The sequence below is a fragment of the Haemorhous mexicanus genome, chromosome 11, assembly GCF_027477595.1.
Source record: "Haemorhous mexicanus isolate bHaeMex1 chromosome 11, bHaeMex1.pri, whole genome shotgun sequence".
In the NCBI taxonomy this organism is placed as follows: domain Eukaryota; kingdom Metazoa; phylum Chordata; class Aves; order Passeriformes; family Fringillidae; genus Haemorhous; species Haemorhous mexicanus.
The window spans coordinates 1,550,364-1,621,577 of NC_082351.1; the positions used below are offsets into that span (position 1 = coordinate 1,550,364).

At 48.0% G+C, this 71,214-nt stretch overlaps 1 protein-coding gene across 1 annotated transcript; it reads left to right on the forward strand.

Moving 5' to 3' along the window:
• Window positions 1-11,478: 11,478 nt before the first annotated feature.
• WNT7A (Wnt family member 7A) lies at window positions 11,479-46,457 on the forward strand. The gene is made up of 4 exons (XM_059856049.1): window positions 11,479-11,670; window positions 12,554-12,780; window positions 23,724-23,995; window positions 43,439-46,457. Exons 1-4 carry the CDS (start codon window positions 11,600-11,602, stop codon window positions 43,916-43,918), a joined length of 1,050 nt encoding a protein of 349 aa, XP_059712032.1. The 5' UTR covers window positions 11,479-11,599; the 3' UTR covers window positions 43,919-46,457.
• Window positions 46,458-71,214: the final 24,757 nt, after the last annotated feature.

Below are 71,214 nucleotides of genomic sequence, written 5' to 3' on the forward strand. Positions count from 1 at the left end.
ACGGGCACTTCCCAGGGGGAGAGCCGAGGGAAAAAACCCTCCTGGGGCCACTCAGGCTGTGCCCTGCACCCGGGCAGGAAAGTTCTGTGCAGCGACAGCACCTGGGGCGAGCAGGGCAGAAGCTGGCACAGGAAAGGGCAGAGGCAAAGGCTGCAGCCCTGCAGCAGCGGGCACCGCCTGCCCCGCACCTCCTCACCTCGGGCACAGCTCCACCTCGCTCGCAGCTGGGCAGGGATGTGCTGCCAGCCCCCTTCCAAAGAAAGGCTCCTCCTGCTCCTCTCCCCGAGGCTGAACCCCTGCCAGCAGCCAGGAAAGTGAAACCACAGCACGGCATGGAGGAGCTGGAGAAGGCGCTTCCCAGGTGCTTCTCCTTCCCAGGTGCTCACAGTGACCACAGCGTCCTTGTGCCCTTTGTGACCTGTGCAGGAACTTTAATAACAACAAGAAAATGGATAAAATAATTTCCCTGCTCCTTCCTTTCCATCTCGCAGCTCCTGAGTTATCAGAAGGAGTAAGTAGATGGTTTCAGTTCACCATTACTGAGCCTGTTAACAACAGCTTTATGTGCCTCTGCCAGTTCCACTTCATCCTGAGCTGCGCTGCTAATGTCTCTCCCCTTGGATTTCTGCTGGCTGGAGTCGGGTCCCTCAGCCCTTGAAGGGTGGCCTGGGGGCAGGATGAGGTCAAACCACTTAAACATCCTCCTACTGCTTTATTTGCTTGCTTAGCTGTACACGGAGTTCCCGTCTGATTGCAGCAACATCCCTCCCTTCTGTTTTTAATTTAAGGTTTAACAAAATTATTTTCATTTTTTTATGCCCCCAAAACATAAAAAACCCCACCTTCAGCCACAGCCCTTCGGCTTGGACTCAGTCATGCCTCCCTCAGTGACAGAACGGGAATAAAACACCTTATCAATTTGGACAGATCAGTTTCCTTTATGGTGGAGTTGTTTTCAGCCTGCTCTGATGTGCATTACAAAAGGCAAAGATATAAATGATCAACTGGAAGCTTGAATTAATTTTTCCTTGTGTCTAAATTAGGAGAGTGAGTAATTGCAGCAGCAATCGCAGGCAGAGCCTGTTTATCAATGCCAGTGAATAATTGGCTATCAAACAATAGTGCACTTTGCCTTTGAAAATTCACAGCCCTCCAGCAGGAAGCACACGGCCGGTTCCGCGCTTGCCTGCTGATTGATGAGAGAAGTGGCAGCATTACAAACGCGCTTTGGGGAAAAGCTTTCTGACGTGTCTCCCCCAAAGCATCCCTCTGCCTCAAGAGTTATCCTTGCTGCAAGGTTAAGCTCACGGCAGCCTCAGATTACAGCATCTGAACTCACAGAGCCAAAATAGCAGCAGCCTAATTCCGTAATCGATCAGTGCTGCTCACGGGCAGGCCAGAGCTGGACCTGGAAGCCCAGGCAGGAGCTGCTCCTGTTTTGCGGTTTGGTACCCGCGGCTCTGACCTCACCTCTGTCCCTCCAGCTCGGGCACTCCTATCTTCCTTGGCCCTCCCATTTTCCATGCCAAGCCCATCCTCTCCCCACCGTGCTCCTCATCCCTTCCTCTGCCGGCTCTGGGTCGTGTCCCTGTCCTGCTGTCCCACCCCTCTGCCAGCCCTTCAGTGCCACCCCCCCCTCCTGTTCTCTCTCCTCCCGCCGTTCGTGGGCTCGCCCAGGCTCCCGCAGCTCCTCCGGCTCTCGGGACCTCACCTGTGCTCTCCTCCTCTTCCAGCATCTTCCTTTCTCTGAGCTGGCTGGGCCAGGAGCAGACATGGGCCAAATGGCTGGGGACTCCTCCTGTTCCTGCTGATTCTGAGCCCCTGCTCTTGCCCAGCCTCTCCCCAAACCCCTCCACGCCTGATCCAAGGCTCTTCCTTCTCCTCCCAGATTCACACACATGCTCTTGATGCTCTCAGGTCCTGGAGTGACAGCCCAACCAGTTCCTCACACTGGCATTTCCTTGTTCCTTCAGCTGAGCTCAGCTCCTGTTTGACTCTCTCAGGCACCCTGAAATAGTTAATCTGCAATATTCTGCTCTTAGCACTGCTCTTCCTCACCTCTGCTCTGCAAATTGTGATGTGCAGTGTATTCTGCTCACTGCTCATCCAGATAATTCAATTAGTTTTCCTCTCCTCTGTTTGCAGACCTCTCCTCCCTGTCCTTTTCTCAATTTGAAAATTGCTCATTTGCTTTCAAGCTTCATTTCAGTCCAGTCTACCCTATTCTCTCAGACTTTGGCCTACTGACTGAACTTCACTGCTTTTTATCCCCCTGGAGCTTTTAACACAGCAGAAAATTCATTCTCTCTACCTCTGTACCATTACCTTTCCATCTATGCAGCTGTAACATCCAGCTGAGTCTGAAGAAATGCATCTGCAACTCCATCTGATGCAATTTCTCACTTGTGGCTCTCTCCTGGCTCCCCTGTTCTCCCAGGAAATATGAGCTGACTGGTTTTCTTCATGTCTCCAGGAAGACACAGCTCTGTTCTCCCTTCCAACAGCATCTCCCTGACATCTCACTGGCTTTCATCCTTCTTTCATCCCTTTTAATTCTAATTATGTTTAGCTGTTCTCATTTAACCTTGAATTCTGCAGTTTCCCCTTCACTAACATACTTTAGCATCTCCTTTCTTTAATATGAATCAAATGTATTGAAAGGCCCTTGATTTCCCTCTTGTCCTACCACACCCTGCTCCATCCCAGAGCCCAGTGCTGCTCCAAACCTCTGAGGTGTTCACCCCACAGCCACTGTTTGGGAATGTGTGACTGCATGGATGAACACACCAGGCCTGTGGCACCAGACATGTGGAAGTGTGGGGGTCCCAGCTGTGGGTTTCTCTGGGTCTGCATTGAAAGCACTCCAGACAGCAGTTCATGTTCAGACTCAGGTGTTTATTATTTCTTAGCAGTAAAACATCTCACTGCTGTGAGTTCAGCAGCTTTTCATTAGAAGGCACAGAATGCCCAATAATATCTTGTTACAAGGTCTCCTAAGACTAAACTGTCCAATTAAGAACTGACACCTGGATTATTTCCCCTTTTAACCCAATAACTGATCCCAAAGAGCTGCAATGGGGACTTTTCTGCCCTATTACAAAATGCCACCCAAACCCATGGAGAAGGAGGAAGAAGAAGCATGAAGAAGCCCAGGATGACACCCTGTGCCCTCCATCTTGCTTCCATCCACAACACACTAAAAATCCCAAACCCTCAATTTCTCACCCAGTGACACACTTACACTGCTCTCTATAATCTATTTCACACTTTTGTGGATTCCAGTCTGGCTTGAAGTCTAGGAAACTTTCTCCATGAATGAGGGTCAGAGTCAGTGTTCCCCTGGAGGTCAGGACACCCCAGAGCAGACAGAGAACAGAGAAATATTCCCGGTGCTCTGGGTTTCCACGTGGAAGTGTCTGCACAGGCAACCTCTCCAAAACCAGGAACCAGCCCAGTCAAGTGCTTCCCATGAAGGCATTTTTAACAAATTGGTTCAGGCTGTTTACATCCTTTAAAACTAAATGTTGAATGCAAGACTGTTTTGCCCTTCATCTCGACATAAATTTTATCTCTGCACAGGTAGATAGGGAAATGTTCCCAGCTTTGCAAGGAGATAGGAGATTATTGATAAGAGCCCTGATATCTGCAATACAAACCACTTTTGTAGGGTTCACAGAATTGCCCCAAAGCTCTCCTATTAGCAAACTGTTTGGACAAACTTGGCTGGAAAACAAAATCCACTTCAGTACTTTTCCCTTTTTTTTTTTTTTTTTTAACCAGCAGTGCTATTTTAAGATGAATTTTATGGTTCCAGTTTAGGCAATGGCCAAAACGGAAGGGAAAAAAATGACAATATTTCATACAGTTTACCTGCTTTGCTCGTGACTCTCTCACACCATGATATCACCATGGCCTCGTGCATTTCTATTGACATTTGACATCAGCCTTGTAAAAGTGCATCCCAAATCTTTGAATAGATGTAAAAGGGAAGTTTTGTTTTGGAAAAAGAGTTTGAGTTCTGTCATTTTAATTATAGTTATATAGAGATATTAATCTAGTCACAGTCTCAAAATGTCTTCTTCTGATTGTCAGATTGGTAAATATGCTTTAGCCCAAGGTCAGACTTTGTCACCACACAAAGTGGACCCATGTCTTTCTGTGCCCTCCTCCCCATCATTCCACTTTCTCCACCCTTTCTCTCCTTCCTGCCATGAACATGAGTTTGCTTCCCCTCCTCTCCACATGATTTCCTCATGCTATTTGTTACCCCTTCACACAGGGCTGTGGGACTCCTCCCTGCCATGGCCAGGGAATGGACACCACCCTTGTTGTCCAGGCTGGTCCCCACCCAGTCACACGTGCTGGGCACATCACCCGGCCAGCCTGGGCAGCCAGGAGCAGCTCAGGGTGCTGCAGTGCCAGTGTCCCTGCAGTGCCCAGTGTCCCTGCAGTGCCCAGTGTCCCTGCAGTGGCAGTGCCCAGTGTCCCTGCAGTGCCCAGTGCCAGTGTCCCTGCAGTGCCCAGTGCTCCTGCAGTGCCCAGTGTCCCTGCAGTGGCAGTGCCCAGTGTACCTGCAGTGCCCAGTGCTCAGCTCTGCAGTGCCCAGTGTCCCTGCAGTGCCCAGTGTCCAGCTCTGCAGTGCCAGTGTCCCTGGAATGCCAGCGCTCCTGCAGTGCCCAGTTCCCAGCTCTGCAGTGCCCAGTGCTCCTGCAGTGCCCAGTGCCCAGCACAGCTCTGCCTCCTCCTCCTCCTGCCCCCCTCCCCCTGCCCCCCTGCCGGAGCAGCTGCCAGGGCTCAGCTTTTCCCGTGGCCAGTCCCTGGTTCCCAGCAGGTTTTGTCACCGAAAGGCTCCTGCAGGAGCTCAGGGCCGAGCCCAGCTGGCACAGGCAGCAAGGATGCCCATCCACACCCAGTTCTTCAGCCCAGCTCCCTTCCCTCCACTCGTGCTCTTGCTGCTCCACCTCCCTGTAGCCTTGGGAAGACCCTGATGGCTTTGGAACCTTCTTTTAATGGCATCCACAGCTCTCTGGTTTTTACACTGCCTGCAAGACTGTGTCATGTTTTCTGGATCACATCCACGGTGTTTAAGACCTTTCTTTGGCAATGAATAGTCTGCTTTGACAGTTCACCTTTTCACTCTTGTGTCCGTTAATAAACATGGAAAGGAAATGTCATGTCTCAAAAAAAAAAAAAAAAAAAAGCAAAAATAGTGTTTGTCTAAGTGCATGTTGTGATAATGAAGGAATATTATTTTTTTGCAAATACCAGATATTCCACAGTGTGTTTGCAACAAGTAACACATTATGGGGGGGGTAGAATCAGGAAAGTCTCCCAAAGCAGCTGTGCAGGAAATGAATAATTTTAAAAAGTCTGGATGAGCATCATCCCTGTGAACAAATAGCTGTGTTTCTGCCTGTCAGGGAATAAAGGGTAAACAAAAAGAAAGAAATCAGCCCCTGTAGATCTAGCAGCCACTGAGTGATGTGCAGTGGCTACCCAGTGACACACGGTGCTTGAGGGAGCAGACAGTGCAGACCAAATGACTGGCAAAAAGAAGTTTATTTCTCCAGTTCTGCTACTGATGTTGAGCATTCCTGTTGAAGAGAGAATGTTCTTCATGTGTATTAATGATTAGCTCCTTCCCCGGTGTGTGCAGCAAGGCAGGGTCCAAACTCCAGGCACTCCAGGTGGTACCAGGGGAGGGGGACACAGCCTGAAGGGCAGCAGGGCTGATCCCAATCCCAATCCCAATCCCAGTTTGGGATCCAGCCCCAGCACCAGCCCAGGGTGAGCCTGGATGTGCCAGAGGAGCCAGGGAAACCACGGGGTGCAGCCACAGCTGCTCCAGAGGCAGCACAGGGACAGACAGAGGGATTGGCAGAACAGCACAGGAACAACCTCCAGGTTCTCCAGAGGGTTTTGCCACTGGTTTTTAGAGTTGATGGTCATGGCTTCATACAGACATCCTCAGCTCTCAGACAGAACCATATGATCCTTTCTGAGAAACCAGGCTGGATGGAGCTCAGCAGCTCAGCTTGGAGCAGTTTCACAAGCCATTACTTTGGTTTGGATGTAAAGTATTCCTTTACTGGTACTTGGATTAAAAAGTCTGAGCAAACTCAAACCCAGGGAAAGCCTGGACTCACAGACCAGGTTTTCAGGAGCTTCTGAGGCCATGTCCAGCTCCAAGAGCCAAAAGATGTGTTGGAGGTTGTGGCAGAGGAGAGCCTGCCTGCTGCTGGACAGCCCTACACCACAAACCAGCTGCATCTTCCACACCACTGAAGAGCCAGTAAAACCCTAAATGCTCCAATCAGGGCACCTCTTTCCTCATCCCAAATCTTCTACTGGCTTCTGATCATCCATCCCCCTCCCCATCCTGCCCCCACAGCCCTCTGAGCCCATCAGTTGCTAATTAGACAAAGCTGCAAGTAATCAGGTGCCAGGCACTTGTGCTTGCCCGAACTCCTCCTGCTCCCTGGGTGCAACTGTGGGATGTCCCTGTGCCTGCCTCGGGGGGCTCCCCTGGCTGGGATGGGGGCAGAGCTGCCTTCCCAGGGGGTGCCACCCTGTCCCGGGCTCTCTAAGTGCTGTCCTGAGCTCAGCAGCGTTTGTGCCACCAGAGCAGGCGGTGGGAGGTGACGGATCACGGCGGGCACCAGGCACTGGGTACTGCCACAGGGCTGCCCTGGGCCAGGGCAGGAGCTGGGCTCATCCTGCCAGGCATGGAGGCAGCTCTCAGCCTGCCTGGCTCTGCCCCTCATGGGCTTCACTAGGGAGCAGCTTTGCAGCCTTGGGTGCTTCTCCTGCAGCCCCATGGCAGCTGAGCAATCACCTGGCTGCTGATGGCAGCATGTACCAGGAGTGGGCCAAGGAGAGCCCAGGAAACTACCTGGCTTTGTGAATGCTATTTATTTATTTATTGTATCTTTTTTTCCCACTTTTGCACTTTTAGAAAGCAGGAGATTCTTAATACAGGGAGAGTTGGTACATTAACCTCGCATTTTTGCTACTAAAAGGACTCTCTGGTCTGACTCCTACAGGAGATGTTTTGACAACAAAACAGTGCAGTTATGATTAGCCTGATAAAAGGGAGCCAGAGTTGGAGTATTGATGGTATGTGCATCTAGGATCTAGTTACAAAATGGGCTTTTAACCACATTTTCCCTTGTGAATTCCTGTTATCAGAAGCCATCTTAAAAGAAAAAAAAAAGAGAAAAAGAAAAAAAAAGACAGGCAACCTTTCTTTTTCATTTTAGATGGGGATGTTTCTTGTATTTCTTTATGCTTATGAAAAATGAGCCATTAATAACCCTGCCCAGAAGCACACACAGAGCAGTGTGTGCTGTGCAGATCTCCTCACCCAGCTCCATGGGAGCAGAGCAGCCCCGAGCCTCTGCAGCTCCTGCACCCAGCTGTGGCTTCATAAGGGAGCTCAGCAGTCCCAAAGGATTATATCCAGACCAATAGACTTTCCAAGCTTTTTTTTTTTAATTGGATCTAATTTATTTTGAGAATACATTTTCAGAGCTGATTAGCTGCCGTACTAAATCACTGCACTGTCTAACCCCAAAAAGCTGCCCTGACAAACAATTAACAATAGAAACACCATTGTGGCAACAAGTGATGGATGGCTCCAGGGTGCAGCTTGGGCCCAGGCTTTGTTCAGAAGAACGTTGCTGCTGCTAAATAAAGACATGGGTAGTAAAAGGTGAGAGCAGAGAGATTGTATCTGGAAAAAACTATTTGCCCTGCTTGGGGTGTGTTTCTCATAGCACTGACCATCTCAGGAGAGGCAGGAGAGCCCCATGGCTCTGGGCATGATCAGAAACTGCAAGGCAGCAGGGAATCATGGAATGCTTTGGGTGGGAAGGGACCTTTATGATCATCTTCCAGCCCTGGCCATGGAAGGGACACCTCCCACTGTCCCAGGCTGCTCCCAGCCCCAGTGTCCAACCAGCCTTGGGCACTGCCAGGGATCCAGGGGCAGCCACAGCTGCTCTGGGCACCGTGTGCCAGGGCCTGTCCACCCTCACAGGGAAGAATTTCCTCTCAAAATCCCATCTAAAGCTGGCCTTCTTCAGCTTCAGGCCATTCTCTCCTGGCCTGTCACCCCTAACCGTTGTCAAAGGCCCCCTCCAGCCTCCCCTTCGGGCACTGGGAGGAGCAGCAGAGCCAAACCTCCTCCTGCCACCAGCTCTGGGATTTCTCTTAAATCCTTTTAAGAGCATGGTTTTGAGTTATTTTCTCTTGCCACAGCCAGTTTCCTGATTCCTACTGTTCTGTCATTAATCTCTAATTGTTATTCTAAATTTTGTGTTAATTTACCAACTTGCCTGTAACTTATTACTCTAAAGAGAAGTAGAATCAATTATCACAATGCCTCATATTGATTTTATTATGCAGATATTAGAATATATTTATTAGAAGTAATAGATATGAAGACACAGTGTTAAAAAGGAAGGTGGATATGCAGATCCTGTAATGGTAGGTAAGGATTACTGTTACTACAGACCACTCGAAAGACATTGTGGTTGAAAGGATTATTCAAGATCTACAGCATTTTAAAAATTATTAAAAAGCCTGAGAAACTTTGCCAAACAAGCCAAACTACCTCCTGTAATCTGCATAGGAATGTTATTTTATGTATGCTTCAAATGCATCTAGGTCACAACTTTTTTAGGAATGAACAGAGTAAAAGAAAGTCATTGATTAGTCCAGTAAGTTATTTTTTCAGGAAAGTTTGCCATTCTCCACTTTTCCTGAACCCCAAGAAAGCAGTTTGCTCATCCTTGACCTGTCCCAAACCAGTGTGCTGTGTTAAACAGCTGACGTTGAATGATACTGATCATCACCAGCTTCCACATCAGATATAAAGGAAAAAAATAATCAGAAGAATGAACCATAAAAGCTGCGGATGTGTTTGCTGTAGGAGCCTGTGGGGTCTGGGCAGGGCAGCTCTCCCAGGTTCCCAAAGCTCTGGCTGTTGCTCACCTGTCCCTGTCTCCCCCTGCTCGTGGCACTGGAGCGAGCACAGCTCTGTCAGCACCCACAGCGTGTTCCCTGGTGCTGACGGAGGGGAGTGGAGCACGGCCTTTCTGCTGCCTCCTAATGGCACTTTAGTCTGCTGGGGGGTTTCCCCACCCAAAGAGGACCTGCTTCAAGCCTTGAATTTGTTCTCATCAATACCTGCTGCCTTCTACTCACCCCTATGGGCTCTGGTCCATCCTCTTGTCCCTGGTGCTGGGTGTGCTCCAGGGCTGGGAGTCTTTATTACACCGCTCCAAATGCCCTGGAGGTGCTGAGGGCTGCCCGCTGCTGCCCGCTTTTCCCTCTCCCCCTTTTCCCTCTCCCCGCTCCCCCTTTCCCCTCTCCCCTTTTTCCCTCTCCCCCTTTTCCCTCTCCCCGCTCCCCCTTTCCCCTCTCCCCTTTTTCCCTCTCCCCCTTTTCCCTCTCCCCGCTCCCCCTTTCCCCTCTCCCCTTTTCCCTCTCCCCGCTCCCCCTTTCCCCTCTCCCCTTTTCCCTCTCCCCCTTCCCCCCTTTCCCCTCTCCCCCTTTTCCCTTTCCCCTCTCCCCCTTTCCCCTTTTCTCTCTCCCCCTTTTCCCTTTCCCCTCTCCCCTTTTCCCTCTCCCCTCTCCCCTTTCTCCTCTCCCCTTTTCCCTCTCCCCTCTCCCCTTTCTCCTCTCCCCTTTTCCCTCTCCCCTCTCCCCTTTCTCCTCTCCCCTTTCCCCTCTCCCCGCTGCGCTCTCCGCGCCTGCAGTTCCGGCCGTGCTCGCCAGGTGCCGCTCTGACTAAGAGGTTGCGACGGGCGCTGCCCGCGGGGCTCGCGGCTCCTCCGCACCCGAACCGAACCCCGAATAGAGCCCCCGAAATCCTGCGCTCCACACCCTGCACCCTCCGAACCCTGTACTCCCCGAACCCTGCACTCCGCACCCCGTAGTCCTGCACTCCCACCCCCCGCACCCCCGCATTTCGCTCCGTGCTCCGTCCCGGGTCGAGGCCGGGCCGCCCGCTGGCTCCGGGCGCAGTGGGAAGGAAGCACGGCCCGGCTGCACGGAGAGGCTGCGGGGCGCCAAGGTGATGGGAATCATCCGCCGCACCGGGCAACGCGGAGCGATGGAGAGCTGGACTGGGACACCCCTTCCCTGCCCCGGGAAGTCGGCAGGGACGGACCTGGCCCAACCCCCAGGACCGGCTGCGCCCCGCTCGGACCCCCCTGCGGTGGTTCGAGCAGGGGGTCCGTGCGGCCGCTGCCCCGCGAGAGGGGCTCCAGCCCGGCTCCTCGAGGGGCTCTGCCCCGGCTCCTCCGAGGGACGCTGAGGAATCCTGTCATCGTGTTTCTGTCATCATAAAAACATTATCAGCAGAACAATTCCCGCACCACACCCCTGTTATCATTTAGGTAACCTCCCTGTTTGAAATATTTTAAGTGGATAATAAAATAGTCACCATATCCGTGTAAATTCCCGCAACGAGGAGCCGGGATCCTCTTCCCGGCCGAGCCGGCGTCCCCGCCCGAGGCAGGCGGGCGGCTCCGCGGAGCTCCCGGGCGGCCGCAGCCCCCGGGCCGCCCCCAGCGTGGGCTCGGACCGCGGACACGGACGTGCGCCCACCGCCACGGGGACCGAGCCCTGCCCTGTCACTGAAGGATCGGCCACAGAACCGGCGGGGAGGTCACTGCGGGCACACGGGGCTCCCTCTCGACCCCCTCCCGCACCTGCCAGTGCCGCCTCGCCCCCCGGTGCGGGCGGGGCGCCGCTCCGGGGTTGCTGCCGCCGCCCGGGGCTCACCTCGGCGCGGGGACCGGGAGGCTGCGGGACAGCCCGCGACACGCGGGAGGCAGACCGGGAGGAGGAGCGTCGGGACAAACGCATAAAACCGGCCCCAGGTGCTCGGCGGCCCCGGCGAGCGGGCGGCGAGCGCGCAGTCAAAGCTGCGGCCCCGCTGCCGACGCGGAGCAGCGCGGGGTGCGGGCCCCCAATGCCGCCCGGCGGGCCGGGGCCAGCCCCGGGGGCGTCCCCCGGTGACACCCCCCGGAGCCCCCGCCGCGTTCCCCCGGGCCGTGCCCGCAGGAGGAGGATCGCGCTGAGCCTGCCCGCAGGCAGGTGATCCGTCTGCCGCTCCTGTTCCCCTCCTGCTCACCTCCCCGCCTTGCTGTCCCCCCCCCCCCCCCCCCCCGCCCCGGCTGGACAACTCCCTCCTTTAGAGAACACGCCCAAGTAGCTGAAAAAGAGAGAAAGAGAGGAAAAAAAAAAAAAAAAGGGGGGGGGGGGTGTTGTGTGAAGAAGAGAGAGAGCCAATTCACACCGAAGGTGGGGACGCGGCTGGCGCTTGCAGGACCCCGCAGCCCGTCCAGCCCCGCGCTCTCGGACAGCGCCCGCGGCCGCAGCGGGGCCGGCAGCACGGGCGGAGCGCAGCCCCGGCGGGGCCATGCTCAGAGGCGGCGGGGGCTCGGCGCGGAGCCGCGGGCGCTGCGGGGCACGGCGGGGGCTGCTCCGCTCGGCCGGGCGGCCGTGACCGCCAGGGACGGAGCGGCCCCGGCTCCAGCGCACCGGGCATCGTTTCGCGTGTTGGTCTGAGCCACGGCAAGCAAGGAATATGAACAGGAAAACAAGGCGCTGGATCTTCCACATCTTCCTGAGCCTGGGGATTGTGTATATCAAGATTGGGTAAGTAACTTTTCTTTTTCTTTCCTTTATAACAATCGCGCTCTCTTTCGCGCTCAGCACAACCTGCCCAGACCTGTTACTATTTAACTCGAGAAGTCTCAAAAAAAAAAAAAAAAAAAAGAGTGATGATGGTGGAGATCACGATTATTTCTCAAAAGAGAGGTAAAGCGCACCTCGGAGCGACCCTTTAGCGGGGTGAGGCGGCGGCCCCGGCGATGTGCGGGGCTGCGAGGGGCCGGGCGGCGGTCCCTGCCGGGAAGGGACACCGGGGAGATGCCCGGGCAGCCGGCCCTTCCCCAGCCCGGCCGGCGGCGAGGTGCGGGGTGTCCCGTGCCCCGGCCGCTGCCTAGCCGCTACCTGCCCGCGCCTCCCGCAGGGACATCCCTCGGCCGCTGCCGCCCGGGGGTACAATGCCGCCCGCCCCGGGAGGGGCGCAGGGAGGGCGGCGGCGCTCCGGACCCGCAGCATCCCCGGCCAGGTGCGCTGGGTGCGGGAGGAGGCGGCGCGGCCCCGGGGCAGGGAGCGTGGGTTGTCCCCCTCCCTTGCTTCCCTCCCTCCCTCTCTCCTTCTCTCCCTCTCTCCTCCAACTGCTCGGCAGGTTTGGGAAAGCCCTCCCAGCCCTCTGCCAGTGCGCGGCCCGGGCAGACAACGCGCTTTAATTCTGGAAGGAGGAAGTTCGGTCCTGTTTTGGCAGGAGCCCGCGCGCTGCCGATCTCTGCCTCGGCTTGGAGAGAGGGACGGGGAGAGGGCAGCTCCAGGGAAAAGGCGGGCGCTCTCCGGGGCACCTGCCAGCGCCGGAGCCGCAGCACGGGAAGGCAGCGGGGGCTGCTCTGCCTCCGGGACCAGCCTGCCCTCAGCCACCGCCGGTGTCTTGTCGTTGCAGGGGGTTCTCCTCTGTGGTGGCCCTGGGAGCCAGCATCATCTGTAACAAGATCCCGGGGCTCGCCCCCCGGCAGCGGGCGATCTGCCAGAGCAGGCCCGACGCGATCATTGTCATCGGGGAAGGGTCCCAGATGGGCATCAACGAGTGCCAGTTCCAGTTCCGCAACGGGCGCTGGAACTGCTCGGCCCTGGGCGAGCGGACGGTCTTCGGCAAGGAGCTCAAAGTGGGTACGTGCTCTCGGCTCTGCTGCCGCCCGCCCGAGGGCACGGCGGGCACCGGGGGTGGCACGGGCACGGCTGCCGGGCTTGGCGACGGGCAGGACGGGCACTGCGAGTGTGGGCATCTGGGCGCTGTGCTGTCACTGCCGACCTGCTCCCTCCCGGCAGGGCACCTGCCTCCACTCCCATGTGTGCCAGCTCCCACCGCGCTATTTCACAGCCCTGCTCTCTGAAATCCTCTCCAAAAAGCTTCCCGTTTGTGTGCACGGGACCTGATTCATGTTCCTAGGGACGGGGAAAAGGGGGCTGGCTCTTGCTGAAGGCAGCAGCGAGAGCCAGAACGCTGAGCAGAGCGGGAACTGCACTTGTGGGGCGCAGACACCCCCAGGGATACTGGCCTGATGTTTGTGCCTGGTGGGACCCAGGCACAGCCATCAGTCTTGCTGTGAGAAATTCCCAGCACACAAAATCCTTCCACAGCAGCTGTGCCTCTGTGCCACGAGGAAGAGTGGGTGTGTTCTGCTTTGGGATGTCAGGGCATTCACAAACGCTGAACCAATCAACTGACAGAAGATCCCACTTCCATTTTCCATGTTTTCAGTTATTGCAGCAGTACAAAATATATGCAAATTCTGAACTAAAGCGGTATTAATAATAACTAATATAAATACCCGAAGAAATGGGGCTGATTAAAACTCTCATGACCCCATTCTGCTGTAGTGAAATTTACCCAACGTTTCTTTGATTCCACTTAAAATGCAAAGACCAAGGAATGTGTTTTCCAAATACAGGCTAGTCTTTTTTAGAGCCACTACTGAAAGCTCACAGCACTGCATTCCACGTCCAGAAGGATCTGTGGTTTGCAGTCTCTTCCCCATGTAAAATGAAGTTGCAAAAACCCAGAAACTCCATCAAGCAATGCTTAGCATGGTAGAAAACGTGGATGTTTCATGAGGAGAGCAGCTAGCACAGAGAACAGGGGCCAGGGGAGTCCTGAGCAGCTGTGAGGGAGCCCTGGATGGGCTGGCCCCAGGCACTGCTCAGTCCCATGGCAGGATCTGTCCCAGGCCCTCATTCCTGGCACTGCCATGAAACACAGAGGTGCAGCCTTGCCACTGTGCTCTGGAGCCCCTGGGAACACTGAGTGTGTGTTTTACCACAGCAGTGCACACTGGTAGGTGTTCTCCAGAACTTAGGTAAGGGAAGAGCAGGAAGAGAAGAACTCTGCTCGGTTTGGAAACCCTGCCTTTCAAAACCTTTGATAATCAGAGTGGCTTAAGCAGACAAGGTAAAAAACTCTCTGCACAACACTGGGAAACATCTGAAAATGGACCATTTATTCAAGTTAGCTTATTGTTCCTGTTCCTTGAGCTGAGCCCTTCCTGTCAGCGATGCAGGCAAGTGTTTGCCAGTTCTGTCAGTGAAGAGTCCATTTGGATGGCTGGCAGGTTTGGGCTCTTTTAGTTCAAGAGTAACATTTCCTTAAACAGAAAATGTGAGAAGGAGTTTTCTTCTCCCAGAAATTAGAAAATTGCAGAGTTGTTGTGGTCTGTTGTGTAAACATGCTTTCAGTTCCTTCTCTCCCTCCGAAAATTGAATTATTTAGCTAGCAGGTTATATTTAGGTCCTTTTAAAGAAAGTCAATATCAAAGGAAGTAGACTTTGATCTGTCTTTGAGGTGATAACTCTTAATATGTTCTATCTATCCATTATGAGGCTAAGATGGATAGGGCGAATTCTTCCTTGGTTTCAGAACACAGTCAGGAGTTGAATGGCATCCAAATTACAAAACTCCATAAAAATCATTTAAAGAATAACAAACCCCTCAAATTTAAACAGGTCATACATGTTATTTTTAAAGTAAACTTTGGTAAAAATCACAGAGGGTTGAAATCCAATGGTGAATTCTTCTTTTGCACAGACATTCCTGTGGTCTCAAGGATAAAACTACTCAGGCTCTCAAACACCACAAAATATTTTAGTGAAACTGTTCCTGTTCAGGTGGTCTCCTTGGTCCTCTGCTTCTTGCCCATCAGCAGGTATAGAAACTCTGAACATCTGACACAGCTCATCTTTCTATGGCTGTGGAGAAAAGGCATCTCTTGCTCTTTCCCAAGGAACTCTGCCAGGATGTGTTCCAGGTTACCATCCAGAGAAACAATATTCTCCTTGGTTAAAAAGGGTGCAACCTATGTCCATAAATCCATAAGTCAAATTTGGTGCCCAAAAACAGGAGAACAGGCCAGAGGGCCCTACTCTGAAAAGGAAAGAGAGATGTGGGACATGAAGGACTATGAAGCCCTATAGGAAGTGTTTCAAGGTGACAGAGCACCAGAACAGCCCAGGTTACCATTTGGTGAGGATAATGTACCCTCGATGCTTTTTTAATTAGCCCTTGACAAGGTGTGTTCCAAAATACTGTTCCAACAGCCCTGAGCACACCAGTCCCTTCCCTGGCATTTAAGAACTGACTGTGCCTTTCAGGCAATGGCACCCAGAAGTTATTGCCTGGAGAGTGCAGGGCATCTTTGTCCTGCCATTCACAATAAAGTCAGCCACAGGTGAGCTCATCCCTCTGTCTCTTCGAGCCTTCCTCTGCCTCTGGAGTGGCCCTGCTGGGCTGCTCTGCGACGAGGAGGTGACTCCAGGGTGACAGTGGTGTGGCTATCCTGACCATGACCCTGAGGGGTGGGTGCAGCCAGCAGGGGCTCACAGCAGCCTGGGAGGATGTGCCCGAGTAACGCCTGTTGGAAATGGGGTTTGTGCTGTCAGTCCTTACAAACAAGATCCCTTAGGTACCAGAGCATCGTGTGATCTATTTCCCAGCCCACAGCTTTGATGGCACACCAAGTCACATCTTCAGTTCCAGCTTTCTTTACTTTTGCCCTTGCTGGGTAATCTATTCTATGAATGTTATGCAAATGTACTGCAATTATTTAAATTCTCTTATTGCCCTTCAGGGCGAGTCCCCTCCTGGCCCTGCTGTTGTGTAGCTAAGAGTCACATACAATTAATCATCCAGAGAAGTGATAGTTTATTTGTGCAGTTTATTTGTAGAGTTTATTTGTAGAGGTGCAGTGAGAAACTCTTTGAATTCATCTTAGAGCATTTTTGTGCTCACGGGCTTGAGTTTCCCGCTGGTGACAGCGAGCTCCCAATCAGTGCCCAGCACTCACTCTCCATTTCCTGGGTCATTTTAACTGCTTTGCCCTTCCAAAGAGAGATTGTCCCCTCCCGACACCCTGTGGATGTAACCCCGCTCCAGCTGGTGACAGCAGTGCCAGGAGCACAAAGAGAAGTCACCAAATGCCATCAGATTGCTCTGCTCCAGTCCCAGAGGGAGTGATGGAGTCCAGATCGACACAGGGACAATTTTTCTAGACCATTCCACAGACACTTTATTAATAATGTAGAGTGGCAGAGAGAATTTCTAAAATAACCGTGGAGATGACGCAACGCTGCAATTATGGACACACTTGAAACCAAATATATTTGCCATGGTGGTCAGCAGTTCTGTTCCTGAGGACGGCCACAATCAAAACCAACGTTTTTAATGCAGATAGGCCAAAACCCTCCTGCCTGTCTGTCTTCAGGTGAAATGTGCCTCAAGCCTAAGGATCTGAACAGCCAGAGATGCCTTTGATAGAGTCTGAAAATCAGATTTGAGCTCTGCTGGATCACAGGAAGAGTGAGAGCTGTGGCAAAGGCTTTCCATCAGGTGCCTCATGGGCCAGTTTTGCAGGATGCAACCTTGTGAGCAGGTGGCCAGCAGTGACTCTGCTGGTGTCTCAAAGGACTGCCTTGGGACACAACTACATTTAATGGGATCTGGAGGACACCACCACATTGGCATCATAGGGTGGAAAAACCCATCTCCTTTTGCCACAAGTGAGCAGCACAGGCACTGTTAAACAAGAAAGTGAAGTGGTACAAACTGTTTGACTGCACTTCCACAGAGGGACATGGCCAAGTGGAGACTCCTCAGGACAGACCTGAGAGAAGAGAGGCACAAGAGCCCTGCAGAGGCTGCAAGGACCCAGCAGGGGGGAGGATGGAGGGAGTCCTGAGATGTGAGTGGTGGTCGGCAAGGAGCATTTCAGCAAAACCGTTCAGCCATGACTTCATCCTGGCCTTACTAAAATGCATCAATTCTTTGCTCTCTTCTACCCTGTAAAATGCTTCAGTACAATCAGATTGATGCTTCACCCACCTGACATTAATCTTGGGAATAAGGAAAGCTGAAATCAGAAGAAGAATCCCCATAGACAGGCTGGTCCCAAAGCTGATGAACACAGCAGGGCAGCCCAGCAGCTCTGCACGCTGTGCCCGATGCCTTTGGCTCCGGGATCATCCTGGGCTGCCCTGAGGCACACACTAAACCAGGAGAGTCTGCTGGCTTTCCTCTATCCACTGCACTCTTGGCTCTGCACTTGACTGAATTAGCAGTGATTCATTTGCCAGGTACTAAAATCAACATTTCTTCTATGGCTTCAACCAATGTAAAGGAAGAGGGACACTCCCACTCCTGCCTATTGAAACAAATGGCAACAGTTCTACAAGGCAAAGCCTTCACTAACCTGTTCTGAGCTGTCAGCTCTCCTGCTGGTATGGAAAAGAGAAGAAGATCTAGGACATTTTCCTCTCTAGCTGGGTAGGTTTAACACAAAAATTAACAGGAAAGTTATGAGTAAATCTTTATATTGTCACTATGTTATAGACAAACACTTGTGAAAACATCCCAGTACAGGTGTGCTAAAGAACAGATGTAATCTTCAATCATTTCAGGGAGCATTTTGATTTTAAACACTGCTGTAGTCTCTCGTGCCAGGTTTTAAGGTCTGATAGTTTGAATTCCAGAATAACAGACCAAGTGAACAAGCACTGGTGGAATCCCAGAATTTCCTGAGCTGGAAGGCACCCGGAGGGGTCACAGAGTCCAGCCCTGTCCCTGCACAGACACCCCAACAATCCCACCCTGTTCATCCCTGAGAGCCATGTCCAAACACTCCTGGAACTCTGGCAGGAAAACCCTCCTTGTTTTTGTATTGCATGGAAGATTACCTGCCCAGCTCTGTGGGAAACAAAGTTCTGAGTGCTGCTGCACTATGTGGTTTGGTCAATATTTAGAAGAAAGTTTGAGAAGTACTCTGTTTTCTCAACCACTGCTGTTAGGAGGCCCCCAAGATGCACAGAAAAAATATGTAATTAACGGGAGTCTTGCTATCTAGTCAGGTGAAGTCAGAGTCTGAATTTCTGTGCTAGGTTTCCAGCCCCTACCACCAGTTTTTACTGTCAGTGTCTTTCAAGAGAACAATAATTTGCAGGCAAAACAGAGGCCAGGCTGAAATATGGCCTGATCATCCAAAGCTGCTTTATGCCAAAAAGTCAATCTTTCTCAGCAGGGACTGTCACTACAAGATAAAACATTGCCCCAAGGTCACTGCAGTTGGAATTCCCATCACAAGGTTTTCATACCTGCCTTCAGATGTGTCTTGTGAGTACTTGTTCCAGAGGAACAGAGAGATTGCATCTGATTGGGAAGGTGGGAGATCTCCTGTGGAAAGGGCAGGGTTTCCCAGGAGGGCTGAGTCAGGGGGATCAGAGACCCCTGAAAAAGGGAGACTTATTGAACTCCAAAATAATGGCCCTGATTTTTGCAGTGCACATGTCTTGAGTAGTAACTTTTTAAATTTAAAGAGGGTATTTTCAGAAATAATCACTTTAACTGGAGTGTTTCCTCTGCAAGAGTTTCATGTGTCAATGAAAGGAACTTCAGCTCATGAAAGTGGGCAGGGCCTAAACCCCCAGAGTACTTCTTGAATACGTCTTAAAGCCCCTCTGTATTTTATTTATTTGTACTAATCTTTGTAAAGCCACAGTGCTGTTTTATAGGTAACCATCCTTTTAATTCCAACTGAATACAATATTTTAGGACATGAACCCCCCCAAACTTTGTACAGAGGGGGAGGAAAAAATTAGGAAGAGAATACTTCAATGATTTTTTTTTAAGCAACCATTCTTATTAATCATTCGTGCTAGAGTAAAGAAAAATGAAAATAAAATATCCTGGCAGACCATTTGTAGTCTACCAAAGAAGGAGGAGGCAAAGCCCAAAGCAGGCAGGGGATGGGTTCTGCTCTGTGTTTTTCCAGGCTGTGAGTTATGGCCTCTATAGAGAGATGAGGAGTAATGTTTGCTGTGGCACATAATTGGCAAGGTATGCTGTGTTTTCCATCTTTATATTTTCCCAATCATATTTCAGCTCATGTCACTGCAGATAACTCCCTCTCTGACCCTTTGGCTTTAAATTGCAGAAAATACAACCCATGTTTTCAGTGAGATAAACAGAAATTTGTCTCTCTTTTATTTCACAGCTTAGTCAATTTATGAGGTGGACTGATAGGGCAGGACAGGCTTTTTAGAAGCACCCTTAGATCCCAAACTGCTGAGCACCTACTGACTTCCTGCAAGTAAATCCACTCTGCATTTTGCAGTCTCAAGCTTTGTTTCCCAAACAACATCAAGGTATTGCACTTCTTTTAAAGAATAAGTTCACATTTCTAATCTGTGTGAATCAAGTTTTTACAAAGTTTTACAATTTAAAGATTAAACTTAAACCCAAATGAAGTTAGCTAAATTAAAAGCCGAATGCAGACCAGTCTGTGCAGCTGGTAGACAGGCTGATCAGCCCAAACCCAGTCTGGCAAACATTCATATCCAAACTCAGAGGCATGCAGTGAGTGTTTGCAGAATTAAGGCTCTGAGGTGTGCACGGGGTGTGTATAACTGTGCTCAGTGTTAGGAGAGAAGCTGCCCTGCTAATACCTGTGTCTGTACCCACCTGGGACCCTCTCAGTGCTTCCCCTTGAGACAGCTGGCACCCCAGGGTGGTGCCTGACTGTGCAGAGCTCAGACACAGGTACAGAGAGCCTGGGAAGGTGCCCTGCCCAGTGCAGGGTCTGCAGACAGGACTCCAGTGCTTTGGGAGAGGATCTGCATCAGCAGATGGAGCTGCAGAAATTTTGGGAGCCATCAGTGCCAAGCTCTCTGCCATCAGAGCAAATGGAGCTGCAGTGTGCTGCACACCTCGCTGCAGTCCAGAAAAACACAGGAAAAGCAGGAGAATATTCTGTCCAACACCTGGAGAGAAGCCCCGGTGGTCCCACAGCACTGAGGCACTGGCTGGGGCTGGGGAGAGCTCTGGGTGAGGGTGAGGGAGCAGAGCCATGGCTGGAACCTATCAGGTCATCGGCCCTGTGAATGGCCAGAGCAAGCTCTGACTGCTGCCAGATCCTTCTCTAGAGGTTCCAGTGCTTGGAGTTGAGCTCTGGAGTGTTTACCATGGTTTGTCTGAGATAAGGAGAAGAATGTGTGATTTGGGAGCTGAAAGGAGGGCTTGTAATTCTTGTACACGTCCAGGGCAGGTTGGACGGGGCTTGGAGCACCCTGGAGTGGTGGAAATGCCCTGCCCATGGCAGAGGTGGAATGAGAGGAGCTTTAAGGTCTCTTCCAACCCAAACCATTTGGGATTCCATGATTCTGTGACAGGTGACTCTCCACCTTTGCCTAACCTGTAGGAGCAGCTGCCTGGCCATACCTTGGTGAAGCCATGTTTCCCCCTCAGATCCTCCAGGAATTTCAACTCTGCTGAAATCCAAAGAAGGGGAGTAGAATTTCTGCTCAAAAGTGGCAGGAGCACCCCCATGCTCAGCTTCCCCTCTTTGGGCACAAACCCCTGGGATCTCAAGCACTGTCACAGAAGACACTCAGGCTGGTCTGAGCTTCCCTCCCATGCTGGCATTTCTGTGAGCCAGGCCAGGGTAATGAGACTTAAAAAGTCAATCATTTATGAAAAAATAGGAACAGTTGGATGCAGACGTGACAAACCTACATCACTTTATCACCACTGCACAAGTGCCAAGGCACTTCCTACTTGGGTCAATCCTTCTAGGCACTTGCTTTGTTTACCTTGTAATCTCCAAAACTTGAGTTTTTAAAAGCTGCTAAGATTTTCTCCCAAATAAGACAAACTTAAATGCATTGTAATTTATGATCAAGCTTGACGATGGCTTCTGACTCTGCTTGTAAAATTTTGTTTTTTCTACATTGTATTTTTCTCCCTTCTAAAAAGCAAAAGAGGTGCTCAGCTTCTACAATGCTGAGTATGTCAGATTCAAGTGATCTCCCAGTGGTTTTTGTTCTAGATCTTGAAAATAACTTGTGCTGAACAAAAGTAATCTGATCAAAATCAAAGGGGAAAAAGAACCACATGTAAATTCAACTCAGAAATATTTCTTTGACAATGTCCCATTTGCTGCTTTGTGGAGCAGAAACCTGGTGTGATGCAGTGCTGCTCTCTGAGAGATAAAGTGGGACTTTTATTGTACACTGTTTACCAGTGCCTTTTTCATAGTGTTGTGCTTAAAATAGTGAGGGTGTTGATGAGTGTAAAATGGAGGAGGAGCTCAACTCCAAATACACCTAAAGCCTGGCATTTCTCTTCCACATTCAGATTTTTATAAAAAGCCAAGAGTTTTAGAAAGCTTCATCTGCAATTTCCATGGTCAAAACAAATAATTTTATGATTTTTTTTTTTTTGTTTAAGTAAGGAGAAACAAGGAATCCTTTGAGAAAGTCGGATAATTGACTGTTCCTTAATATTTCTTAAGTTCCTTAATAAATGCAGCACATTACAGCATTAGGGAATACTGCCTTTGCTAATAGAGGGCACAAAGTTGACTATTAAAAGATTGTGATTATGTCATCTTGTTTTCCTTTTTACTTCGATATAAGGAAGTGAACATTTATCATCAAAAGAGACAAGCAGAGAAATCCAGATCATATTACATGAAAGGGATGCAGCCAAGGCTGAAGTGTTGTAAGGTTTCTTTCCCAAATTATGATTTTTTTTTTTTTTGGTGAAATGCAATGAGCAGCAGAAGTGGGCTTGTTTCATGGGTAACAGACCCTTGCCAGCAGCTGAGGTCTGCCAGGACTCAGCTGAGGAGCACTTGGAGAAGTGAAGCAGATCTTCCCTAATTAAGAGCCTGATTCTGATCCTACTGAACAAGGGTGCGTTTTGTCATTGGATAAATAAGAGTAGGACAGGTTCTCAGTTTGGGAGATTCAAAATTTTTTAAGGGCTGTTTGACATACATGGGCAACCTCTGCAAACCTCCTCAGGCTGTGAAGGGCCCTCTCTCAGCTGAACTGGCCCCCAAAGCCTCACAGATCCTGCAGGGTCCACGTGTGGGAAATACACACACCAGGATGCAACAAAACTTCAAAAAAGAGAAATTAAAGCTTAGATTTAAAGCAAACCCCCCCCCCCCCCCCCCCCCCCCAGGAAACAGAAGCCTGTCATTATGACCTTGTTGCACAATGTAATATTGGCCCAACCTCTGTCTCACAGTCCTCTGGTGAGGCTCTTACTTCACCTTGCTCTGGTCACGGTGCCTACAACAGGTCAGGCTTTTTTCTTCATTTTATGAGAAATTTTTAAATTAAACCAAGACTTATTTCATTGAGTCAGCATAGACATCAATGTTGAAAAAAGTTTTTGACACCAGCAGTGTGAAAAAATCGTCCCAGCTGAGTTACAATGTTTTCAGAATACAAGTCAAACAGAAGTGGTTGTCCTGTAAAAATACAATTTAGTGTAGAATTAAATTTTTAAATAAAATCCTATTTCTGAGCTGAATTTTTAAAAGGTTGAATATGGGTGCTTTAACAATTTAACCCCCAAGCCCACCTATTTTGTTTTGTTTTCTTTCTTTATTTTTGACCTCCAACATTTTCCACCCCATCCTTTTGTTTTGAGTTTAGTTTGCTACTTCTAATAGCATCTGGAAATATAGAGATGAAGCTGCCTTGATGCCTTGGAGTAGCCCCCTAGAACAGAGGCTAGGCAAGGTAAAGGGAATACAGTGGGTATTTATTGAAGGCCTTTAACAGTGACACCTTGGGCAGCCAGAAGCCTCCCAGAGGCTGCACCCAGGATGGACGGTGGTCACGAGTTTTTTAGACAATTATAAGTTTGGCCCATTTATATATCAGGTGCTAATTCTTCAATTACATCTGCAGATATTGAAGGATTTTACCCCCAGTTTCCTCCTCCCCATTCATTTTTGTTTATACTTTTCAGGGCCCGAAGCTGTAGGGTGTCCTTGAGTTTCAGGCCTAGAGGGATTTTGTGTCTGATCAAAACGTGGAGACAGTAACTAACACTCTGTATGGAGTTTAGAGTTGTGGATTGATCAGCACAGGATTTGAAACATATAAAAGCTAAACTCCAAAGGCATCAGCCTGAACTACACTTGATCTCCCCATGCCCCGTGGAGAGCCGCTGCTTTAGGGATGAGCATGCAGCAGGTCAGTCCCATGGAGCAGGGCCCCGTGCGTGGAGCAGGCAGAGCTGTGTGCCCACAGGCACTGCCCATCATGGAGCAGGCAGAGCTGTGTGCCCACAGGCACTGCCCATCATGGAGCAGGTTTACAGTGCTGTGTGCCCACAGGCACTGCCCTTCATGGAGCAGGCAGAGCTGTGTGCCCACAGGCACTGCCCTTCATGGAGCAGGTTTACAGTGCTGTGTGCCCACAGGCACTGCCCTTCATGGAGCAGGTTTACAGTGCTGTGTGCCCACAGGCACTGCCCTTCATGGAGCAGGTTTACAGTGCTGTGTGCCCACAGGCATTGCCCTTCATGGAGCAGGTTTACAGTGCTGTGTGCCCACAGGCACTGCCCTTCATGGAGCAGGTTTACAGTGCTGTGTGCCCACAGGCACTGCCCTTCATGGAGCAGGTTTACAGTGCTGTGTGCCCACAGACACTGCCCTTCATGGAGCAGGTTTCCATCACTTCCAGGCGGTGCTGTGCATCCACAGGCCCTGCCGTTCCCCTGCCATTCCCCCGCCGTGCCCCTGCTCGCTGCTCACGGCCGTTCTGCCTTGCAGGGAGCAGGGAGGCCGCCTTCACCTACGCCATCATCGCGGCCGGCGTGGCGCACGCCATCACGGCAGCCTGCACACAGGGCAACCTCAGCGACTGCGGCTGCGACAAGGAGAAGCAGGGCCAGTACCACAAGGAGGAGGGCTGGAAATGGGGCGGCTGCTCCGCCGACATCCGCTACGGCATCGGCTTCGCCAAGGTCTTCGTGGACGCCCGGGAGATCAAGCAGAACGCCAGGACGCTCATGAACCTGCACAACAACGAGGCCGGGCGCAAGGTGAGTGGCCCCACTGTCCCCATGTCCACCCCGGGGCTGGGCTGGGCTTTGGTGCCCTGCGTGGCGGGACCGCGGAGCTGCCGCGCTGCCGTCGCTCGCAGTATACAAGTAGGCACCTCGGCAGGTTGTTGGACCGTCTGCTCGTCAAACGTTTGTCTAAATGATATTCTTTAGGGCCGTAAGAAAGGAAAAAAACATCAAACAAGTGTTTTATCTGGGAAGTCAAACGGTACTTCTGGTAAAAATCTGCCTGCTGCTGTGTGGGTGAGCAGGAGTCTTGTCAGGTTCAGACATGAATGTCTCACTCAGCTGAAAAGGGATCATTTTCAACCCTGCTGTTCAAACGTTGCGCTTTGTGTGAGAGCCGCCCCTGCAAGGAGGGAAAGACTTAAGCAGCCAGACCTTGAGCTGAGCCCTTGTCACTCGATGTCCCGCTGTGACACGGGTTTGGGTTCAGCATAGCAGCATTCCCACCCACCCCACCCTTTGCGACTGAGAGCAGCTGCTGCAGAGGCAGCACTGGGAAAGGTAGGACTCCAGCAGCTCCCACACACAGGTTTCCTGGGGATCCCAGGCACTGAACACCCCGGGTTTGCTGCCTTGGCCATGTTTCTGATCTCCAGTGGCAGCTAGACCAGGCACAGGACCCAGCCTGGTCTGAGCCATGCTCCCAGGTCCCTGTGGGCCAGGCATTCCCAGGCAGTCCCAGTGGCGTTGCGGCTCCAATTTCAGCAGCTGGAATAGCCAGGCTATTGTGTGCTCCCCACATCCCGGGCACAGCCCAGCAGGGAGGGCTCTCCCTGCAGGAGTTCTGCTGACCCCATCTCCCAGGGATGTCAATCCTCGCTTCCTCAGCTTTCCTTTTACCTCCTCCTATGCAATAGCCCTGATTCCAGCATTATGTGAGTGTGACTTAGAGGCAAATGGGAGAAGGAAGTTGGGAGCAGCAGTTAATTTGTGGATGCTATTTTTGTTGTGGTAATTACCTGTAGGCTCAGAGACATCTCCAGTTATGCTGGAGCCAGGCAGATTGTATTGAAGAAAAGCCATTTCCACCCCAAACAAAAGCCAACCGTTCTTTAATTTAATGCTGTAGGAGTTTTATAGGTGAGATTCTGGGTTTTATTCTGTGTAGTATCCCAAATGCCTGTGTCTGGCTCTGTGGTGCCAAAACTTGTACTTCAACACTGGCAAAATGAACCCCAGAGAATAACTCAAGGATGGAGCATTAATATTTGCAAAATGAATGGTTCTGAGATCTTTATTACTTGGCTTCTGGTAGCATGAAGGCACATCCTGAAAAGCTTGGTGAAGCAGTCTGCTCTGCTGTACAAGCACAGACCCAGTGAAACAAAAAATAACAGACGAGTTTCACCTTTGTGGCAAAGCTACTTCCTTGAAAGCTCTGCTTGTATTTGATGGGTGCTGGCAGTAAAAGATTCCCAGGAAATGACACACCAGCCTACACCAGACTGCAAACATGGCTAGAACTGCCTACTGGCCAGAAATTTTTCCCCAAAGCAAAGCTTAAAAATGCAGACAAATAGAAAAGATGCATTTTTTACCTCGGTTGTCCCCGTGGGCAGAGGAGGGCCATTGGTGCCGGAGGGGGCTGTGGGAAGGCCGGCTCCAGGAGCGTCCCCAGCCTCCCCGCCAGGCCCCTTGTGTTTCTCACCTTTCTGTGCACAGTCTGTCCTGGAAGCTTGTGCCTGGAAGGTTCAGCTCCCCACATTGTAATCTGGGAGAGCAGTGGTTTGTGCTATCTCTGGCCATCTGCCATTTTACCAGCAGGCTCAGGAACTGCTCTGATCTAGAGATAGCTCTGCGCTTCTTCCTGCATCCTCACCGAGCAAAATTACCCATCTTTGTTCCAACACATCTCTGCTTGAAATCTGCAGGGGAGAGAAAGAGTAACAGGACTGAGAAGTAATAGGACTGAGGAGAGGCTTGCTGCTCCACTGTCCTGTAGGGAATGAATAAATGATGTTTTTGCTAGAGAGATTTCTTTCAGGCTTTGCTCCTGTGTGAAAGATCACAGTATTTAAAGACAATTGGCAGGGGAGGCCATTACAGGTATTTGGCATGCCAGGACTCTCACAACCTGACTCTTCCACAACAAAGACAGCCTTGTTGTGAGGTGGAACTCCATTTTGGAGCAGTATGGATCTTATCAGCCTCCAAACAATCTATTCATGGTGGCTTTCCTCTGGGCTACAAATTCTTGTCTTGTTTCACTCGCCCATGGCTAGGTTTTGATGATATTTATGCACTTGGGAGACAGACTGGCACCTACCAGACTTCCAAAAATAAATCAATTCTTATTGATTTCTTACCACCACCTATAGGCACTGCTATGCTGTTCAAAAGTCAGTCCTCTCTACTTCTTTGGCTTGCAATGTGAAACTGTGCTGTGCCCACTCACCTGGTGCTCACTTGTGACAAGGTCCTTCTTCAAGGTGGCACCTGCTGCAGGTGGTTCAGGATGCACTCTAGAAAAGCACAGATCCATCAATATTGAGTTTTCTTCTTGAGAAGCACTGATAAAATCATCCATTGCATCTTGGTGGGTCAGAATGGTCTGCTGCGCTTACTGGGGGCACTGGGCACAGAAGGGACTGCAGGGTATGAACCCACAGAGAGCCACCAGGAAAAGCCTGATCCAGGATTTGTGGAGACCTCAGGTCAAGGCTTTCCAGCCTCTCACAGTCCTGTTTTACCCAGGCAATGTCTCTGTGCTCCCTGGGGTGCTCCATGAACACACAGCTCTGTCAGAGCAGGGGTACAGTTATCCGGGGACTGGGCACAGCCCCAGGGCTGCCAGAGCTCCAGGAGCCTTGGGACAACACTCTCAGGGATGTCCAGGGTGGGATTGTTGGGTGCCTATGCAGGGCCAGGGGTTGACTGGTGATCCCTGAGGGTCCCTTCCAGCTCAGGATACTCTGTAATTCCACAATCTGTCAGCTCTTGCTGGAAATGAGACAACTGAGGGTGTCAGATGTGGAGGATTTCGAAGGTCAGAGGTGGAGAACATCCCTGTTCCTTTGCTGAACAGCTCGGGTCGTGCAGTGCCTGGAAACCCCCGGGGCACGCCCAGGATGCAGCCAGGAGCAGCCCTGGGAGCACAGGGCGGGGACAGGACCCATTCCCAGCTGCTCCCCGCCACAATTGCAGCCAGGGCTGCCCGTGGCTCCTGCAGCTAGGGCCAGCTTTCCTCATGCTGAAGGACAGGCTCTGACTCTGTCTGTCTGTCTGGGGGACAATCCAGCAGGACTCACTTGTGTAGCACAAGTTCCTCGGGTTGCTGGAAGGGCAGGGGCAGAGTTCTGAGCAGGGGTCACCAACACCCCACCAAACTGGCCCTGAGCAGCCCCAGAGCCTCACCTCATTTGTCAAACCTGCTGGAGAGCAGCGATTCCTGACCTTCAGAAGCAGAGTTTAGGGTGTCTTTCCTCTTTGAATTAGTGTTTCCTGAAGTGCTGATTCACTGCAGGAAGGAGCAAGCAGTACAGTGAGAACAGGAGGAGAATTCATAACAGCTGGGTCAGAAAAGGGAGATAAAGCTTCAATTAATTTAAAGGCATAATCCTTATTTGCCATGCAAACTTCCATATGAGGGGGTATAATTGCAAGACTGAATTGTCTGTTAGCAAATTTGTCTTCTCAAATATGAAGTTGATTAAATTACTGTAAGTAACACAATAATGTATGTCTAAGAGATATTTATACTCCAGGAAACAGAAATGTTATTCTCCAGGTTATCCTGCTAAAAAATAACGAAGTAGATACTGAAAGGCTCTACACATTCTGGCTGTAAGCATTTCATTCTGACAGCATGGCAAGGTACATGACCAGACTGCTCTCTCCTCTTTTTCCCTGTGACATTGAAATTCCACAAATGGCATCTTGCATCAGCGTTACATCATATTAAGTATAATGCAATATTATGAGTCATTGTTATAAATCATGGACACAGGCTGCATTAGAAGGCTTTTGCCTTCAAGAGCACATCAAGGTGGATTTTTATTCAGCATTTCTCTTTGGAGGCATGTGTAGGTGCACTAACTTTGCAATGTCTCTCCATCCTCTGCATCAGGAGCATTTCCGATTTCCCCTTCAGCTCTGAGGCTCCCGGGGGATGTGGGGGACATGCCTGACAGAGCTGCTGCAAACAGCAAGCAAAGCTGGGAGCACCCAGGAGGTGTTCTTGATGTGGATCATGCCGGGATCACAACACACTGGCGTGTTTAATGTTTTATCCTGTAAAAAACTGCAGCAAGGCTGAAGTGACACAGTGGCATTAGGAGGAAAGGGAAAGCAGGGACCTCAGGGCTTCTCCTGAGCTGTCCTGGAAAGCCACACTTATGGGACTCTTTACTGGCTGCTTCTCTGACCTCTGCTGCCATAGGACTTCCTGAACATGTTCTTCTTCTTGTGGGGTGTGCAATCACCACTGCAATTAACTCTCTCTGGAGGGGATAGCTATTTCTATCTCTCTCAAAATACCTTTTTGTTTAGCTACTCTCACCTCACTACCACTAGCAGCACAGAACACAACCTCCTGCAGATGAATGACTTAAAAAGCTGTGAGCATCATGTTAGGAAAGACACAGGGCTGATAAAAGAGGCTGCCAAAAAACATTTCTATTTTTTCTGAATATAGGCCTGAAATTCTGGAGATTTAATAGTTCTGCCTGAGCTAAATCTTAAAGCACATGAAAATATGCAGGGGAGTGCAGCTTGTGGGCTTGCAGCCCCACTGGAGTGGCCCTGCCTGGGGAAGACCAGTCTTGCAGAGGGACCCCAGCATTCCAGCAGCTCCTGGTAGGAGCTCGGCTCCCCAAAGATGACCAGGGATGCTGGTCTGCTTGGCAGGCACAGCTGGGTGCCAGGGGGACACAGAGGCACAGAGGAGCCAGGAGATTCCTTCCACAGGGATGTGGCTGCTGTAAGCCAGCCCTGAGCAGTGCTTGCACGCAGCCCAGCTGGCTGAGAAAGCCACACCTGCCCTGCTGCTCCTCCATCAGCAGGAACAGCTCTCATGGCACCCACCAGAATAAAGCTCCAGTGGCTGGAGCTGCTCACAGTTGCTGAAGACTCCAGAGAGTCTCAGAGAGCAGCTTTGAGCCAAGCAGGACTGGGAGAGGCTGCCCTGACACTCCTGGCTCCAGCAATCAAGGGATATTGGAGTACCAGCAGAACAGCCACGTTTCCTGGAGTTCGGGATTTAGCAGTGCCTTTGCAATTGCACTTCACATTTTCCAGTGTGTTTGTGGTGGGATTTTTTGTTTTGATTTTGTTTTTAATTTGGTTTGGTTTGTTTTTTCTGGCATGGGCACAGAAATGTTCCTCATTTTCCTTTTCAGAAACTCCTGTTCTTGACGTTAGGGATGCTCCTGAAACACTCAGCTGAATGGTCCCCCTTGTTGATAGTGGCAGTGACAATTCTGCCAGACCCCACTGTCACTGTCAGGGCTGTGACAGGGGAGGTTGGCAGATCTTGACCTACAGCCTGGCCATGGCACCACTGTGCTGGAGAGACAGCCATGCCCAAAACATCCTGCAAGCCATGCTCAGCCAGGACTGCACACAGCCCTTCCACTCACAGAGCAGTAGTATTAATAGATGAAAAATTGGCTCCACTGCTAAAACATCACACAAACTCAGGAAACCTGGTGCTGGGTGCAGCAGATGGGCTTATGGAGGGTGTCCTAGGAGCTCTCCTGGTACAATATTTGGCCTAGATTAAAACCAGGCAGACAGAATGTTGAGGAGAATGTTTACACACAGAGCTTGTGCCTCACCAGAGAGAATTTGTAAAAGTATCTTCTGGCAAACCTCTGATGTGGCTGTGGAGGCAAAAAGGAGTGTCCACCCAACTACCAGACCCAGATCCACCCATCCAAGGTAGACCCAGTGCTCAGTCCCTGCCTTCCCTCCAAGCACTCCGGCCCCAGGGCCTGGCGCCCCAGCTGTACTTCAGTGCAACTAGAAAAGGAGCCTTAAATGTCACAAAGTCTGTCCTGGCAGCTCCGTTGGCTGGGACAGCAGGATTCCCAGAAAGGCCAAGCTCTGAATTTGGAGTAAATCCAATTCACTGAATGGAAAAGCTCCCATTGAGGCTGGTGGGACCACAAGGTGCAGCTGAGTGCTTCCAAAATCCCATCCAGCTCCATCCCAAGGCTCTGCTGGGCAGCCTCCTAGGTGTGAAAAGAAATACACATCCCTTGCAACCTTAGAGCATTTTGTTTGTGTTTGAAAGAATCAAAGCACTATTTATGGCTTTCCTACTTTTTAGATAATAGTCTTAAAGCAAGTCCGAGCTTGACAGACAAGCTCTGCATCTTCTCAACAGCCCAGAGTAAAGATAAAGGAAGCATTAATGTTGGTCTAAATTATGAGAGGGAATTGGACTCTACAAGAACTGTAATCCACAAAAATGAATTTTCATTCCACTTGTCCTCCACTTTCAGCTAATCAGAAATGGTGATACATGGTCCTACTTGTATTTTGGCTTTCAGCTCCCTCCTATATCTCATGTGGTTGAAAACTGAATTCCTGATTTACACTGGAGATTAGGGAATGATAAATGCTATCACTTGCCTGGAGTCGCAGTTTTAGGGGATTCTGGCAAAACATGCATTTCATGTGTGTGATTACTGGAGCTGACAGTCTGTCATGCTGCTGACAGAGAGCTGGGACTGAGGGCCAGCCTCTCTTCATAAATAACAGAGATCTCAAATCCCAAATTTAATAGTGGGCACCTTTTATAATGGCAATAATGAGATGCTTGCTTTGGTAATTAATTAGCTCAGCAAAGCCACTGGCTGGGTCACAGGTTTCTGGACAAATTCTGATTTAATCTGGCCTTTCTCTTTGGACAGTTAGCAACACTTCCCATATGACCATGCTTGCCATTCAGTGCTCAGGGGGGAATATCAGCTAGACAAAAATAGGAGCTGTGTAGATTATTCACTTCTCCCAGGTTTTCAGCACCTTTGGAGTCTTGATAGAGTCTTTGGTGTCTCTCCTGTTGCAGAACAAAACATTAATGATTTGAAGCATCTACAGCTTTCACAGAGCACAATCATCCCACAGCAGATTCCTGCTGTGTTTGGGGGTTGCAAAACTTATCCTGGTTATGGGAAAAAAAACCTGAGAGGCTGGAACAAGATGAGCTTCAAGGTCTCTTCCAGCCATTCTGTAACTCTATGAAAAGTTGCAAGAAAAAAAACAGCATCTGTTAACCTTAACTGTGACCTATGAGCTTGGCTGTCCTGTCTTGTAATGTTTTTATTAACCTGTGCTCCTTGATGTTTTGTTGAGATCAGAATCCAAGATTTTTGAGCTTCATACCTGAATTTTGGCCTAAGTTTTTGAAAAAATTTCAGAAACAGCGGTTGAGAACTGTTCTGTTTCTTCCAGATGGCATTTGTCACACTGGAAATTCAGGTTTTCAAACCCAAGACTGATCTTCTTGCCTGTTGTTGGGATCTTCCATATCCACACTTTATCAAAACTCAAAGAAGATTGGTATTGGCCAAGTCAGCAGGAAACCAATGGTTAGGCCAGTTCACTGAGATCACTTTTAATGCAGAATCAGGTTGTGTTTATGTATGAAGTGTTCACCAAATTCTGGTGGAGATCTCCCACTGTGCAGTCTCATTCACTAAATCTCTGACAAATTAAACCCAAGATTTGGATGTGGGGCAGGATCTCTGCTCCATGCTGTGTGAAACTGGAATCCTCTGCAGTTAGAGCCCAGACCTCCTGAGCCTGAGCTAAAAGTATCTCCAGGAACGTTTCCAAGAGCCTCAAGGATGAGTCAGGAACATGAGCTCAGTTACCTGAGCTAAGCCTGCAACTCAACAGAGGTTTTGGTAAAACTGAAAGTTAAACCAAGGTTTGGTTCAAACCTTGCCATTAAGACGTAGTGGAAGAAAACTCTGAGCTCATGAAGCCCTGAATGCTCACCAAGAGAAATAATTGCCAGCATGTGTTGTACAAATGGAACAGACTTTTGCTTTAATGGAAAGAGTTTCCAGGTATTTTGAAGTAAACAATTTAAAAAATCAATGAATGAAGAACAACCTTTTAGTCCAAGGACACAGACAAGGCCTGTTGGTACTGGAAGGATGCAGAACTGAGCTAAGGAAGGACAGAAAGGTTTCAAGGAACTGCAGAGAGGATGCTTGGCTCTCATGCCCAGTTAGTGCCAGAAGACACCAGGATTAATTTCAATCAGCGCTGGTTATTGAAACCAGCCTGAGCCTTCTGGTACTTGAAAGGGAGCTGCACCTAAAGGGTGTCCCTGAGCCAAGCAGCAGGAATGCCATGGCATGGGCTGGAACCCAGATCTGAGCCAGCTCCATCTTGGAGCTCCAGCCAGGCTTTCCTGGGAGCAGGCTGGGGGCCTGCACTGAGGGAACCAGCCTTGCCTACAGCATTCCAGACCTTGTACCAAAAATGAGCCCACACACAGTTAGGGGACAGCCACACACCCTGTGACAGAGCTGCTCCCCCAGGAGATGTTCCTGACCCCAGCACACACTGTTATGTTTGGGTGGATAAACCCTGCAGGCATAGAACAATTAACCACCGAGAGGGCACAATAGCCTGGAAATAAAGAAACACATCAAGGAGTCAAGAGAATGTGTCCAAAAAACATGAATTAAGACTTCACAGAAGTTTCTTCAATGTATCTACACTTTGTCATATTTAGCTGAATTTACTTTGAAATTTCCAGTGGGAAATGAGAAGGCAGAAGGGAGCCAGACACCAAGTGAGTGCTTAGGCTTTGCCTTCTCAGGGAATCAGCCTGAGAAGTCTGCCTTGCTATACTTAGTGCAAATTTAGACCGAAAGCTGTAGTCAAAGTCCTAAAATATTTTCTAGAAAACTGTAGATTTGAAGAACTATGCTAAGGAATACCTTAGCATTAAGATATTTGTTTAATTTGATTCAACAGACTTCTGCTTTATATTAAGGTACCTTAATGAGAGATTTATAAAATTGAGATCAGATTAATACACTAAAAGTGCACTATGGACACGCTTGGTTTCTTCAGCTGATGGTTCATGTACTGGTGGCACTGGTGTTTAGCTCTGTTACAGGCATCCTGTGGCCTTCTGAACTGGAGACCTGAAGCAACTGATTAACCCTTTGTTAAAAACATCCATCTCAAGGTGAAGACTCACTTGTGCATGGCTTATAAAGAGGAACCATCAAAAGCATTGCAGGCTTCTGCTGCTGTTGAACTCGTGTATATGTGGTAAGCAGGTTCAGAAAAAGCAGCAGCACTGGGTGCTGTGAGGGTGAGCTGGCTCAGGGGAGCCCCATCCAACCACACAGCACACTTAAGAGTGAATTCTGTTAGCCTGTGATTCCTTTGTAAGACAGAAGCTTCAACTATTGCTCAAAATGGTACAATCACAGAAGCACAGGATGGTTGGGGTTGGAAAGGACCTTAAACCCATGCAGTCCCAGCCTGGCCTTGGACACTTCCCGGAATGCAGGGGCAGCCCCAGCTTGCCTGGGCACCCTGTGCTTAGGCTGCTCTCAGCATTACACATAAATTTAGGAAATTCCACTTTCTTCTGCATAGGAGCAAATTTTCATTGAGAACAGGCCAGAAGATCCGTGTTAAAATTCTTGGCCTGGGTCTGGGCGTGATGCCCTTGGCAGCTGTGGGGCTGCAGAGAGAGGCTCTGCTGGTAGGCTCTTTGATAATGGGAGCTATTTGAAAACGGGAAAGTGTGGACCTATTGCCCCAACTGCAGCAGGAGGGGGAAAGCACTGATGGATTAAACATAATTAGAAAGTCATCTTTGTCATATTACAGTTAACACCAAAATCATGTTACTTTATGACAACATGAGTATTTTGAACTGTAAATGCAAAATGTGTGGAAATCTGTTCACAATATACACTCTGTCATTGTGATCCAGCTTCTGCTTTCCAATAACTAACATAACTGCCTGGAGATTATCTGGAGGAATGATGAGACATTTCTTTTAAGCTGACAGGAATGGCTCTCACTTCCCTGAGCAGCTGTGCCTTGATGTGCCAATCTGATGAGATCCCATCCAGGGTACAATGGGCTTGGAGCCTGTGCCACAGCCCAGGAGGTGTTATCCCTGGAGAACAGGGGGGCTGGGAGAAGGGAGGAAGTGGGAGTGGGTGTGAGGTAGCTCAGGTGCTCTTCCCAGATCAACAAATGGCATGTAGGCAAAGCAGGCCATGGGTGCCTCTCCAGTGCCATTTACTGAGCAGTGTTAGGACTGAAGTTGAAATATGTCTCTCTGTATCAAATACAAGCATAGCTCTTGTTTTGTTCTAGACCAAGGGAGTTAATGGAGAAGTTGAGCTAAGAAACTTTGTGTTTTTATAAAGGCAGTACTGCAAAATTGATGGCATATTACTCTGACATTAACTAAAAAGGCCAATAGAAAGGAAAAACATCCTGTTCAACTAAAACTATTGTCTTGGAGAACTAAAATCTATAGACATTTTTCAGCATGATGAATAATGTCCTCTGTAGTATCATCTGCTGGGTGCCCTAGGGTTAACTCTCACCGTTTGGTATGCAACCAAATGAACCTATAATTAACTGTGTGTGGTTATTGGTTGGAAATGTTTGGAAGCAATATGAAGTGATAATATTCTGCAGCTCATGCTCCTGCCAGTACCTGGCTTTGTTAGTTTAGCATAAGAGGTGTTTCCTGATTACTTGTCTGGAACCAGCCAGGCTGCTTTCTTGATTTCCATCACTCTTTGGAAACTTTCCTCTCCACAACTTCAGCATTTGTCAAAATGCTCTACCTGGTGGCTCCCAGTTCTTTATACACAATCCTCTATTGCCAGCACCACTTCCCTGGTGAGCTTCCCCTCCACTGGGGAGGGTCCCACGGATGGTGAATTTCAGGGGATGAATCAGGCCTGGGTCATTCCTCTCCGTGTGAATCTGCTGTGACGAGGACAAATTCCAGTTGTGTCATTTCTTGTTTTCCCTGCATGGTTTTTATGTGCAGAATGACTCAGGCTGCATGACAAAGCCCAAAGCAAGGGGCAGCAGTGACGTCCTTGTCTGAATAACCCCAAGAGTTTAACTCATTGTGTCCCCAAACTGAGGAGCATAATTAAATCAGTTCCTCTTACCTGGGGGTGTTTTCCGTTTCTTCAGAAATATCATACTAAAACATAAACTACAAGCACAATTACCTTCTTAATGCCATCTTAGTTCAGCAGCCCAGAGAATAGGTGAAGATCACTGTCCCAAGATCAAAACTTAGAGCAGACACTCAGGACATAGGATGCTGGAAGGATTGCATTGGCTTTGAAGGGGTCAGGGTCAGCAGCCATGGCTCAGCTTGGATCTCATTGACTTCACTGTTCTGACCCATTGATTACAGGGATGAGCTTGTAGGGTGAAGCAGGGATTGAGGAAAATTATGTTTTTAACAATGGACATCTATGACATTTTTAATACATAGCAGAATACCCCACAGATCACTATTTTAGAGAATCCTGATTGGAAGTATCAGTATTTTAGGGTGATTTTTAATTGGTGACCAGAATGTAAGGGAGGTAGATATGACCTAAGAAGAAATGTTATGTGGGTAGCATGTCAAAAGGTAGAAAAATTGCTGCCTCATTTTCTTTCTAAACTTAGTGTCTTAGTGTCAGTGAGCACCATGCTGTTTCTTCATTTCCAAAACTCCTCAATCATCATCTTTTATTCACTTCTGGCATGAATCTTCTATCCAGTATCTTTTTGGAAAGGAAGATATGTACTGTGGAAAACTTATGTAGTGATAGGAAGGAAAGCTAGATAACATAACCAACAACTCTATCTGTAATTCTGTGCCACCACCCCCATTCCCAGCCTATTTCAGCTTCATCCTACAAAGTGCTCAGGTAGGCCAGACAACAAGACTGTTCAGCATTTCACAAGCTAAAATCCATCATGTCCACAGTGTCAGTTTTGCTTGGAAGGCAGCAAGTAATGATCCTAGATAAATTTTCCCTTAATCTCACAATCCTGTTTCAGTAAGGGGCTAGGAAATCCCATTTTCATTTAATTATAGAATATAAAATCACATGTTGAATGTCTTTACGGCAATTCAGCTATATTCTAACAATAGCAAGTGAAAAAGTACATTAAAAGAAACCAATTTTTTTTCAAAACTATTTTTTCCAAGTTCCTTTTTATGACAGATCTTCAAACTTCCTATGCAATGACACTTACTTGGCACTGCATTGATCCAGTCTAATCTAGGTGATAATGTGTCTCACAAGAGTTACTTTTCAAAAACAAGTAGTTTATCAAACCCATTGAGAGTTACGTTTTCAAATTATTTCCATTTTCTTCTGTTAAAATATTTGCCTTTCTTTTAAATAGAAGACGCCTCAGAACCAAAAGGCAACTGGTGCTGAGGAGGGGAGGGGAGGGGAGGGGAGAGGGAGAGGGAGAGGGAGAGGGAGAGGGAGAGGGAGAGGGGAGAGCACCTGGGGACACCTGAGGCAGGAGGGCCTGAGCCCAGGGGCACAGGAGGTTTTGGGGGGGGCGGTCACTCCTCTCAAACCCCTACAGATGCTGTCAGCGTCAGGGGCTGTCACATCATGGCCTCTACCTCTGCAGGCAGGACCCTGATGGAGGCAAACTCAAACTTCAGAGCCTCATTTGACTTCCATAAAGTGTGATCAGGTTTGCAGAGCAAACTCCTGAGGGCTGGGCAAGCTCAGGCCCCAGCCACTTGCATGGGATCACCTTGCAGAGTTACTTTTGTGAAACCAAGAGGGCTTGGACAGAAGTGTATCCCAAGAGCAGATAAGGTGTTCTCCTAGAAGGACCCCTCAGTACCAGAAAGCTGAGGAAGAATCCGAATTTTCAGGAGGAATTTCTTCATGGAAGGCATTGTCAAACATGGACAGGGGCTGCCCAGGGAGGGTTGGAGTCCCTATCCCTGGGGGCGTCCAAGGACACCCTGGATGTGGCACTCAGGGCTCTGGGCTGGGGACAAGGTGGGGATCAGACACAGCTTGGACTGGATGGTGTGGGAGGGCTTTTCCCCCTAAATGTGTCTGTGGCCCTGAGGTATTGTGACACCTTGTTTTATTTCACAGAGCAGCTCCTACAGCTTGAGAAAAGGCAAGGGCCAGGCCTTATGTTTGAGAAGAGCATTAATTAGGTTGTGTGAGAATCCATCTCATTAAATCTCACCTTTCAAAACCAGTTATGTCCTTTGTGTCCCAAGTTCAGCTATTCAAAAATAACGACTATAAAAGCATTCTGTGAAATTTACTTTCTGGACCCAGAAGTGGTGATAAATTGATTTAGTCTACAGCAAGTCACAGAGGTTATCAGAAGTATAAGAAAAATATGCAGGAGAAAATATTTTTTGCTGCATTCTTCTCAGCTTTTGCTGGTCCTGCTCTCATTCATTTGCTATTCTGCACAGTGTTAGGCAGTGGCTGAAGGGCACCAGCTCTGTGATTTAAACAACACAACTTGCCCAGGGAGAGAGGATCACATCTCATTCTGTTTGCACATGCTGGCAGCATTGTGTGAGCACTGTGACCATGCAGAAAGTCTCACTAATAATTGTTCTTTACTTCCTTGACACACTGGGGAAACAGAAGCTGCATTTCAAAGATAATTCTGGCATATGATCAATTTTTCATAAAGATGAAGTAAAGGGCAACTAATATTTCAGGCAGAAAGTACAAAAATAAATATGAAATCCTGTAAAGGGCACACTAGAAATGAAAGGAATCTCCTGCTTTGGGTGGCATAGAGAAAGGTCAGAAATAGGACAAAAAAAGATTGAACTTGTGAGAGTATAAAATTTCTGAAGCCTTCATTTTTCAGGGTGTCAGGACTTCAAATCTGGAAAAAGTTTTTCTGCTCTTTAACAGAGGATATCCCTTAGTGAAGGTAGATGGTGGTGGTGGGAAATCCTACCCAGCTGTGATGTTTGCAGCAGAGTGTCTATTTTTCAGAATGTTCCTGGCTCCCTGTATAACCAGCCCTCAGACCAGCAGGTTGCCCAATTTTTCTGAGACACCAATTCCAAGGAAAGTGCAAAGGGGGTTTGATTGATGCAGGTCACATGCTGTGGTGATTCCCTGCTCATTTTTTATTTAAAACACAAAAATTCTTGTCGTGAGAAAAAGGGTTCAGCCTGCCTGGGGTAGCAGGATTTCTGGGATAGTCACAGCTCATGGTGTTCTGCAGCAAAGTTGTTTGATACTGACTTCAGATATTCTTTTGCACAGCTTTACTTCTCAAAAACATGAGAAAAAACCATCTTTTGGCTGTGCTTAATAAGATCTTCATAAGATGTTCAAGTGAGGTATCAAAGCCTGTCTGGAATGAGTCACTCAGTGTGGGACACAATCCTTTCCAAGCTCATCCCAGTCAGTTTGCCGGAGGAGTTAGTGCAAAATGTGCTCCCACAGAAGACATCTGACAGCAGCTCTGTGTTATAATTAGTGGCCATCCCCTGATGGGAATATTTTCCATTTTTTCTGTGTAAGTATACCTTCGCTAGTTTTAAATTTGCATTTGAGTGGCTTTTATCCGGTTTCTCACATTTCTTAAAGGTTTCAGAGGATTTGTCTCTGACAGCAGGGTTTCTTTTTTTGTGGTCTCTCTTGTTCTTTTTTTTCCCCAATCAAAAAGCACCAGGTATTACTTGTACTGCCCTCAGATTTCAGAGCTTTGGTGCTAGAACAGTCCTGCAAGTTACTTAAACAGTAGCATCCTTTTGAGATGAATCTCACACTTGGATAAAACAAGTGGCAGAGACATTTCCTAATAACTTTAAGAGACATGGTCCTTTTGCTGTCTGTCCAGTCAGTGCTACACATCCACTCAGTGCCCTTTCCAATTCTTGGTCTCTACACATGATTTGGTTCTCACGTTATTTTGGTGAAAGACTAAATAAGACACGGCTTTATTTTATGAGCTTAAAACATCGTTTTTATTCTGTGAATCTTTCCAATAGCAAAACAAATGTATCTCAACATTATTCCCAAAGTTTGAGGAGCTTTGGCTTATTTAAGGCTACAATTGCCTCTGTAATAATATCAATCACCAATCCTCACCTTCCACCAGCTGAAAGAGGCATCTCCCCCTGGCCCTCCCCAGCCCACAGAAGTGTTGCGGCCTCTCTCCAGGCCCTGCCATGTTCTTCTCTGGAGTGAAAATCTCACTAATTTTGCCAATAATTATACTTTCCTTGACCTTTAGTGAAGGTGCATATGCAGACATTTGCAGGAGACATGAATTGCCTGACCCAGGTAATCTGATGTCAGACAAAATCAGGCAAGACCATGGCCTTGGTGGGCAGGAGTCAGTGTCTCACTAATTACTAATTACCTGGGCTGCAGATCCAGCCTGGGGCTGAGGTTATTCCGGCTACAGCACGGCAGGGTGCCTGGCTGGCCCTGCACTGATCCCGTGGGAATGCTGCTGGAGGGGGGATGATCTCCAGATTTGAGATGTAGGTCCTTCAGCACAGCTTTGGCATCAAGGGCTGCAGAGCTCTGGCTGAGTTGAGGCTGGGCAGTCCCTGACCCCACGTGTGGGGGGCTGCTTTGGTGCTGAGAGCCCAGGACACACCACTGAGGGACTTGGGACAGACTCGGGCTGGGAAAGCCCTGTGCGGGCGTGAGTGCTATGTCTGAGCATGCCAGGCAAGAACCAGCTCTCCATGGGCCCCCCAGCAGGGTGGGACAGCCAGGAGCCCTGGCTGAGCCTGCCCCAGCCAGGCTCAAGGGCCACATGGAACAGCCCCAGCCAGAATTCAGAACCAAATGGAGCTGGAACAGCCCCAGCCAGGCTCCAGAACCAAATGGAGCCGGAACAGCCCCAGCCAGAATCCAGAATCAAATGGAGCCGGAACAGCCCCAGCCAGAATCCAGAACCAAATGGAGCTGGAACAGCCCCAGCCAGAATCCAGAACCAAATGGAGCTGGAACAGCCCCAGCCAGAATCCAGAACCAAATGGAGCTGGAACAGCCCCAGCCAGAATCCAGAACCAAATGGAGCTGGAACAGCCCCAGCCAGAATCCAGAACCAAATGGAGCTGGAACAGCCCCAGCCAGGCTCCTGGGCTGCTGCTTCCTCCCTCCCATGGCCAACCCCACACGTTCCCTGAAAAGCTAAAGGGGGAGAGCAAACACGTTGTGCTCCCAATAGCAGTGCCCAAAGGTGCTGCATCTGGAGATAACATCAGCAGGGAGAGCCAGCCCAGCTCTCCCCACACAAACTATTTCCCAGAGGCAAATGGCAAAGGGAGACAGAGGGAGAAACAAGTACTGACAGTTTGCTGTAGGAGCTCAAAGGATAAGTGGACAAAGCTAAAAGAACTCCACCTCTTTGTCTGCATTTGATCCAGTTCAGAGCACCCATTGGTGCATACAGATTTACTTTCTATGGCTGGTGGAGCTGGATATGGTCATTTGGTAAGAAACATGGGATGTGGAATTGAAATTTTGTGCCCTTCAGGCTCTTACATTTTAGGAAAAGTCAGTTTGTAACACACCTAAAGTTTAAATCTTATGTAAAAAGTATGAGCTGCTGGATAATTCCTTCAAAGAAACAAATCCTGAAATAGAAGGTGAAGAATGCTTTCTGATTTTAACACAGACCAAGTTTTTAAGGGAAGGGCGCTGCTTTTGGCTCACAGAAACCAAGAAAAAGACTGGTCTGTGTCCCTACCCAAAGAATCCCATATTACAGGCACTGATTCATCAGACGGTGCTGGAATAATATAATAGTATTAAAATAATACCATCATCCACATATTTAAATGTAAAACAAATAGTCCGAGCACCTGCTATCAGAGTACAACAGAACCATCAAATCACCACTGCAGGGTTTGCTTTTGCTAAGGCCAGACAGTTCAAGTTCCATGTAGCCTCATTTCTACAGGCTGTGGAGCCAGTTCAGCCTTGCTGAATTTGCAGGACATGGCCCCGAAAGCCCAGAGAGGAGGATGGATTTGTGTGCAAGGACAGCAGCAACAAAAGGGGTTGTGAGCTGCAGGTGGAGAGGCTGGGTTAGAGAAGGCAGGTCTGGAGGGGACAGCTCAGCTGCAGAGGGCAAGGGACACAAATGAGGCAGATGTGCCAGAGAGATTCCAGCAGAGAGTTTGGAACCTCTGGCACCTCTGACAAGAGCAGAGAGAAAGCAGAGGGAGCCAGTAAACCTTAGGAAAATACAGAAACAATAAATGGGAGAGAGAACAGTAAAGCAGAACTTTCTCACCTATCTGCTCCTTCCCATCCCCTTCCAGGTGTTTTTGGACCTCTAGGAAGGACCTCTGGCTCTGAGGCTCAGCTGGTGCTGCTCAAACTTCTGTTCAAAAGCAGCCCTTTTAACCCTGAGTGTCTGTGGCCAGGCTTGGCTGAGAGCTGCAGAGCAGGGCCTGGCTGGGGCTGGGGCAGGAGCCCACCCAGGACACGAGGCCACCCCAAGGAGCCCCCACCTCTTCCTGAGGAGCCCCATCCCTTCCCAAGGATCCCCCACCTCTTCCCAAGGATCTCCCATCCCTTCCCAAGGATCCCCATCCCTTCCCAACGATCCCCCATCCCTTCCCAAGGATCCCCCACCTCTTCCCAAGGATCTCCCATCCCTTCCCAAGGATCTCCCATCCCTTCCCAACGATCCCCCATCCCTTCCCAAGGAGCCCCATCCCTTCCCTAGGAGCCCCCATCCCTCAGACACTGCTGGCTCTAAATGGGATGGTAATGAAATAAACCAAAAGGCAATTTAGGCTACTTAACTCCACTTGAGGGCAAAAGCCCTACCTGGATAGATGGCACATGATGTGTTTTGTGTTCATGTTCCAAGCCAATTTGGCGGATCCCTGTGGTAGGTTGGAAATGCTTTGTTGCAAGTTTGAACATCTTACCAGGATGTAAGGCCTTCTACAAGAGCAGTGATTGAATTAGGGCATTAGAGAACTGTATCCCTGGCTAGTTTCAATTTCAAAAAAGAGAGCTTTTAAAAAGGTACAAATAAAGGAATTTATGTTATTTTTCCAGTTTCTGTCCTGTAACTCCTTTTCCATCTCCTCATCTATCTTCCAAGTGTCCTGCCTTATGAATGAGTGAGCAATAAAAGAAGTATGCAGTGGCTGAGAGGAAACTCAAGATAACAAGATAAAGCCAAAGCTTGAGCAGAACTTAAGATGTAGATCAGAATATGGATTTTCTCACATCTGAGTTTTAGGGCAGTCATTAGATCGTTTGCATGAGAAGCTGATTTAAAATCAGTAGCACAAAGTGTGACCTAGCATATGCTGAGTTCGCTTGTGTCAAAGGCTTGGACCTGTGCTTTTGGGGGTTGTGATCCTGTCTTCAGACCACATCTGCTGACAATCTGCTCCTAGACTAAAATAAAAATAAAGCTATTTCATAGAACCAAAAAATCACAGAACCACGGAATGATTTGCCTAGGAAGAGATCTTTAAGTTCATCTAATTCTGACCCTCGTTCCATGGGCAGGGACCTTCCTCTGGGTCAGTGCTTTGTCCTTGCCATCCCCAGCTCACACTGAGGTTTTAGGCTCAAGGTCCCCACACATGTCCAGCCTAGGAGCTGGACCTGGCTCCTTCAGTGCAGGCTGCTGTTTTCTGCTGAAAATGGCCAGTGACAGTGTCTGCTGTTTCCAAACACCCCAAACTGAAGGGAGAGGCTGTAACAAAGGGTTAAATCCAATTTCCATATCACTGACTGGCTGCCTAGGTTCGGAGCTGCATGGATCAGCTGGGTTTTCTCAGGGGAAAAATGATGTGACCATTCCCTGAGCCCTGATAATCCCTCTGGCTGGGCTTTCCAGTGCTGGGCTCTGCCAGGTTAGGCAAAGTTTCATCATCAAAATTATTGTGGCCTCTTTCAAGTAAAAGACAGTGGGAAATTAATTGCTGGAATTAGGTGTGTTTGCCTGCGTTATCCCAACGTCACTGCTGCTTGAGGTCAGCTGCAGGGCCCAGGACTCAGAGCAGGGACTAAGCTGGACTCCAGTTTTATTTGGCAAAGACTGGGCTGGTAAACAGCAGGAGAAGATACAGGGACAGTTTCAGGGGATGTGAAGGCCGAAGGGAAGATGAGGCTTGTTAACTTCAAAAGAAAAGTGTTGGGCACTGGGCAATCCTGTTGAAGAAAAGCTGTGCCTGAGAAAGGTCCCATTCCAGCTTTGGTCCCTTGGCTGTGGAGTTAGGCAGAGTTATCCTCCCTGCTGAACTCACAGTGCAGAAGGGGAATCAGCTCTGCGGGCAGAACCAGGTCACACTGATGAGCATTTGCTGCCTGGGACATCAGCATGACCTGTGTGTGGTGGCAGCTGCCAGCAGAACAAACCCGTCCCTGAGTGTCACTCAGTGTCCATCAAACAGCCCTGCTATTAATGCCTCCTTCTCTGTTCTTCTAACCACAGATCCTGGAGGAAAACATGAAGTTGGAGTGCAAGTGCCACGGGGTCTCGGGGTCCTGCACCACTAAAACCTGCTGGACAACGCTGCCCAAGTTCCGGGAGCTGGGCTACATCCTCAAGGACAAGTACAACGAGGCCGTGCAGGTGGAGCCCGTCAGGGCCAGCCGCAACAAGCGCCCCACCTTCCTCAAGATCAAGAAGCCCCTTTCGTACCGCAAGCCCATGGACACAGACCTGGTGTACATCGAGAAATCCCCCAACTACTGCGAGGAGGACCCGGTGACGGGCAGCGTGGGCACGCAGGGCCGCATGTGCAACAAGACGGCGCAGCAGTCCAACGGCTGCGACCTGATGTGCTGCGGCCGCGGCTACAACACCCACCAGTACTCCAGGGTGTGGCAGTGCAACTGCAAGTTCCACTGGTGCTGCTACGTGAAATGCAACACGTGCAGCGAGAGGACAGAGGTGTACACCTGTAAGTGAGCGCCTGCCCCGGCCGCTCCTGGCCTGGATACATTTGCACATGCACTCGACAGAGCTGAGCGGAACTGCGGGAAGAGCTGCTCTCCCTGAGGAGATGCTCACCAACGGAGAGCATCTCTCTCCTCTCCTCACGTTTCATTGCTCATGTGGATACATGTTTCAGACTCGTATAAAGTCAGCCAAGAAACAAAAACAAGCAAACCCCTCCCCGGGCCACCAGAGACATGAAAGAGAGAGAAAAGGATCACCTCAGTGAGCCTGCCCCTTGGGAGGAAGGAGCACTGGCTGCCTTGTGGAACGACCCCAACCAGGGAGGAATCTCTGGTGATGGCAACAGCTCTTGGTTTGGGAAAGGGATGGTCAAACACCTCTGTGTAGGAGGAGCAGGGAGGGGTAGGGGAGAAATCCCTAGAAAAGGGCTTTGCACAGGATGGGATGGACAGACTCTCCCTATGAATTGCCCGTGGGAGTGTGTGGATGACACAGAGTTAGGCTTCCACACTCCTGTAAAGCTTCTACTGGTCTTGCCCATCTTTCCACTTCACAGAGCTTGCTGCAGCAAGAAGAACTGTGGAAGGGTTCTGTAGACACTGCTTTATCTGCCTTTCTCGTGTGTGTGTGAGCTGCAGATTATAGCACAGGGATTTGGGACACTTGGGCATAATAATAACAATATTTAACAATTTATGCAGATAAAACTAATATTAATTTATTTAATTAAAAGAAGAACTTTACCAACCTTTCTGGAACTATTCTGCAATTAAAGTAGATAGCTGGCTTTCTTTGTGGAATAATTTTGTAGGATCAGCAAGGAAACACTGGAGCTGTACATATTATTCTTGACTAGGATATTTCTATTAGTTGGACTTGCAGGATATGTTCTACAGTACTGGATGTTTAAGGACAAAAGCTGGCATCTTTATATATATGTACATACACAAACACACTGTATTTGGGGGTTTTTGTTTGTTTGTTTCCTCCTGTTTGCTGCTAGTTGTCTGGAACAAAAGTGGAGTGGTAGGGGTTACAAATCTTTACCAGTTATGCGTTTTTTTTTTTTTTTTCTTCAGTTAAAGAAAGAAACATTAATAAAATCCTGTTTGGAATATGTCTAAAAATAAGAAAATCCAGACAAAATTCCATCTTTTGGAAAAATCAACCATAGGATAAGAGATTATATTTTGTAAGAGACTATTTTTATATAAATATTTTATTTATACTATGTCTGCTTGTTCAACCTGTACTTTTTCTCAAAACAGGCATACAATTTGTAATTCTTAGGCTATTTAACAGAGAAAGGGTAATTAGTTTGTGAACACAACAGCAGCAAGCTGGATGCATTCAGCTGCAATTGGTGAATGTGTCAGAAAGCAGGATGAACTTTCTCTCCTGGCTCTTTTCCTGCAGCTCAGTTTGCAGAATATGCAAAACAAGAACAGGGTATGTAGCATCAATTTTGTCACATGTCTTGAATTCATGATTGGTATTAACTGGATGCTCATTTATCCCATTCAAGAAAAAAAAATCCGAATTAGCTTCCCACATGCATCAGTCATTAAACGGTGGCGTTATGACTCGCAAATGTGCTGTGTGTGCTGTCAGTTAAACCTCTGCTTTGTGCTGCTGTCAAAGCTGATTCCCATCAGGGCAAGACTGTAGACTGTGACTGTAATAACTTGCATGACACACATCGTCTGATTCTCATAGACAGGATACAAAGCTTACTTTTTGTCCAGCTCCTTTTGGCATTTACATTATTCTTCCCCCCTCCAAAGGCCAGAGCCCAAAAATACAGAAAAACATTCGGATGAGTTTAAAGAAGCAAATTTAAAAACTACTCAACTTGTTTTTCAGAGTCTAACTAAGCTGTTTTGCATTCCCTTTGTGGTATTTCCTTTTTATCACTGCTGATTTCTTCAGACATTTGAGTGGTAAATATTTCTCTGCATTTAGAATCATTCTGTTCCTACTGCTTAACTGCTTATTTGTGGCTGATAAAAAGCATGTCTCGTTTCAACGTTGTTTTTCACTGGGTAAGAAACGTGGCCCAGCATTACAGATGATATTGCACATTGTCTGGGACAGATCAGGTTCTCTGCTCCTTCCAGACTGCAGGATCTCCCCAGTTAATGAGGCATCAGTGATGGGAATGTGTCACTGACTCCCTGCACAGCAGCAAGTGCCACCAGGGGTAGGTGAGACACCTCTGTCCTGTGTGCACTGCTCCTTCTCAGGCAAAACTCCCACCCAACGCTGTGAAAACAGAATTTCTGAGAAGGGAAACAGAAGCATCACAAAAGATGCTGCAAAGTTTCACAACTTACCTGTTAGGACTTGGGTTTTAACTAACTCCTTGTATATATATTATTTAAGAGCCCAAGCCCATGCAGTACCTAATCCTAGCAATGTATACCAGGGGTTAATGCACAGTTTCTTTGCAGACCTGCCACTTAACACAAAATAGAATTTTTATTCAGTTCAGGCACCAGAATGTGGGGTATCAAAATAAAGTTATTAATGTAATTTACTTTCAATCTTACGACTTGTCAATTTTCATTGAGTCACTGCTCTTCGTCCTCCTCAATTCCACACAACTAGATTGAAAATGCGGCCACATACAGTAGGGATGTTCATTATAACTCTGTATTATGGTTAAAAAATTCAGATCTAACATTTAATATTGGAATGTCCCCCCCAGTTTGTAGTGGGCTTTGATTTAGTGAATACCATATCATAGTTAAAATTGTGTTTCCTCACTAATTAGAGTTACTTTACAAGTTAGTACTTTTGCAGCATGTTTTTCCCATAGAAAATAATGTGCAAAACTCCTGCTTCCTGTAAATTTCTATAGGCAGTGATGCGCCATGCACAGCTAGCAGAATAATTATTGAAGGACAAATATATTTAAACAGTTTTACTCACAATAATAAAAAACTGGATGCACAAGGCATTCAATTTGGTACACATTTTCCCTATATTTTACAATATTGCTGATGAGAAAATGGAGGGGAAAAAAAGGAAAAAAAAAGATGTCAATTTGTTCAATAACTGGAATAACAGTTAGGGAACCATGAATTAAAGGGCAAGGAAAACCAAATGCTGCATTCAAGTAGAAAGTATTTAGAAATTTGGCTGTGTCACCTTGGATAGGAGAAATCAGGCCCATCAGGATGTGCCATGAATGTGGAGTTAATTGGTCATTGGCTAAATGAGCTTGAATGGCCCGAAGAATAAACAGGAGAAGGGGGAAGATTTACGGGTTTGTGGATATTCCTCCCCCCTCAACAGCTCAGTCTTTGTGCTCCGGGATAGAGGAGCTCTGTTTTTACGCGGGGAGGGAGCTCACAAAGGCACTGAAATGCACACAAGTGCGGGACAATGCAGCCCTCAAAGGAAAATCCATCTTTTCATGTGTGCTGCCAGGGCAGGGCTGGGCACAGGGACAACCTGGATGGGGCAGAGGAAACACAGCCCAGGAGCAGGGGCAGGGACAGCAGTGGGAGGCAGAAGGAGAAAAGCCTGGCTGTGAGCTGGGAACCTGTTAATTGTGGAATCTCCCTTCCCCATCCTGTAGTGGAACCCCAGTTTGTGAAAATGAAGATGTTCTGCCCCAGGATTCCCAAATAAGTTTTAAGGATTTTACCTCAGCCTTTCTAAAAGGACAGCTAACCTGAATTCACTCAGCTTGATCCTAGAAGCACTTACATAAAACATGAATCAATCCATGATTAAGTTTTCTTTGCCACGTATGCACAAAGGTAATGGAGATATGTCTTTCAACAGTGATAATTAAACTGAAAACATCCTTAAAATATACTCCTAAGTGGTTCAATTGATAAAGTTATTTTAAGGGGACACAGTAACTTAGAAAAGGCAAATAATGGCTACAAACCATATTGCACAAGGCTCTCAGTGAACTCTCCTGTGGATTACAAAACTCTTTTTAACTGACCACACTTCAGTTTGTTAAACAGAGAAACATCACAGACTGCAGTCAGCATGCGCAAATTCAAATTAGGATGCTGTATAAGTATTTCTGACAATATTTTCACATTTGTCATTAAAATAGACATGAGGAAATATGCACTGTGAATGTCCCAAATGTGCATATTAACCAATACTGTCCCTTGTCCCCAACCTGTAACCAAAGGAGTCCATGGAGCAAGAAGGTCTCCAAGTCTGATCTGCAGGGTGGATGGAAAACTCCATGAGAGTCAGCAGTGCCCTGGCAGCCAGGGGGGACATCCCTGTTCTGGGGGGCACCAGGCCCACCATGGCCAGTTGGGCCAGGGAGGGGATTGTCCCTCTCTGCTCTGCACTAGGGCGGCCTCACCTCAAATATTGTCTGAAGTTTTAGTCACTGCAATATAAAAAAGAGTGTCCAAAGGAGGGACACAGGATGGAGAAGGGTCTGGAGGGGCCCTACAAAGAGTGGCTGAGGGCACTTGGTTTGCTCAGCTGGAGAAGGGAAGATTGAGGTCAGAGCTCCCAGGGACTGCAGCTCCTCCCGACGGGCAGCTCCAATCTCTGCTCCCTGGGACAGACATAGCACCCAGGGAACAGCTGGAGCTGGGCCAGGGGAGGGTTAGGGTGGACATCAGGGAAAGGTTCTTCCCCCAGAGGGTGCTGGGGCACTGAACAGACTCCCCAGGGTTTGGTCATGTCCCCAAGGCTGCCAGAGCTCCAGGAGCTTTTGGACAGCACTGCCAGGGATGGCCGGGGTGGGATCGTTGGGGTGTCTGTGCAGGGCCAGGGGCTGGACTCGATGATCCTTGCAGGTCCCTTCCAATTTAGGACTTTCCATGATTCTAACTAGGAGACAGAAAAGACATTTGAAAGAGAAAGAAATTAAAGGCCTGTAACTGACAGGGTGCACTCCAGAAATGCTTTGGAGTACAGAGAAAAAAGCCTCAGAAGGAAAAGCCCTGAACAGATTGGTGCATGGAAGGCACAGCACTGAGTCCATCAGGGAACAGAACAGGCTCAGCAGCATGGGCAGATTGCAGCAAAGCTGAGCCTGCCTGCTGCTGCACAGCCCATAGAGCAATTTCATTCACATCAAGCCAAATCCAAGTATCTGTTCCCTGGAACCAGCAAGAAACCTGTTCTGTGAGTTGTTTCTCACACAGAAGTTTTTACCTAGCAACTTTTCTTGTACACATGGAAATATGCACTATGGACATCACATACAGTGTATTTTTTAGCATAAAAATCCCACACAGGATGTTAAATACCCATCACCTTGAGAAAGAAGTCAAAGGAGAAAGACACAGAACCCATAAAGGCAGCTGTGTTACACCATAATGTCATCACACAGGACTGGAAGGTAGGTCATTTATTAAAAAAAAAAAAAAAAAGTATTTTCCACATATTAAAAAAACCTCAGGGTAATTCCTCTTGGCCTTCTCTAATGCTGTGATGTCAAGTTGTACAAAAGTTCTGAGCTGAGCCTGCTCCCAGCCAGCCACTATTATCCCTACAAACAGACAGGAAATCAGGAGACAGAGCCCAGGAGAGTTGGCCAGTGGGCACAAAGGCAGCCTGTGACAGAAATAGGACTATGGCCCAGATTTCTCAGCTTCTGCCATCCCTTTTTTAAAGGAACTTGAGCAATGACTGATTTGTCTCCTTGTATAAAATACATATCCAGGTTTGAGGATTTGGGAAATGTATTCACTGCAGGCAGTGATTTCCCTGTGTGTTCTGGGTAGCTGAAGAGAGGAGACTCCGTCCCAGGCTCATTAAATGCTGAGCACACAGTAATTAATATAACCTCCACATTAAGTATGAGTCATGCACCAGGGAAATAGAAGGAACCTGGTCTCATGTTTTGTCTCCTCAAGTCAAGTGATCAGCAAAGCTGGGAGATAGCAAAGAAGATAGCAGAGCAGGCTTTTTGAGGGAGGGGATGTGGACAGCAGCTCCACTGAGGGAACAAACAGCCTCTGGCAAGCTGAAACTCAGTTCAAAGTCTCCACAAAGCAGGGGCACGTTGCTCTGATGCCTCAGCACTGGAGGCATAGAAAAAAGTTAGGGAATATTCTCCTGGAAAGTGTTAAATAGGACAGTGTTAAAGCATGTGGTGTTTGCTGCCACCAAAAGAGGGGGATGTGAGATGACTCACTGGGGTCAATGAGTTGTACCAACTAAGTACAAATTATGAGAATTAGAACAGAAGCTAAAACAAAAATTAAATGGATTAAAGCCTTTCTGAGAAGTTAGAAAGGCAATTTATTTGCTTCTGTCTCTCCTTTTGTGCTCAGCTCGGCCACCTGTCAGAATATTTTGATGCTTGCCCATTTTTAGTTGTGAGCCACATGAGCTGAATTCAGATTAAACAGTAAAAGAAAAAAAAAAGCATCCCAGAATATATATTGTGTTTATTTAGGCCAGAGCTTGGACGACAGTGCAAAATCAATCAGAGCCTAAAAGGCAGCTGGCAAACCATCAGTGCCTCGGCACATCCAGGCTGTACTGGCTCAGAAAGACAAGGGAGAGGGGCTGGGAAGCTCTTGGTGTTTGTAACATATCCTTGGTTGATATGATAACCAGATGAGATGAGGGGATACACAGACCTGAATTAATGGCTACACGTCAAAGTTGTCATTTTGATGACTTGTTTGGGCAGGAGTGGCAGTGGCCGGGTGATAGATTATTCTCCCTTTATCCTGTCGCAATGACATCTGCTTTATTCACAGATCAGCCACCAGTTGCTACAACAACGCCAGTGTGCTTTAGAAAATGTTGTTGAGCTGCTGAGAGAATCTTGGGTACCCATTAGCAAAATGTTAACTATGCAAAACCAAAGAGCGTTTGGTTTTGTTGTAGGAAAGAAGTCAATGCTCTGCAATAACTAAGAATGTCAAAAAGAATTTACATTCAAAAAGTAGAGAAGGGGTTTAACCCATGATATCACCATGATTCAAAAATCCCCCTGGAATTCATTAGTGAGACATTAGGTCTGAAGAATAGAGAAAATAAATAATGAGTTTTAAAAAGAAAGAACAAATACACTTTCATCCGAGCAGCATTTTAACATGTCTGCTGCCCTTCACTTTTTCCTGTTCATTGTCTTGGAGTTTTACACAGTAAACCTTCACTAACAGGGGTTTATTTATTTTTATTTATTTCTTTCCTGCCTGCTTAGCACTTGGAGGAGACCCTGGGTGCTGGTAAACCATGCCAGGACACTGAGCTGGCTGCCAGTAAATCCCCTCACCCCCACTTCAGGGCAGGCTGGGAGAACCTCAGCCACCTATTCCTTAGAAAGGCAATTCCAGGAGAGCATTTGCAGCAGGAATGGCTTTGTCCTGCAGCCAGACAAGGCAGCCCCATGTTTGAGGGCTGTGCTGGGGGGCAGGAGCCAGGCAGGAGCAGGTGAGCATCCCTGGAAATGGGAGCAGCCCTGGAGGGAACAGTGCAGAAAGACACAGAAATCCCAGCTGCTGAAGGGGCTGCTCAGAGGGAGAGGTGCCTGAGCTGCAACACTTGTAGTGAAGTTCCTCCAATTTCTAGGAAAGCTCTGCCTGCCATGGCCCAGGTGATTGATGGGGGCTGCCTGCCACTCAGGGTGCTGGTAATCTGTGTCAGGCAGCATCCTCCTCTGAGAGAGGATCCCTGCTCCCAGCCCTCTGCCTTTGGAACACAATGGCTCTATCCATCTTGGCCATAATTTTTCATCCACTTCAAAGTTAAGTGAATGTAATTCTTAATTTGTTTTCCAAATGACTCCAACAATTTTCTTGCCTTTGTCTCCCCAACAAGATCAGATCGATTTTACAATGTGTTGTACTTCAAATTTAACTTCATTAAATGTTTATAACATTAAGAGGCTAATGACATAAGCCTTGTCTGTGGTATTTATAGGCTATACGAAGAGACTGAAGACCTGAAAGGGTTGAAGTTCAGGTTAATTCTTTGAGAATGAAATTCAACACCTGGTTGGAGCTGTAATACACAAACTACTAGCACTATGTCAAGACTATCATGTTAATTTAATTTATCAACCATATTTACTGTTGAAGTTGGAAATCTCAACCCAGCCCACAATAGATCATAGGTGTATTGTTTTCCTGTCACAGTAAATAGGTCCCAAATGCTGATCTAATGATCTTGTTACATAACCAAGCTCAAGATTTGTTAAGCTACTTATTACTGGAAGAATATATGTGAAAAATTGCCAGGAGCCATTTTTTGCTACATTCTGAACACATTCTGGAGTCCCCTCCCCACAGTGGTGTCCTGGGTTCTATCTGCCCCAGTTTCATGCTATAATTGCAAAGCCATGTGGTTTAATGAAGGATTCAGCTGTGTGTTGCTGTTCACCACTACCCTGTGCAGCTGCCATCAGTCTGGTTTGCCCCCTTGGTCCTGAGCCTGCTTCTCCCAGAGCTCCTTCCTAGAGCTGGTGTCCTTCAGTCCATGGGAATTCAAGGGACATCACACGTGCTAGTGTCAGCATTAGTTGAATCATATTCCAACAATTTTCAAGGGAGTGCAGGTGAGGAGTGGTTTTGGGGTCTTTGGGCATTTTTAGTGGGGTATTTTTGCTTTGTTGTAGCTGCTGCTACAAGCACTCAAGGCAGCAAGCAACAGGGAAACAGGGGTATAACAGGGGACTAATGGGTTGCCTGAAGCTTTTGAATATGTTGGATCATACAGCTTTACCCAGGAGCACTATTTCTGTGCAGATATTTCTGTGTAATCCTAAACTGGGATTTCAGCTGCTCTCGGGTCTATCTAGAGTGAGCTTTTGGGACTGGGCACTGTTCTTTGAGGCTTGGTGCAGTTCAAGACCAAGCAAGCTCAGAGCTCAGCACACTCACCCAATGCACCCCAGGTTCATCTCCTCAGGGGCCAAAGCTCACTCCCAGCTTTAAAGGACGAGCAAAGCACAAGAGGTAATTTTCAAAAGGACCCTTGTGTCTCAGGTACAGCAAGCAGGGAACAGCAGCACTCCTCAGCATCGTTGCCATGGCTACAAATGGCAATCTCTATCCTCCACATGCATGGAATGTAATCTGGGAAAAGTCCAAAGAGCATCCTTAAAAATCCACTGCCACGAGAAGGCAGCAGGTCCTGGAGCCCCACCAGGCCACCAGCAGCCATCCTGTCATTGTCCCCACAGGTCCGTGCAGCACTGGCAGAGGGCAGCTCCTTTCCCTGCTATCCAGTTAAACCCACCAGGTACCCCCACTGCCCTAATGTCAGCCAATTTCAGCTAATTATACACTAGGAACTTTATTTCCTGAAAATGGATATTGCCTAAGCAAGAGGTATGGATAACATCTTCATCTGCCAGAAACAGGATTAGTTTTGACAGAGTTATGTTTACAAACATAAAATTTATCACCTTTTTTTGTTTTAAATAGCACCTGTGTACACCTGGAACAAGACAGTAGCTAATGATTTATGTTGGATGGTAACAAGGGCTGGTTTTGCTGGAGCTCTGCCACAACTGAGTGCCTGTCACTCTGCCCTGCTGGGTCAAGACAACACATCAGTCAAGTAAATCACTTAAGTAAATTATTGAGGACTTAAATTGACTTTTTCTACATAATATGTAATTACTTCCTTGAACCAACATTCCCTTACATCACCGATCTAAAAAGCTTTCTATTTGTTTTTTAACTGAATATTGATTGAATTTAAATGTCAGCCAGCGTGTACTATTTATCTGAAGTTCAGATTCTAGGGAGCAAACTTCCAGCAGCACTGTCAGCCCTGCAGGCCCTTCCAGCCACACACCCAGCTCAGCTCTGGCCACCAGCTCCCAGGGCAGGAGCAGCTCCTGTGGGGCCAGGGCACCTGGGGGGAGAGGCAGGGCTGGCCTGGGGATGCTGAAGCAGAGCAGCAGCACAGGGAGAGATGAGAGACAGCTCTGCAACACCAAGCTCTCACCCTGACGTGCTGGAACAATGAGGATTTCTGCTGTAGCCAGCAAAGCTGTTAAAGCCAGAAGTGAGAATTACAAGTGTAAAATCTCCATGGGGACTACAGGGATTTAGAGCCCCACAAGGCTGCATCTGCTGCTGGCTGTGCCTGTGCTTCTGTCACAGTTCTAGAAGAAAAGCCAAATATGCAGAGATTCCTCACGTCATCCCAGAAAGACAAGAGATTTTGGCAGATCACATTCTGCCTCTGAGCTCTCCCCCTCTCTCCAACCCAGAGTGTTGGTCTGTGGCACTGCAGTGGAGCCAGAGCTCAGCAGCCCTGAGCCACAGAAACCTGCCCAGCTCAGCTGCCCTTCCCCAGGCTCTGTGTGACAGCAGCTCAGCTCAGAGCATGTGGGCCTGTATCACTGCAAACATTTCAGATGTCAGGGAAAAATCCTCTGAGTGCAAATATCCTTCCTGTCAAAGAGTTTGTGTCCTGTCCTCAATCATCCTCCCCAAACCACCCTTCCAAATCCTATTAAACCCCTCCACTCTGGGCAATAATTTCCCTGCTTTAGGAGACAACCGAGGGGAAACAAATACCAATCATTTTCAGAAGTGTCTGCATGCAAGTTAAGTGGAGGGCAGGAGAGGCAGGAAGGAGACACTGGGCTCAAAGAAGGAAGTTTTCAAGTTGGAGGAGTCTTACACCCACAGGGATCACACACCCCCTCCTGCTTTGGGCATAAATAAAAAGCCCTTTAAATTTGAGTTTGAAACTGGTCAAGTGACCCTGGGCTGCAAAGTATATCTGGCTTTGAGAAAAGTCTGAGGAGGAGGCTGCTGACCCCAGCAATGATGAGCAGAGATCACATTTGTCAATGTGCAACATTTAATATTCCTTAGTCAGAATCGTTTCCGGTTAAAATTGGCAGAAGTGGTGAATATAATTCTCTCAGTATTTTATTAGTGAGGTAGGAAGTTAATGGGAAAGGGCAGCTAAAAGTAGTTTTGCTAAGGCTAGAAAATACATTAAAGTCAGCATTGTCATGGATTACACCCAAGGTCACAGGATTCAGTCACAGGAATTGATTGGTATTTACAACTCAACAAATTGCTTTGAGCAAGAGTGACATCATGGCCCACACTATTTACCACAGGAACTGCACACAGCGAGGCTGCAGAGCAGCACATCAGCTGTGGGTGGGTTAATGCACTTTCTGTGGACTCGGCTAGAGTCAGGAGAATTCTGCCCTCCCAGCCTCATGCTCTGCACAAAACTGCACTCTGTGAACCCAGGAAAGTGAGGAGGCTGTTTTAAGGTGAGCACCTGAGCACTGCTGACCGACCACAGCATGGCCACAGTATCCCTTTTTATTCAGATGGCAGATTGGAGAAAGCCACTTTCTGCTTCATGCAGCTATTTGCATTTTAATTAGAAAGCAAGGTCCTACTTGCATCTGTTGCAAGAACAGGATGCTCCCAGCACCCCAGCAGGCAGAAGAGCAGGCTGTGGCCAGCCCCTTGCCCTGAGAATGCCTCCTCAGCCCTTACAGGCACTCGGACTCTTTCTTGCTTGGCTCGGTGCTGGGAGAGTTGAACAGCAGCTTTGGAGATGTGCATTTAGGAGCTGGGCTCAGTGATCTGTGGAGGTCCCTTCCAACTCAGGACAGTCCTGATTCTGTGATTCCACTTCAGCCCAGACAGAGGCCAGGGAATCGCAAACTGGGAGCCATTTCATAAGTCTGTGAAGTGTAGGAGCTGCAGAAGAAAATCCTTCAGCTGCCCTGGAGAGGTTATGGAGCTCTTATTTCTCTCCACACGATTAAATGTGGAAATAGGAGCTCTACCAAACCTTGTGGACAGCAGGGACATGGAGCTGGCTTTGCCTCAGAGTACAGTGGCCAAGGGGCCTGCTCCCCCCATGAGCTGTGTGAGCACCCCACCTCCTCATGCCCTCCCTTCCTCACTCAGCAGGGCACGTTTTCACTGTAAAGTCCATTTTCTTCCATCTCCAAAGGAGGCAAATCCCCTTTCACGTAATTGCATGTGCTTCAAGGTGCTTGTGGACTTTGACCAACTGGTTTGTACAATCAGACTTTCCCCCTCCCTGCTGGAATCTGTCATTCCCTAATGCATTACTTTACACAGCAAATTGAACGTGGGTTTGTGGGTATTTTTGCCAACCTTTATGAATCCTCTTGAGTGATCTGTGGATGGGATCAGCAAACAAATTTTGTTCTAGCTCTCCAAATCCTGACACATGAATTGATTTCAGCAGGACACGTTAAGTGAATGATGGATCTCTGCCAAAAGGGCATGTAGGATTTTGCAGGGGGGAGGAGGAAAGAAGACTTTGCTTTCTCCCTTTTTTCTTCTTCTTAGCCAGTCTTGTTAAGAAAGGGCAAAAGCACTTAAATTCATTGCTCTCAAAGAAATTGGTTTTCTTTTCAACCCTCTCAGAAGTGTTTTTTCTCCCAGGCTTAGCCAGCTGTTGCCTTCCTGGAAGCAAGAACAGGTGAGATCCTGCTCAGTCCCTGAGCAGCACCGCGGGCCCTTCCCGGGCTCGGCTGCCCTTGGCACCACCACCCCTCCTGTCCCTGTCCCAGGCTCCACTGACACTTTCTCAAGCACATTGAGGCTGGCAACAAGAGCAGGGCTGTTTTAACTAATGCCAGTGGGCTCAGGAGCTGAGGGAGCCTGTTCCTCTGGCTCCGGGGCAGCTCTCAGAGGCTGCTCTGTATGCCTGGCCAGGGCTCTGGATGCTAATTTGTTGGCACTGCAGAGTCCCACTGCAAACGAGAGATCCCATGACCTTCTTCAGTTACAGATAACACAAACTGCAGTTCTATTTAAGTGGCAGGTTGGTTAACCTCAGGGACTCCGTTTCTATCATTAATAAAGGGTTACATTACAAAGGCACCTTGGAGTTCTCCAATGAAAATGTGGCCAACCTGCCCTTTCTTGTGAGCACTTTTCTGCACTGAGCTCCTGCTTTGGGCAGGCTGTGCATTACAAACGCTCTGAAACTCCAGCAGCAATGAAGGCACTGCTTTAGGACGGGTGTCGTGGCAAAAGACACTTCCCAAATGAGGTGTGCTCTGTAGTAACTGCCATTGCTGCTGTGATTTCCAAATCCTCCAAAAGGGTTTGTGCACAGAATCATCATGTGAAATCTCACCTGGGCTTTCAGTCATGTCTGGAGGAGCACTGGTTTCAACCCAAAAAAAGGCAAAATAGAGTTATAGAGATTTTTCTGTTTCTCAAAAAGACATTCAATACCTGAACGAAATACTCATTACCTCCTTTATAATACTTCATATAGCTGTATCATATTTATAGCTACTTTTACCTGTAACTACCTAAAAATCGACACAGGATTTCAGAAGACAGTGCAATTTTTGTCTTATTACAAGAGGTGATGTGCAGCGATTGTAAATTTAGCCTTGTCTGTTGTACACCCTTTATCTTAGGCATTAAGAATATCATCCTGTCCATCACAGAAACCTTATTCCACATCAGAGATGAAGCCGTGGCTCCAGATCTTGGGAAGCTGCTGCCTTTCTGTGCCCAGCAGGACCTGCAGTGTGTTTCCATCAAAGCACGCCAACCGTCAGGCTCCATCAGTGTCTCAGGGTACCACCAACCTGTGTGAGCAAAAAGTGGTGCTGACAGGAGTCCACAACTGGAAAAACTGGCGAGTTCCAGACTTTGACAAGTTTTTTTAAGCAAGGCTGTTCCTGTGCAGCTGCTCAGGGTAAAGTTCTAGGTCCTTGTTTGAAAACACCCAGAGGAGTCCAGTGCTCAGTGTACAGTACCTGGTGATTCAACCCAGTGAGGCAAATCTGCTCCTTTCTGTGCCAGAACTGTCTTAGACCTTCTAAAAGCTGATGTAGTTACACAAACACAAAGTCATTATTGCCTTGGCTCCAGATCTGCTCATTCATCTAACTCCTCATGAGCTGGTTCAAGAATGCTAATTAATAGTAGTTTATCATTAACGAGCTGGCTTAATTTACCAAGCTCTGCCTTTGGTTTGCCAGGGACAAGACTGCTGGAGTTCTGTTGTCTGACTTGCATCTTGTTGAACATTATAAACTGGATTTATATGGTATGAAATGATGAATGAGGGCTGAGTCATTTCATGTATTAGCATTTCACACTGACTGAAATGAGACAATTTGTTAAGTTCTACAACCTGTGTAATTATTCCTCTACATCTCAGGTAAGGAAATGCTACAGCTCCACTCTGCCATAGTGAGTCTGAGCATCCAAATATCTTTTAAAGCATTCAGTGAGATTTATTTATCTTCTCCTTATTACTAAAATGAGACTCTAGCATATGATGGAGGTGCATCTAGAACACTTAAACCCACCCAGCAGTGCACCCACCCTGCAGCACGTGCACTCTTACACAAGTGATCCTTACAGAAACCATTTTTCTCCTTTTTGTAGTTCCTGGAAATATTTATCATCAACTCAATATGATAAAAGAGAACATCCTGCCTTTAAACTTGCTGGGTCAGATTATGCTGCCAGTAGAGGGAGGTGCTTGGGGCCACTGAGACCCAGAAGGGGTGAATTCTGTCTGTTCCTCTGCCATGGGACAGGGCAAGTGCAGATTGAGGGGGTGCATGTGTGAGGGACCATGCACTGGGAATGAGCTCTCCCACTCCCTTTCCCTTTCCTCCCAGCTGCTAAAGGTGATGAGCAGGATACCAGTGAGATAGAGAGGTAAAAAAACTGGAATTAATAGAGAATCAGAGGCTCTTCCCAAAAGGTCAGTGCCAAGTGCTCCATTTCCAGCCTGCAGCACATGGGGATGGCTGCTGGCTCCCTGGAGTGGCACAGGGATGGCTGCTGGCTCCCAGAAGGGGCACAGGAATGGCTGCTGGCTCCCAGGATGGGCACCCAGTGCCAGAGGCACTCGAGGCCCTGCTCAGCTGAGTGTGGCAGTAGTGTCACGTCCCCAAGCAGGGTTCCAGCTGCTGCTGCTCTGGAGCAATCCTTGAGGCCCTTGACTGGCATTCAGAATTCCAGGCAGACCCCAACAGCTCCTTCCCTGTGCACACATTGCTTCCCTTCTCCACCTGATCCACCAAATCACCTGGAACTCCTCCTGACTGACTCCATCTCCTCTCCACAGCCCCAGCAGGAGTGGGACCCCCTGGGATTGATATTCATAGCACAGATTTTGAGGCAATTACATTAGATTGGTGCTCTCCTTCCTCACTTATTGCTTTGGCAATTAAAAAGCATTAACCAACAAAGTCAGAGATTGGTAGATTTACTGGATGACTGAATATTTACAAGTATATTGTACTTCAAATTATTCCTCAGCTTTCAAGAGAAACTATTATAATGTACATAAATTTATTACATTGAGGACTTCCTCCTATTAGGTTCTAATGTAACGAGATAATTTTCTTCCTTCAAGCATAGAATTCATATCAGCAGAGGAGAGAAAAACACTAATTCCTTTCTTCTGTGGGTTATTTGGGATAACTCTGCAGTCCATTCTTGCAACTGGTTATTACAGCAGTTAGTAGTTCAATCCAGCTGAGTGGACTGAAATCACACAAGTTTGTACAACTTTGACTCTGTGATGCTCTGCTACATTTAATGATGCAACAAAGGGAGAACAAACAAACAAGCAAACAAATAAAGAAAAGAAATCTCCAGACTCCAAATCACTACAAAACACAGGGTGTGAAAAATTACATTACAGTATGAGATTTTAAGGCATGTATTATTCCGGGCAGCTGAATAAACACAGCCAAATATCATTACATGATAATTATATTATTCCTTAGATTTGCATTTTGTGGGGGGCTCATATTTTCATGGTTTAGAACACATTGTCTCCTTCTCTAATATATGAAGCATTACAAATAGGATTTGCAGGGTGGGAGTTTGAGTTTTCAAATGAAAGCTTTGCTCTAAAGCAAGTAAAATGAAGAACTGTACATGTGTGGGGAAAGAGGGGCAGCAGGAACAGCGTAACCACCACCAGCTGACTCCTACCACGTTTCTTCTTCAGGTTACTGAACTCTTTAGTAGAAAGTCAGTCCCTGAAAACAAATAAAAATCCCCTCCCCAGTGAAATGGAGCTCTGATGTTAGACTGCATGGGAAGATTATTGATATTCTCTGCACAGGCTGAGGTGATGCCTGGAGAGCACAGGAGAACCTTGGCTGCATCAGGACCACGTGTAGGATTTGACTCTGCAGGAGCCTCCTGTTCACCTAAGCAGGGCTCAGTAACTGCTGGTGAGAACCTTGTGCCAAAGCCCCTGTGTGCCCTGGCACACAGATGTGCCAGTCCCATTCCCCAGTTAACGCCAGTGATCCGAGCTCTGGGATGATGCACGCTTCTGTGCTAGAGATTGCCTCACACTGAAACCTAAAAATTTGCATTGGCTCTCCCTTCTGTGCTTGTGGGTTTGGGTATAGGAGTCAAAATATTCAAAAATAAGAAGCTCTTTGAAGTTTCCAATTTTTGCAGACCCAGATAATTTTGGCACAGGTCATGTCACAAACCATCATTTGTCCTGAGGCTGAACTTTTGAGCCATTTCAGCACCAGCTCTGAGGCTCTGCTTTGAAACACAGATAAAGTCCTTGAATAATGCTGTTGTGAACTCGAGTAAATTCAGGTTCTGTCAGGGTGTTTTGAAATGCAGGATTTGGCTCAGAACAGATTATCTTCCAACACTTCAACATTTCAGTCTTTCCTTGGATTTCATTGTCTTTCCTTTGCTGTGATTTAATCCAGGAACAGGGAAAGGCTGGGTCCTTTGGAACTGCCCCTTGCAATGGCTTCTGTGCCACATCAGCCCCATTCACTCCGTCACTTGTGAACCCATTAAAAACAGCTTTTGATGTCAGTGGCCTCAGGCATATCAATACCAGGGACCTCCTTCTCCTTGTTCCCCATATCCCATCCCACACCCGGACTTAAGCTGGTTTGCAGTTTATCAAATTGTTGAGAAGATTCAGGGGGAATGGACAAATTCCAGCTTCACAGATTCCACTGACAATTTTGAGTCCCAGCAGATAGGAAAAAAACCCATTAGGGTTTGTGACAAAACAGAATAGTTCCTAAATTTCACAGGTTGTATGGCTTGTTCCCTCTTCTTCCAAATTCCTGAACTGTATCCCAATTTCCCCCAACACATCCACACTGGTTTTGCTGAAATCTTTAACCAGGAATCAAACCAGCAGCTGGGAAATGTCTTAGGTGCCCCTGGCACTCTCCATGGAATTACTTGGTTGGCTTGTCACCGTGTCTTGTCCCTGTTTAGGACTACATGGGTTTGGGTACCAAAACTCTCTAATCTCAAATAGATACAATTTCATGAAATGTACTACTTCTCTTTCCTTTGGGAGAGGAAATGGTGTTCAGGGAAGGGACTGCCAGGTCAGTATGTGGTAACAGCATCCCCAGTGCAGGGCTGTGGGTCACCTCAAGTTCTCCCTGTTCCCCTGGTGCTGGAAAGATCACCCCAAATCCCAGGGTGAGATGTTGGCATCCCCTCAGAGTGTCTCCTCTAAAGTGAGTAATGTATGAAGCCTTAGCTATAAGTTCTACTTTTCCTGAAACCTTCAGAAATATTAATTTAGTACTTGAGGACAAAATGCTGATTACTAGAAGAAGGGAAGTGCTCACATCAGGCAAAAGTCCTACAGAAAACACATTCATGCTGTCTGCAGAGTCCCACATGTCAAAATTTTGTTGGTGTTAATTGCAAGTCATGGGTGGAGTCAAAATGAATCTGCTTAGCTACCTTTCACATGTATTCCCAGTCTGTGCACCAGTGATATCAAACTGTTAGAGCTCTTCATGTGAGCAGTTGTTAACTGACTTGGATTTGTAAACACTTGAAAAAATTCTTGCAACTTAAGTAAATCTTATTATGATTGGGGAAAATTCCTATCCTTTCTCCACATGCTAAACAGTCAGAAAACAAGGATGTTTTAAATTTCTTCAATTTAAAGGAGTTTGAGGTGTTCTTTGAAATGACAAATGCATTACCTCTTCCTGCCCCAATTTCCATTTACTGTCAATGGCTGAAGTTACTCTAAAACTGTTTTATATTTTGTATAGCAGAAAAATTATGGCAAACAGAAAAAGCACAGACATTTCAGAGCTCAGAGTGTGTTTGTTTCTTTCCCTCCCCACCTGCTTCTGTGTTGGTTATCAGACCCAAATGGGGCCACTGTGTTGTGAACCAAGTCCAAACCCCACTAAGCTTGCAGGTGTGTAGGAGAAGGAACAGAGGAGAGGAAACACAGTTCTCATTCCTTCTGGGAGGATTTCTCCTTTCCTAAGAGTGGCAGCACCCGGCCTTGGTGCTCTCAGGGAGTCTCCCATCCCCTGGTCCTCCCCCTGCCCCTCTCTTTTCCTGACCACATGGTCATTCACAGGAAAACAGACCAGGAAATTCTTTTGGCACTTCAGTTCAAATCAGTGTCCCGAATACTTTACACTCGAGTGACACAAAGCACAGGTACAGCACAGCCCCAGAAGCCTCCCAGCCCAGGCATGGCCATACCCCTGTTCCCACTGGGAGCTCCTTGCCAGTGCCAGCATTGCTGTGTGCAGAGGAACTCTCAGCTCTCATTCCTTGCATTTTTAAGGGAAGCAATTCCAGCACTTCACAGAAGCAGAACAATGCTCAGTTGTTTTACCTCTTTTCTTCTACCAACAGGTGACTTTGAGCTGAATTAAAACGGGACTGGTAATGAAAAATAGCCACTTTTGCTCTGCAGCCTCTAATTACTCAAGTCATTAAGCAGCTCCTGTAAAATGGAAAAGCTGCAGTGTTATTTTCATTTCTCTTTTCCCTTGTTGGTAACCCATGCAGCATCCGAGGCACTGTCTTTGTGCACATTGAGCCGGGGCTGTAAAACAAAGTCTGTACTCCACACTCCATCCCACGAGGCTGTTTGAGGCAAAGAGCCCCCTGACACCCTTTGAGATTTTTCCCTCCTCTTATTTCTTCTCCTTTTTAATTCCATCTCAGCAATCACCAGAGCTCTGGCTGAATGCAAGGCCCTTCCTCTTCAGAAGCTGACTGTAGCAGGACTTATATTCTACCCCTTTCGAAGAAAAATGCTCCTTGACAGCTCTTTGGAAAGCAGGGGGAGTTACGTGCAGGGGTGACACTGGCAGAAAGAGTTGGCTCTCACCGTTCCTTGAAGCTGCATAATGAATGAAATGTTTAACAGAAGAGAGGATGTAGGGCTGGCAAAACCTATTAGTTAAAGGGCTTTTTGAAGCCATCTGTCCACCAGCTTTAGCCACCACTGAATGAAAATTGGTTTTGAAAGCAAAAGGGACAGACACTCTTAATCTTCCAGCTCTTCATCCTGCACTGCCAGGCAGCCAAAGGTACTTGCAGTGCTCAGGGAAGGAACGAGTTCCTCAGCTGAGGGAGGGGTGCTTTGCCCTCTTTCAAATGGTTCTGCTGACAGTATTTTTATCAGTTAACAGCATTTACAAGTGCAATGTACCAATAAGGACTGAAACAAGGAAAGCCAGCTGTATAAAAATCTGCTATCCCTTATGTGAACTTCAGAGGGCAAATCAACAGCATTTTAGACAAACCAAGGAGAGCTGCAGTCTCTTTTCCAAAAATAAAACTGTGCCTTAGTGCACCAGTCAGAAGCCCTGACTTTGACTCCTCTCTTTAATCACTGAAACAAAATTTCTGTGCTAACACTGGCCATGGCCCTGCTAATGCTCATTTTGGGGGTGCCTGTCTTAATGGTTCATGCTCACCTCCATTTCTGCACAGATTGAAGGACAGAACAATTCCTGTAACATGGGGATAATTTGTGATATTTACTCTTCATACAGCTTAGACCAAAGGAAAAACTTCTAGTTGCTCAGTGCAAAGCTGAGATTTGCTAAGGGCATACAAGCAGTTTATTCACAAGTTTATGAAACCACCCAGCAAGAGCATGAAGTGCAGATTTTAGAACTCTACCATCAGACTTGTAAGTAAAGAGTGAGAAACAGAGATGGTTTCCCACATAGCAACATGAAGACACAACAACTCTCTGATGAAGCTCATCCTACTTGAGACCCGCTGCTGATTCAGTACCAGGGCAAGAGAGAACAAATCCCTGCATAACCACAAACCCTCCACCACCAAATGTGGGAACATGACGTGTTAATTTATGCAACAGGATCTGAAGAGCAATGTAAAAGGAAAGAAAACCATCTCAGCAAATGTCTTGGGTGCGCCCTGGCCTACTGGATCCGTGCACCTGGCAGATCAGCAAACTAAAGCAAACAAAAGTGGGAAGTAAGTTCATGTTTCTGAAGAAAAGAAAATAAGACAATTTCCCTCACCCCCATTCCGAGTTTGCATTATTGTACTTTCCCAGGGCTATTCCATGTTAGTTGTTACCCTCCTTCCCAGCCGTTGTTTAGACAGCTTGAGCAGTGGCTGCAGAAGTGCAGTAGGTGTTTATGCAGTTGAAACTGTAGCATACAAGTGCATTTTTGGTCCTAATTTCAGCAGGAAGAGATTATATGGAGAGAGAGAGAGAGACTTAAAATAGACATAAAGTCCAAGGAAGAATAAGTCCTTGAAAGCTTTGTGCCAAAATGTTTAAAAGTACTATTTGAACAGTGTTCCCTTAGTGGTACCTTGCTGTTGAGTTGCAGGGTTTGCTCTCTGGAGCCCAAGCAGCTCCCACAAAACTGCAGCCTGGAGAAGAGAGAGAGGAGCTCCAGCCCTGCTGACAAAACATTTTTCAATCAGCTTGCCAAGGGCCAATTTGTTAATAACAAAATGTGTGTGTGAAGTGTGTGTGTGCGTGGCAGGAGAAAAATCAGGTACATTTGGAAATATGTGGGCTCTTGGCAAGGCCCTGAGTCTGTGACTGACTCACAGGCCTGAGGGACAGCCCTGGGACTCGCCAGCCACCAGCGGGGACCAGCGTGGTCCCTCTCTGCCGGAACACAGAGGCAAAGCTGGAAGGAGCCCCAAGCAATTGAAAATTAGGATTCTGTAGTGAATTATTGACTTATGTCACAGAGGCCTGAAAAGCTGAGCCTGGCGCTCTGGCAAACCTGAACCCAGGCTTGGCTGGAAGAGCAGGCACAGGGAGAAGGACCAGTGGGGCTGTTCAGTGTGGAGGGGAGAAGGGTTAGGGGAGATTTCTTTGCAGGCTTGCAGGGAGAGCTTATGAAAATGAGGAAGAAGGGCCTTTTATATGGGCAGATAGTGCCAGGGGAAAAGGTTTTAAACTGTCAGAGTGTGGGGTTGGATTGGATGTTAGGATGAAATTCCTCCCTGTGAGGGTGACGAGGCCCTGGCACGGGGTGCCCAGAGCAGCTGTGGCTGCCTCTGGATCCCTGGCAGTGCCCAAGGCCAGGCTGAACGGGCTTGAAGCAGCCTGGGACAGTGGAAGGTGTCCCTGCCGTGGCAGGGGTGGCACTGGATGGGCTTTGAGGTCTCTCCAAACCAAACCATTCTGTGATTCTTTGATTCAGTGATCTTTAAAGATGCGAGGAGTGTGTTAGGGAGGGCGAGGGCTGGAGAGGTTCAGCACGCAGGAACAGCTCACAGACAACAGTTTGCTATTGCTGTTGCTTCATTTATTACCATTGATCAAAATATTTATCTGCAAAGCACAGATTTTTTGAAGAGCTCAGTCCTTTGCTGTACTCAGAGTGCTGAATAATTACCAGCCTTTTCAAAAGAGCACATTGCAGAAAAATAAAGGAATAAGCTGAAGGTAGAAGGTACCATCTACCAATTCAACGCCAGCTTGAGCAGGTGTGTGTGTAGCAGACTGTAATTCACTGCTGGGGAAAAATGGTCACTGTGACTTGTGTGCTACTTTCTGCCCTTTATTTAATTTAAACAGGGCTCGACAGAACAGAATAAAGCATAATATAATGAAATACAGAGAATGTGCTTTGTCCAGATGGAAGTGGCCTTTGAATGAACGGTTGTACAAAACAGAATGTGTATTCTTGTTTATGTGAAATCAGTATCTGCAGACTAAAATGACTGAAAAGTATCTATATAGGTCTACTTAAAACTGGAAAGAGGGAGGCAATTTGGAAAATAACTACTTTATCTGCTAGCAAGCTGATAAGGGAAGTGGTGTGACTGAATGTCGCTTCTGTCTGAAAGCACCCGCAGAGATAAGAACCAGAATCCTTGCAGGGATGTGTGGCCAGGCTACATTACCCGCTGGAAACCGCTTAAAAAACCCACCCCTGACTAAAATGGCAAATTACCGACTTGGCAAATAGAGCAACAGAGCCCCGGCCGGTGCCAGCTGCCGGCCCGGCCCGGCGAGGCACCCGAACAAAGGCGTCTCAGAGCGCCGTAACCGAGGATGCTCAGGTGGATGCGGGGCCTCCCGGAGCGCCAGACACAGACAAATTCACAGGCAGGCAGCACAGCAGCGCTCGGCTGGCATGAGGACGTGGGTTCCGGGGGCCATTCCCAGCACAGAAGACAATCACTGGCAGGTAATAAAGGAGGCATTTATGCGATACGTCAGCGGTTAGTGCAGAGCTTAAAAGAAATGAGATCATGTGGCGAGATAGCATTCTGTGCCTTCCCCCGGGGGAAGCGGCAGCGCTGTTATTACTGTGAGCCATTGTTACCGCTACTTCTTTGAAATAAAGCGTGCCACAGCAGCGTCAGCCGATACCTGTGCGAGCGCGGCCGTGCCGGCGCGGAGCTCTGGTTACGGGGTGCCACCGCCGCGGCAGCGCGGGAACAGGGGGGACCGGGCTGCCACCCTCCTGCAGCCCCGGGACAGCCGCCATCGCCGGGTCCTGCTCTGCCCTGAGCCAGGGCCATCCTCGGGTCCTGCTCTATCCTGAGCTTTCAACCGGTCCTGCTCTGTCCTGGTCCTGCTGCCATCCCCTTGTCCTGCTGCCATCCCCCAGCCCTGCTGCGTCCCGGTCCTGCTGCCATCCCCCAGCCCTGCTGTGTCCCGGTCCTGCTGCCATCCCCCAGCCCTGCTGTGTCCCGGTCCTGCTGTCATCCCCCAGCCCTGCTGTGTCCCGGTCCTGCTGTCATCCCCCAGCCCTGCTGTGTCCCGGTCCTGCTGCCATCCCCCAGCCCTGCTGTGTCCCGGTCCTGTTGCCATCCCCCAGCCCTGCTGTGTCCCGGTCCTGCTGCCATCCCCCGGTCCTGCTGTGTCCCGGTCCTGCTGCCATCCCCCGGTCCTGCTGCCATCCCCCAGCCCTGCTGTGTCCCGGTCCTGTTGCTGTCCCCCAGCCCTGCTGTGTCCCGGTCCTGTTGCTGTCCCCCAGCCCTGCTGTGTCCCGGTCCTGTTGCCGTCCCCCAGCCCTGCTGCGTCCTGGTCCTGCTGCCATCCCCCGGTCCTGCTGCCATCCTCCAGCCCTGCTGTGTCCCGGTCCTGCTGCCATCCCCCGGTCCTGCTGCCATCCCCTGGTCCTGCTGCCATCCCCCGGTCCTGCTGTGTCCCGGTTCTGCTGCTATCCCCTTGTCCTGCTGCCATCCCCCAGCCCTGCTCTGTCCCGGACCAGGTGGTGTGCCAGTCACAGCTTCATTCACTCCTTTGCCTGAATTTTGAAGTTAGGTGAGAGATGAGCAAAGAACATTATGGTCCAACAGCTACTGGCTTTAGCTCATTACTCTCTGGGGAACAATTATTGCATGTGTAGAGAAGGTTTCATTTAGCAATAGACCCTACAGCTGACAACCTGCACAGTGGCCCCAAAGTGAACTAAAGCTAAAGTGCACTAAAGCTCCTATTCCCATCAGTTTATATGCTGTGAAATATTTCACACCATAAACTCCACAGACTAAAACAACAGGCTTTCATGTGTATTAGAATTAGCCCCATTTTGCTAATCACATGGGGTCACAGTTTTCTCTCAGGACAGTTTAGAACCTCACAGTTGGGTGTTGGTGCCCAGAAGAAGTGAATTGAATAGCTGGAGACCTGTTTATGCCTCATTTATGATTAACAGTGTCAGTGTCCTTAGTCACCTGCCTGCCAACTGTGTTCCAGCTGCCATTTTATTTCAGACTTCAAAGAGGGCACAGAAGAAGACCAGGTGTGCTGCTCACACATGGAACATGTTCCCAAATCAAGGGCTGGCAAGTGACAGGGAATTACTGAGGAAACAGGCTGGCTGTGGCTGGAAATCACAGTGAAGCTGGGCCAGGAAAAGGACTTTTGGTGACCACTTCAGTTCTTGCATGACAAGCTTGAAACGGAATCACTGGAGGAAGCTGTGGGATCCTTAACAGCAAGAGGAAGCCAAAGGTAGATTGCTGACAGAGAAAAGTACTCCATGTCCACTCTAGAGCAGTTTCTACCTATGACTTCAAAATCTTCCAGGACCTCCAAGTAAGCAGGGAAATGATACCACAGACTGAGATTTATATTGAAAAGCAACACATTCCAGCACACAGGAACCTCACATCTCAGTTTACTGAAACCCCTGCTCTTCCCTGCAGGCAGCTCATAAAATGAAGAGAGCAAGTGGGATTTTATTTCCAAGTTGTACTTAGCAAACAATTTGCCATGCAGGCTTGGGCAGGAGAGCCAGACTTTGCTCCATTCACATGAGGGCAGCAGGCGGGAAGAGCTAAAATCCACCTCAGTCCTGAGAGTTCATTTCTTTGTTGGTAGCACTGCAGAGGTGCTTCAAGATGCCACAGTCCTTCAAGTCCTCCAGCCCACCCATTTTCCACTTTCAAATTTTTTGTTAAGACAGAAGTGAATGACACAGTCTTTTCTAACAGGACCTAATGACAGCCTTCTTCCACCCTCAGAACATTTATTTCTGGGGCATGGAATTGTAATTACACGGGGGATTCCACTAAGACAGTATTTCAGCCTCAAAACAAAAGATTAATTTTACCCAGATTTTGCCAAGATAATTGCTCCAGGTATTCCAGTGGCAGTTTCAGATCCCATCACTTGTTCTTGTGAATATACTTACCTGACCTATAGGCAGGACTAGCAATTTGAAAAATAATGTGTTTAACTATATTAGATTGTAACTTTACAGACAGTGGCTACTTTTTCCCTTTGACAATATTAGATCAAGGAAATCTAAAACACAATCCCTAGGAAAAAAACCTCCAAACGAATAGAAAGATCATGACCTCTAATTAAATGGATTTTTTGTTGTTGTTGTTGATACAACACATACAGATACTTCTCTTTTCTGATCTGCCTCAACCCACAGCCTTAACTATAAGGAATCAAATAAAGATCTTCTGGAACAGCAGTTCTGGCACTGCCCAAAGATCTAGCCCCTCAAGGCTGATTGCCATAAATGATGAGATTTGCTAGAAATTCCCTTACTTCCCTAGAATTCTGTGAATAAGTCCCAATTGCTGGAAAACTGTTGAATAATGAATTAGAAGGATGTTCTTTCATTTGCTGCAATCTAGCTTCAGTGGGCTCTAAGGAATTTTAAAAAAACTAGTGGATTAAAAATTAGCGTGAAGCCCACTTGTTACTTAATGATAAGAGATTTTAAACATTCTTTTTTCAAGATATTATCCTATTAAACATTAAAAACTGCAGTCTTAAAGGGGGTGGGAAACCTAATATGGGCTCCCACATAGAAGACTCCTCCTAGTCTCTTACACCAGGGCATCTGACCTTGATTTTCATTACATTTTCAGCCCGGGACAGATAACTCACTTTGTGGTTAATTATCCTGCACAGGGTCCATGGCAGTCGTCGGAGTGTAGAGCTTTTGTGGGCACAGCCAGATCCATTAGAGCCTCACTGAGGACACAAGCAGACCCAAGCTGAAGAATTTACCAACTCACTCCACATAATTACTGCCAGCCTGAGACAGGCAGGTATGGAAGGAGGAAGAAAAAGGATTTTTTTTCCTTCCCTGTGAAGCGTCTGGCTATAAATGGATGGTAGTGCTAAGGCGAGGACAACCTGAAATTCCTGTATAAGGAGACAGGATTCTGTAGGTTCCCAGCCTTCAATTTCTCCTTCATGTTTGTGACTTAATAAATACCTGAGCAGACCTGCAAATAATTAGTTTAAGCAGGATTTGCTTTTGGAAGAGGAGGAAAGTTAAGGATGTGTTGTGTCAGAAAGGCAATGAGCAAATCACAGGGAAAGTGGTCAGAAGATGCAAAGAATACAACGGAAAGAGCTGAAATGTATTTTGGAAGCAGCAATTGCGACACTGCAGGCAAGTCTTGTCACAGAACTCATAAGCAATTAGAGAGAATCCTAATTGCATTTCAAATATGTTGAAAACAGCCTTGCAGTTTCACACACATGTGAAGTGGGGCTGAAGTGCAATTCCCTGCAGAAGAGCCAACCTCTGCAGGGTGGCAGGGTCCTTTGGCAAACACCAGAGCAAAGCTCACCTGGGCAAACCTCAGCAGAGCCAGGCAGAGAGGGCACAGTCCCAACACAAAGCTGTGCTGCTGCTGCTGCTCCTGATGTGCCATGCTCCAGCAGGGTGACAGTGACACCAGGGTGGCACTTAAGGGGTCCTGGCCCTGCACAGGCAGCACTTGCTGCAGGAGAGGTTCTGCCTTTGGGGGATTTGGGGAGGTCAGAAGTGGTGGGAGCCTGGGGAAGAGCTGTCCAGGGCAGCAGCTGCGGGCTCACTCCTGCTCCAGCAGCACCCCCTGCTCCCCCAGCCCCAGGACAAACCCCACAGTTATGTTCAAAAGGAACTGCTGAGTATCACTCCACAGTTCCCATGAGAGCGGGAGCTGCCCTCCAAGGTCTGCCTCCTGTGCACCCCAGAGTGGCTCTGGAAACAACCAGGACAATCAGGCTGCTGTCGAGTGTTCTGTTGTTAATGACTATAGACTTTCAAAATACATATTCCCTTAAAATAAATGGAAAAAAAAATCACCTTTTCGTGGTGAAATATTTGCCAGGCGCTACATAATCTGCAGGTTCTCTTTAGAGAAAAGAGGCAGAATCTGATTTCAGTTCAACAGCAGAATTCTTGAATTTAATTTTGGGTTTTGGTAGCACCACTGTTCAGCAGGATTTGCAATCTCAGCAATTAGGGGTGGGAGGGAAGAGAGAAAAGACTGCAGAATGGGATAATTCAGTAATTTCTGCACACCAAGTGCTGAGCAGTCACGGGGAGATTGCACTTTTTGGTCCTTGTGCTCCTGCCTCCTTCTCTGTGCTGCACTGTGAGGAAGGAACAGCTCCACTCTCTGTTACAAACATCCCCAAAAACTCTCTGTGAGAGAAGTGTTTGTGTTTGTATCCGCACAAACTCTCTGTGTTTCTCTCTGTGAGAACTCAGTACAAAGTAAGTACAATTACCTGGCTGCTATTTGTACCAGAATGGTATTTTCATTTCTTTCACACGAGCTGAAGTTTTGCGGGTCCTGGACAGATTAAATGTAGAATTTTCCAGCAGGACAGTCAGCTTGGGAGTTCTGGGAGAG

Excerpts from the sequence above, each read along its gene's own strand:
- WNT7A (XM_059856049.1), top strand. The coding sequence starts at position 11,600 with ATGAACAGGAAAACAAGGCGCTGGATCTTCCACATCTTCCTGAGCCTG. Across the intron at positions 11,671-12,553 it reads ATTGTGTATATCAAGATTGG|GGGGTTCTCCTCTGTGGTGG; the intron begins GTAAGTAACTTT and ends TTGTCGTTGCAG. Across the intron at positions 12,781-23,723 it reads CGGCAAGGAGCTCAAAGTGG|GGAGCAGGGAGGCCGCCTTC; the intron begins GTACGTGCTCTC and ends TCTGCCTTGCAG.